The 65,946-nt window shown below is 35.6% G+C and overlaps 4 protein-coding genes and 2 long non-coding RNA genes across 11 annotated transcripts; 2 read left to right on the top strand and 4 right to left on the bottom strand.

Moving 5' to 3' along the window:
* Positions 1-8,134: 8,134 nt before the first annotated feature.
* LOC110804545 (phosphatidylinositol/phosphatidylcholine transfer protein SFH12) lies at positions 8,135-16,958 on the bottom strand. Of its 4 annotated transcripts, none has more exons than XM_056840983.1 (13): positions 16,780-16,953; positions 16,331-16,468; positions 15,344-15,593; positions 14,277-14,376; positions 13,069-13,335; positions 12,414-12,491; positions 11,880-12,031; positions 11,328-11,427; positions 11,122-11,229; positions 10,938-11,000; positions 10,594-10,708; positions 9,087-9,472; positions 8,135-8,532 (listed from the first exon to the last, which is right to left on the bottom strand). In XM_056840983.1, the coding sequence occupies exons 2-13, from the start codon at positions 16,356-16,358 to the stop codon at positions 8,446-8,448; spliced, it is 1,734 nt and encodes a 577-aa protein (XP_056696961.1). In that variant the 5' UTR covers positions 16,359-16,468; positions 16,780-16,953; the 3' UTR covers positions 8,135-8,445. The 4 variants fall into 4 exon arrangements, with proteins under 4 accessions (XP_056696961.1, XP_056696959.1, XP_056696960.1 ...); XM_056840981.1 differs by having other exon boundaries at positions 10,938-11,006; positions 16,780-16,952; XM_056840982.1 differs by lacking the exon at positions 16,780-16,953 and adding an exon at positions 16,664-16,758 and having other exon boundaries at positions 10,938-11,006.
* Positions 12,020-15,732, top strand: LOC130470584 (uncharacterized). Its single transcript, XR_008931285.1, has 2 exons — positions 12,020-14,950; positions 15,077-15,732. It is a non-coding gene; the product is annotated as an uncharacterized lncRNA (long non-coding RNA).
* Positions 16,959-19,721: 2,763 nt separating the features above from the next.
* LOC110804540 (AAA-ATPase At3g50940) lies at positions 19,722-22,613 on the bottom strand. The gene is made up of 2 exons (XM_022010142.2): positions 21,082-22,613; positions 19,722-20,341 (listed from the first exon to the last, which is right to left on the bottom strand). Exons 1-2 carry the CDS (start codon positions 22,195-22,197, stop codon positions 19,850-19,852), a joined length of 1,608 nt encoding a protein of 535 aa, XP_021865834.2. The 5' UTR covers positions 22,198-22,613; the 3' UTR covers positions 19,722-19,849.
* Positions 22,614-37,881: 15,268 nt separating this feature from the next.
* On the bottom strand, positions 37,882-42,446 carry LOC110804546 (AAA-ATPase At3g50940). 3 transcript variants are annotated; one of them, XM_022010151.2, is made up of 4 exons: positions 41,838-42,446; positions 40,094-40,694; positions 38,692-39,124; positions 37,882-38,239 (listed from the first exon to the last, which is right to left on the bottom strand). In XM_022010151.2, exons 1-4 carry the CDS (start codon positions 42,254-42,256, stop codon positions 38,154-38,156), a joined length of 1,539 nt encoding a protein of 512 aa, XP_021865843.1. In that variant the 5' UTR covers positions 42,257-42,446; the 3' UTR covers positions 37,882-38,153. The 3 variants fall into 3 exon arrangements, 2 of the variants coding, with proteins under 2 accessions (XP_021865843.1, XP_021865842.1); XR_008931284.1 differs by having other exon boundaries at positions 37,887-38,239; positions 38,494-39,124; positions 41,838-42,445; XM_022010150.2 differs by having other exon boundaries at positions 37,887-38,239; positions 38,640-39,124.
* Positions 42,447-45,895: 3,449 nt separating this feature from the next.
* On the top strand, positions 45,896-48,530 carry LOC130470101 (uncharacterized). Its single transcript, XR_008930121.1, has 5 exons — positions 45,896-46,003; positions 46,428-46,494; positions 46,589-46,684; positions 46,960-47,124; positions 48,120-48,530. It is a non-coding gene; the product is annotated as an uncharacterized lncRNA (long non-coding RNA).
* A 395-nt stretch (positions 48,531-48,925) lies between these two features.
* Positions 48,926-62,869, bottom strand: LOC110804530 (toMV susceptible protein tm-1(GCR26)). The gene is made up of 9 exons (XM_022010130.2): positions 62,606-62,869; positions 60,612-61,259; positions 59,817-60,023; positions 59,095-59,310; positions 58,764-58,986; positions 57,033-57,280; positions 56,260-56,438; positions 55,905-56,158; positions 48,926-49,555 (listed from the first exon to the last, which is right to left on the bottom strand). Exons 1-9 carry the CDS (start codon positions 62,732-62,734, stop codon positions 49,404-49,406), a joined length of 2,256 nt encoding a protein of 751 aa, XP_021865822.1. The 5' UTR covers positions 62,735-62,869; the 3' UTR covers positions 48,926-49,403.
* Positions 62,870-65,946: the final 3,077 nt, after the last annotated feature.

Raw genomic sequence — 65,946 nt, 5'->3', positions numbered from 1 at the left:
ACACCTTGAGTTGATATCAATTTACGTCAAAGACTTTGGGTCAATGTCAGCTCATATCATGTTGTATCAGATATTTTCAAGTTAAGTCGGATTTCGATCGGGTTTTCAGGTTAGATAGTTTTTCAGTTAAATTACGCCATTGTTTATACTTCTTTTTGTATAATAACTAGTGTGTGGCCCAGGCGATGCCCCGATCGCTACATTAAATAGTTAAAATTTTAGATTTTTCTTGATCTCAATATTTGACGAAATGCATGTATACCTTAAAGTGAAAAACATCAATTAAGTTTGTCAACTACATAGACACAATACGTCATTTATCATGCCAAATATTTTTTCAATTAGATCATCTTACAATTGTATAATTTGTTTTCTAGTGGAACTAAGTGCTTCTCATTAATAACACCAAATTAGATATAAGCAGCCATGCAAGGTATTTCTATAGTTGATGCTTATGAGATTCATGACATCATGTTTCTTCATAGTTGTCCTAATTATTTATTTTTATTTTTTCAAAATATTCCATAGAAATAAAAAATCAAATAAAAGTTGGTTTAGACTTCATGTTAACATTTATTTATAAATTAATGTGAAGAAATAAACCACAATTGGTGGTTGGTTAAGATGGTAATGAGAATTATCATTCAAACATGAGGTCTAGAGTTCGAACCTCATTGTATTGATTTTTGGTTATCTATGACATGACTTACCACTTGGTGAGTGAATGATGTGGCACAAAGGGAAGAGTACTACGTGGCACATCGACGTTTTCCAAAACGCCTTTTAATATATTAGTATAGATAATAACAATAATGGTAATAATGATGGATATTCTGTTTAGCGAACGCTAAATTTAAATAATGCGGTAAACTACGAGTAACTAATAATCTGGGCCCATAATTAAAGTCGATTTCGGTTTGGGTCAACTCAAATCGGGTACTTATTCTGGTCTATTGGGTTAATTCAAATTGGTTACGTGGTTTGGGTCTATTGGGTTAATTCAAATCGGTTACTTGGTTCGGGTCTATCCGATCAAGTCAATTTCTGACCGAATTCAATTCGAATCATTTTTGCCATGTCTATAGGTAATTGTAGGGTCACTTTAAGATTGAAAAAAGAGATTTACCAGAAGTCGAAAGCAAGCCAAAGATGACTTGGATGGAGGGAGTTTAAGTAACATGCATGTAACATTAGATAAAAGCGAATTTAGGAAGATAATCTTTATGGGATTAAGATTACGATTTTATTGTTGAATCTTGTAACTATCAGCAATCAATAAAAGTTTTACCAAACATCTTTATGCAAATCGCTAATGCAATCCCTGGTGAATTCAACTAACAAAACTAGATCATGAGCCCGTTCAAAGAAATGGCATTCGTAGTTGTTTAATCTTTTAAAATTCAACTAATGAAATTTGATGGTTGAAATAAATAAATGATGAATTAATATCGAGCCTTAAAAAAGGAGATGAAGTAGAAAGGGTTGAATAAATATATGAATTAAATGGTAAATTGTTTTTGAATGAGGAAGATGAAGTGGAAGAGGCGTTAGAGTTGTAAAAATCGTATTTATTCATGGGATACATTTGTCTTTTCCTACCGTATTTATTTAAGAGATAGACTTGCCATTTTTAGTAACTTATCAATTTCACAATCTAATTAAATAATATATCTGATCTCATATGTGAAGTAAACTAAAAAAGTACCCCGAATTAGGGTTTCCTCTCTAGTACCCCGAATTAGGGTTCTTCGTAGTACGAGAAATTCGTTCCTTTGATTGTGATTGCTTGATTGTTCCTTTTCGGTAATTGATTCTGAATTTTGTTCTCTTCTTCCCTCTTCATCCTCCTCTCTTCTCCCATTAATCTCCATCTTTTCTCTTCTCCCCTCTCTCCTTCTCTCTATATTCTTTCCTTTCCGTCCCTCTCAATCTGATTCCAAGTTAATAGTGAGTGATTTTAGTATATGATGGCTGACTCCTTGCTAGACGAGTGGGAGAAATTCAATCTCACCGAAGAAGAAAGTAGGGTTGTGGGTGAGGACTTTGAAGGGGTTGATGACGAAGACCAAAGGGTGCAAATTTCCTTGACCCTTGTGGGGAAACTCCTTACTGGTAAACCATTCAATTTTGAGGCTTTGAAGCGAACCCTAACGTCAGTATGGAGCCTGAAGGATGGCGTGGCCATTAGAGCAGTAGACTCAAACCTATTTGTCTTCCAATTCTTCAGCAGCAGTGATAAGGAGAGAGTAACGTCGGGCTGCCCTTGGACGTTCAAAGAGCAGGTTCTTCTGCTGAAAGAGATCAATGGTGATGAACAACCATCAGAGGTTATTTTTGACAAGGCCCCCTTCTGGATTCGGCTAGTAGATGTTCCGTTCAACAGACGCAATGTGAATGTTGCATATGATGTTGGGGAAGATTTTGGTGGCTTTATAGATTACGATGATTCTGATCCCCTGGGGTGGGAAGAGGAGATGCGCATCAAAGTCCTCTTGGAGATAGATAAGCCCCTCAGACGTGGTGTCACAATCTCAACGGGGCGAGGAAGATCGAAGTGGGTGGATGTTAAATATGAACGCATTGGAGATTTATGCTTCTATTGTGGTCGCCTTGGACACATGGATCGTGAGTGTCAATTCCATGGAGTGGCACCAGGCTCGAACAGCTCGATAGTGTACCAGTACGGCCCATATCTTCGTGCTTCCCCAACCAAACGTCGAAACTTCATATCCCTCTCTGAAAGAGAACAACAGAAGAAATGGATGATGTCAACCAAGAAAGACCAGCCTCGTCCTCCAAGTTACAGGGACCCGAATGTAGTTAGACTTGGACCACCTGGTGCAGCAAGGAGATTGTACTTCGCATCCCCTAAAGGTCAAACCACTAGGGAGGATGTAGTTTCGAAGTCAATACAACGGAGTGCAACAGAACAGGAGGTGTCGAGCAAGGGTTTGAAGAGGGCAAGTGAAGAAGTTAAGTTGCCAGAGGATAAGGATCCACCCACTAAAGATCCCCCCATTGCAAAGTTTGGTGCTGGCCCACTTGAAGTGCAACCCCCTCCCACTTGCATAGCGGCAACACCAGTTGAGAAGCCTCCAATTGTGGAGACAGCAGAGGCCTCTAACTTTTCCCTGGAACGTGAAGTGGCTCCAACCCTCTCTGTGCAGGTATCAACTTCAAAACCTTCGAAGAAAAAATGGACCAAGCTGGTGAGAGATCAAACAGGTGGGGTAGCCTCAGATTTTGGGGTTAATGGAGGGAAAAGGCGGATGGGTGACTTGGAGATGGATATAGATGGTGAAGAACTGCTCGCTGGAAAACGTTCTAAGAACTCTCCTACGACAGAATTGGAAGCATCTAGCTTGGCGGAGGTTGGCGCACACCAACCCCGCCCGACACAATGAGTACTCTTTGCCGGAACTGTCGAGGAATGGGCAATCCTCGATCAGTTAATGCCCTCAGGAGATGGTGTATCTCCAATGCCCCCGACATTGTCTTTTTGTCGGAAACCAAGGTGAACAAGTCTGTTACAGAGAACCTGAAAACTAGGTTGGGTTTCTCCAACTCTTTTGGTGTATGCAGTGTAGGAAGAGCAGGTGGTCTTTGTCTCTACTGGAAGGAGGAAAGTGTGTCTTTCTCAGTAACCTCGTACTCACAGAACCACATTGCAGGGGAGGTGGTCCATGGAAGACTAGGCAAGTGGCTATTTATTGGGGTGTATGGTTGGCCGGAGGCAGTGAATAAGACCAAGACGTGGGCTCTGCTGCGTGAATTGTGTGGTAGTTATCAAGGCCCTATTCTACTAGGGGGCGATTTCAATGAGATACTAAGTTATGAGGAGAAAGAAGGCGGGGCTGACTGTGTTCGGCGTGCAATCCCAGAATTTCGCGAAGTACTTGAGGATTGTGAGCTAAGAGACCTGGGCTATGTGGGACAATGGTACACTTGGGAACACGGGCTCACTCCACAGACCCGTGTCCGAGAACGACTTGACCGCTTCTTGGGAAATTACTCCTGGTGTACTCGCTATCCGTCCACAAAAGTTCAGCATCTGGTCCGGTTTAAGTCTGACCACACGCCAATTCTGCTGAGCTTTGAACCCTTGGCTAACAGAAACAAAAACAAGAGAAAGTCCAAGAAGGGCTTCAAGTTTGAGACAGGTTGGCTTCTTGATGAGACATGTGAAGGTGTAGTGAAGGAGTCATGGTCAAGCTCGGAAGGTGGCACGCTGACAGAAATGCTAGATATGATGGGAGTAGCTCTCTCAAGATGGGGCAAGGGTAAGTTTGACGACTTAGCAAAAAAGATAGCAGACATAGAGAAGCTACTCAAAGCTGCCCAGGGATTGGAGGTTACTGATCAGTCAGTTGAAGAGTGTGCAAGGCTAGAGAAAGTGCTGGAAGAACTACTAGATAGGCAAGAAGCCTATTGGTACTTACGGTCGAGATCGGCAGAGATTAGAGACGGAGACCGGAACACCAATTACTTCCACCACAAGGCCTCTCAGCGAAGAAGGAAGAACAGAATTGATGGCCTTATGGACGAGGGGGGAGTTTGGAAAACGGAGGAGGACGAGATAGAGCATATTGTGGAGAATTTTTATGCAAACTTATTTACCTCAAATAGCCCTTCCCAGGGGCCTGTAATGAGGTAATGGATGCGGTAGAGGAAGTAATCACAAGAGAAAACAATGAAGCACTCCTCAGGCCTTATTCAAAGGACGAGATTCACTCGGCCATATTGCAGATGAGCCCTTGTAAGGCCCCGGGGCCAGACGGTATGCACGCGATATTTTATCAAAAATTTTGGCATATCATTGGTGATGACATTTCAAATTTTGTGTGTGGATTTTTGTCTGGCTCTAGATCTCTGAAACACATAAATACCACTAACGTGGCCTTAATCCCAAAAGTCAAATCCCCTAAGTTAATGGCAGAATTCCGTCCCATAGCTCTGTGCAACGTTCTATACAAGATAGTCTCGAAAGTCATTGTTCTAAGGCTCAAGTCGATTCTTCCGGGCATTGTCTCTGAAAATCAAAGTGCCTTTGTTCCGGGGCGCTTAATCACTGATAATGCCCTAATAGCCTTGGAGTTGTTCCACACAATGAAGAAAAGAAGCAAGGGGAGGAAGGGAACAATAGCTTTGAAGCTTGACATGAGCAAGGCGTATGATAGAGTGGAATGGCCTTTCTTGCAACAACTCTTATTAAAAATGGGATTTGCGACGGGATGGGTCAGCAAGGTGATGGAATGTGTAACAACGGTCTCCTACTCTTTCATTGTCAATGGACATGTTTGCGGCTCAGTTACTCCCACCCGAGGGCTTAGACAAGGAGACCCCTTGTCGCCGTATTTGTTTATTATGGTAGCGGATGCTTTGTCTAACTTGATCCGAAAGGCAGTGCTGGACTCGGAAATTCATGGGGCACGAGCTAGTAGAGGTGGCCCCGAGGTCTCTCATCTTTTCTTTGCAGATGACAATTTACTTTTCGCAAGAGCCAACCGACGGGAATGCTCAAAAATAGTTGATATACTCAACATATACGAAGCAGCTTCCGGGCAAAAAATTAACTATGATAAGTCGGAGGTCTCTTTTAGCAAAGGTATTGATATGTCGAAACAGGAGGAGTTGAGAAATCTTTTGCAAATGAAACTAGTTGACAAGCATGAAAAGTATTTAGGGATTCCTACAATTATTGGGAGATCGAAGAGAACGGTTTTCATGGCTCTAAAAGACAGATTATGGAAGAAAATGCAAGGGTGGAAGGAGAAGCTACTATCGCGAGCGGGGAAAGAAATCCTTATCAAGTCCGTGGTTCAAGCAATTCCAACGTACTTAATGGGAGTTTACAAGCTCCCGAGCAGTGTCATACAGGATATCCAGGCTATGACATCGAAATTCTGGTGGGGGAGCTCGGATAACAAACGGAAGGTTCATTGGATTAACTGGAACTCACTATGTAATCCGAAGTGTTTGGGAGGTATGGGCTTCCGTGATATGGGAACCTTCAACACGGCATTACTAGGCAGACAAGCTTGGCGGCTTCTTAAGTACCCTTCCTCGTTGTTGGGAAAGGTCATGGCTGGAAAGTATTACAAAAATTCGGCCTTTATTGATTCCTTCTTGGGACTTGCGGGTAGTTACTCCTGGAGTAGCATTTGGTCGTCTAAATCATTGATCAAGGATGGTACACTATGGAGGATTGGTGATGGCTCGACGGTCAATATTTGGAGTGATGCTTGGGCGGCTGATGATGATGGAACCATGGTGACGACACCTAGGGTGGAAGGGTTGGAGAAAGTTAGTGACTTAATAGAAGGGGGTGAATGGAGGCTCGACCTGCTCTCAACTCACTTCAATGAGAGGGATGTAAGAGCCATCTTAGCAATCCCTTTGGGCAGCATGCCGTGTAAAGATAGTCGTATGTGGGCGTTTACCAACACTGGTGAGTACTCGGTAAAGTCGGCGTATGCTCTTGGCAAGTCCTGCGACTTGGAAGCTTTTCACAAAGCTTGGACTGAGGTGTGGAATTTGGATACTACCCCAAAAGTTAGACACTTTCTCTGGCGGGTGTGTACTGGAACTCTTCCGGTTCGTTCATACCTCCACACCCGTCACATGTCCGACACCTCTGTATGCCCATGGTGTGCGAATGAAGAGGAATCGCTGCGGCATTGCTTCTTCGAGTGCCCTGCTGTTGCTGACCTTTGGATCGAGTTGGAGTGCAGCAGCATGGTTTGGAGGGAGGAAAATAACTTCCTAGAAGTAATGGAATCGTGGTCGAAGAAGGATGGGCATAAGAAGCAGCTAAGTGCTATCTTGCTGTGGCAAATCTGGTGCAGGAGAAACGAAAAGGTGTTCAACAGTAAAGACACCCCTCATTCGCTGGTTGTGGACCGCTCAAAAAGACTGGCTGAGGATCACAACAAGTACACTGAGAAGATATATGGGCTGTCGACTAAGCAGATTTGCAAGAGTTCCAAGACTTGGATTGCTCCCCCCCTTGACTTTGTGAAGGTTAATTGCGACGCAGCACTGAATGTGGAGGGATGGACGGGGTTGGGGACGATTGCAAGAGATGCTACTGGAGTAACCAAATTCGCAGCGACAAGACGAGTCAGAAGTTATTGGCAGCCCGCAATAGCTGAAGGCAAGGCCTTGGTAATGGCTGCTCGACTAGCCAAGCGCTATGGATACAGAAAAGTGATTTTTGAGAGTGACAGCCTTACTCTAGTGACCCGTCTCTCGAAGGCAACTATCTACTCAACTGAACTTGATGCAATCCTCGAAGAGATTTTTTCTATTTGTTCTTCCTTTGATCATGTAATTTGGTCTCATGTTAAAAGAGATGGTAATTTTGTGGCTCACCATCTTGCTAGATTAGTGCCGTTCGGTGTTGAACAAGTTTGGGAGAACCATTGTCCGTGTGAGGTCTCCCCATATGTTTTGATGGACGCTTTGTCCTCTAATTAATAGATGCACTAATCTTTTCCCTCAAAAAAAAAAAATTAAATAATATATCTAAAATCCTATATCTCACCACCCTATTAAACAAATAATGTCAGAAGTACTCCCCACCCCACCCCTCTAAAATGACATGGTCCCCACGTGTTTTACTTATTAAAATATCTACCCCAACCATGACTTGTTTTATTACTTTATTTCATTCAATTCTTTTTCTTAATACCCGTGCGGCGGCCGTGCCCGACCAAGTGTATCCCTTAATAAATACGGAGGGAGTAGCAAACAACGGAAATAACAATTGAAAAAAAAAGTTGATGGTTGAAAAAAGAGATGGCACATGTCATCTAATCATCTATTCTGTTGCTTTTTATAGATTAGGTAGATTTGCTAATAGAATCAGTGAACAACTAATGAAGTTTGCTAATTTCCCAACATGGAGAAATTATTATTTGTGCTCTGAATGTATGACACGAGAACACATCTAAGGTGCACCCGGGTATACCAATGTACCATACTTCTCTTACATTTTTCCTTTTTACGTATATATCATGTGAAGAGAAAATGTGAGAACGACCATGTATGGACATAAAAAAACTATTCGCTGCACGGTGAACCCGGAAGCGCCTAATAAACTTTGACATTGAAAAGCCATAGTGAGGTAAATAGGTAATCAGAATGGTTTTCTGGTAGATTATCAAATTCACAATGTATTTTTCATGTGCAAGATATACACAGCCAAAATCTCTCACTAGTAGTAGCAAAAGTACAAAGGAAATCAAACAAAACAGTCCAAGGGCTCCTATTATACTGGACAATCTTTTTACAATAATTTTTTTTTTCTGAGAGTTGATTTTTTTTTTGTGATTTTTTTTTTACGGGAGGGCTATACGCCTATACTATTAACAATCTTCAAGGCATTGGGGGGGTGTTTGGAGCACAAATCACATATCACAAAACACCAGCCTTCTAGCATCTTCTTCACCAGGCAAACATCTTCTTCTTCTTCTTTTTCTTCTCCATGAATGCTAAGAGTTCCTCTTGCTTTGACAATGCATCTTCCAGAGCCTAAAAATGTACAAAGTAAAACAAAACACGTTTGTTAACCACTGATAAGTAGACCTGATCAAACTGCGGGTCAGGCCAGGTTTGGGCTGGGCCGGGCCACGTCTTAAATTTTCTGCCAATTAGGTCGGGCTAGGACAAACTTCGGGCCAAAAAATTATGTCCAAAATCCGCTATTCAGGTCTGGCCAAATTTATAACTAAAATTGCAATTTTGAGTTGTCCAAAACCCACCCAAAAAATCAAAAAATTCAGATCGGGCCCGAGAAAACAGGCCTAAAACTTATTCCCAAAACCCGCTATTGTCAGCCCGGCTCATGATTATCAGGTCTACTAATAAGGAGTCAAAGCCGTACGTACAAGGTGCAACGTGCATTCTCTCACATTTTCTCTTGACGTGTGAGGAGAAGATGTGAGATAGAGAGACCACCAATGGGCATAAAAATTTCCTTAGGTGCACGGTGCACTCAGTTCCACCTAATCATTTCTTCAGAGTCCAGGAAGATGTTCATGATTAACAAACAGTTATGCTTCAGAAGAACTAAAAAAAATTCTTACCTTCTTAGTAGCTGAAAGCTCATGCTCAAGGGCATCAACTCGATTAGAAGCAACCTGTAGCATCTCCTCTTTCTCAGTAATAACATCAGGTTTGACAGCCATTTCCATGAGTTTCTCTTCCATGGCTGCCATACGTTTTATGACGGTCATGAACTCAACGTTGGAGATTCCTGGAGCAACTATTTCATGCCCCTGAGCTTTGGCCATCGAGTCAAAACAGTACATGGGAGGGCCGTAGATATTAGCATCAGTCATCTTCTTTGGCATTGTACGAGTCAGTCTCACCATTGTGACTATACCCATTATAAAAGCCATTAAACCAGCTACTATCTGGTTGCTGATTCCTTCTGGTGGCTTGAAACCACTGTTTATTGTGTAGCAGTCAGCTGTTTTTAGATGCAGAAAAGGGTATTTTAGACACTTTAACTCATAAGAATTAACATGAATAAACCTTGATAGTATATATATACAATCCTTGTTCATTAATGATGAATAATCCAAGATGCACTCTTTAAAAAACCATGGAATACAGGAGTAGCCAGTGAAATAGTTGGCATTGTAGGCGAGTATTTAATAGATCCGGTTTCTTTAATTGATGCGATTCAGTTTAGTTCAGCTTAAAAGAACAGGGTCTTATAGGGGTAACCATAGGGTAAGACTAAGAGAATCACTTTGCATATAAGGCCAGTAAAAATTTATGTGTGTTTCTACTATCTGATTGCTGATTCCTTCTGGTGGCTTGAAACCACTGTTTATTGTGTAGCAGTCAGCTGTTTTTGGGTGCAGAAAAGGGTATTTTAGACACTTCTACTCATAAGAACAAACATGGAAAAAGCTTCACATATATATACAATCCTTGTTCATGAACGATGAATAATCCAAGATGCACTATTTAAAAAAACCATGGAATACAGGAGTAGCCAGTGAAATAGTTGCCATTGTAGGCAAGTATTTAATAAATCCAGCTTCTTTAATTGATTCAATTCAGTTTAGTTCACTTCAGCTTAAAAGAACAAGGTAACTCATAAGAATAAACATGAAAAAACCTTGTTCATGAATGATGAATCCAAGATGCACTATGTAAGAAACCATGGAATACAGGAGTAGCTAGCGAAATAGTTGGCATTATAGGCGAGCATCTAATAGATCTAGTATCTTTAATAGATTCGGTTCAGTTCAGTTCAGTTCAACTCAAAAGAACAGGGTCATACAGGGGTAACCACTAGGTAAGGCCAAGAGAAATCACTTTGCATATAAGGCCATTAAAAATGTATGTGTGTTTCTACTAGTTTAAAACTTTTAAAGTATAAGAAAAAAGATGTCAATCCTCCAAGTTCATATGGTAGCACTTTTCTATTTTTATCTCTACATTTATAATAAACCTGATATCTCTTCTCTCAGCAATAAACACACACTAGCTTACAGTTCTGCGCTTGGTATTACATAATTTACATGTCTCCAAGAAATCTATAGTTATGTGCTAAGACATAATATGTATATCACGTACCTTTGACTATGGCATAGTTGTTGTTGTTGACCATCTTATGCCAAGAATCATCAACAGGTTTAGGTTTAGTAACTACAGCCACTAAACTGTTAGGGCTCACAAGCTTGTTATTATCCTGCCATGTTCATTACAAAATAAAACTATTAAGCATTCTGTGATAATTTGTAACACCATTACCATTTACCAAAACTTTTTGTGTGACTTTACAGAAACTATTGTATGTTTAGTTTCCTCATGGGAACAGGTAAATACTTTTTGGTTGAATTTCAGGAAAAAAAAAAAGTTTACTTTAGTTCAGTTCAGTTCAGTTCAGTAAAATTCAACTGAAATAAACTGGACCTTACTTCTTCTCTAATGGGAGCAAGTTGTAGATGCTCGTTATTGGTATTTACAGCCTCTGCATCATTCTGCACCTATCACGCAACATCCACAAGTAGTTAGGTACTTAGGTCATTCCTGATTGAACTGGGAATTTCACAATGAACACAACATCAACATATGACATTGGCTTGACAACTAAACTCAGACCTTCTTGGATGCCACATGGCCTACATCCTCGGTTATTGTCTTCTCATCACACCGATGGTGGTTGTGGTTTCCAAGTTGCTTACATGATGCTCCGCCATTTTGTACCTTCTGCAGATCAAAAGGATTAAGCCGGCTTAGCGCAATTTCTTTATGTCGTAGTAGCAGCACCATTCAAAATTGACAGGAAAAAGAAGAAGAAAAAAGACCTTCAATATTTCAGGGTCCTTCCAGGGTCCTTTGTCAGAACGCAGACAACCTCCTTCGTCCGCGCAAGTACAGGTACCTCCTAAGAACTCTGGCAGCTCACTATAAATGTTATCCAAGAACCGTGTTAGGAGAGATAGAAGACAGTCTTAGGATAATCCTTAAGGCTCCGTTTGGTAAGGCGTAAAACGTTTTCATGGAAAAAGATATTCCCCTTTTCAATCTTTTATCTTGTTTGGTTTGACAAGAGATGGAAAACAATTTTCCATAACTCCCTCAAAATCGGAAAAACCTTTTCCATTTGAAATGGAGGGAAACCACTCTTCCACCTTTCCTCCTTACCTCCCTCCCCCTTCTTCCCCTCAATGTTCACCAATTTCTTTCATTTTCTTTCCAGGAACCAAAACAAAGGAAAACTAGTTTGAAATTGTGCTATCCCTTGATAAATATTTTACACGAAAAATCATTTTACACTGAAAACGTTTTACATCAAGCCAAATAGAGCCAGATCGAAGCCTCTTGATAATAATAATAATAATAAAAAAGAGACTTACTTAGCCTCTATTATTTCAAGTAACTTGCTCTGGTACTTGTTACCAAGAACTGTTATTTTTGCTGTGGTCTTTGGGTCAAGAAAACCTTTGACACTGTTCCACAGAAGTCTAAATCCAGAACCAGCATTTATGATGAACATACGGTTTAGGGTCTGCAAAAGAATTACAAATTTCCTCAAACATTAAGACTAGAGTTCATATCAGAAGAAATTTTGAGTTACTACATCCGTTTCAAAATGATTTTTACAATAATGTTTTTTGTACTTTGCTTTATACTATTTTGGACATGAAAATTTGCTATTTTACCCCTAACATTTACAACTTTACAATCACTTTGTTTTACTTCATTCCATTTTCTCTTACACCACACACTTCTTTACCCATCTACCATATTTTTCTACCATACTTTATCATATCCACCTACATTTTTACACACTTTTCTTACTATGTCTTAATATTTGTGTAAATAGTAACCGTAAAGATCATTTTAAAACAGATGTAGTAATTTACTAAAAGGCATGATATATGTTGTACCTCTGGATAATTGTCACCGTCAACTTTCTGAAGGCGGCCAATCAACTCCCTTGCAGCTTTGTTGAATTGTTTCAGTCCCTATGATAATGATTCAAAGCTGAACTAAATCACACAAGTTCTTCATGATTTTAAGAATATAACTAAACCCAGGGATGTTTATCGGTCTAAATTTGGATCCGATTGAAGATCGAAAATTTTGATAATTAAAGATCCGAGATCGAACTGGTTATGCTTGGACCGGATCCTAATCAGACAAGGGAATCGATCCAAAATCCGGACCAGATCAGTTTGGACCGGTTGTAGACCTATATATATATTTTTTATTTTATTTTTTCTACAACTAATCGGTTGAGGCTTGTTTTTGGAAACTAAAATAAAATCTCGCAATACAATAAAAATTAACTTTTTAAATAGTTTATATTATACTTTTTTAAGGAAAATCGGTCCGATCCAAAAACCTGGTTTAAAAGACTTTTGGACCAGACCGGACCGAAGACCCGAAATTTATATTTCTCGACCCGGTGACCGGACCGATTGTCTCCGTTCCGGTCCATTTCTCCGGTCCGAACCGGTTTTTGCACACCCCTTGTCTGAACTAAGGTGACAGTCTGAAATTTAAACCTAAGTGCAAAATAAAATAAAATCAACTACATACCACTCCAGAAACATCTAATATGGTTGTACTTTGATCAATATGCTTCTTAGCAGTAATTGAACATGCTGGAAACTTAACAGCAAAAGTCCTCTCAAACTCCATAACATGATATTTGATATATCTGTCTATGGTTGTGGCTTGCATCAGTTTTGTAGCATCTACTTTGCCAAGAAGCTCTATGTAAACAGGTCGACCATCCTTATCTATTCCATGATGTCCTTGAGGATAATGCTCCAAAACTTCATTGATTTCTTTGAAATCAAATTCCTTTAAAAGCCAACAATAAACAAATTAAGGACTAATTATGTTTTAACAAATGGTTTCGTAATGGTGTCAGAAACGAAATACTTCTTCCGTTTCAAAAAAATTGCAACACTTTTAATTTTGCCACTATTATATATTGATTTTGACCATATATTTTTACTAGTTTGTTAAAAGAAAATATTTTCAAGTAAAATGTCGTTAACTTGATTTAATTATATACTACCTTCATTTTATTATTTGCACAAATACTCCCTCCGTATTTATTTAAGAGATACACTTGGCCGTGCACGCGTATTAAGAAAAAGAATTGAATGAAATAAAGTAATAAAACAAGTGGGGTTAAATAGATATTTTAATAAGAAAAACTAGTGGGGACCATGTCATCTTAGGGAGTGGGGGGTGGGGATGGGGTGTAGATATATTATTTAATTAGATGGTGGGGTTGATAAGTTACTAAAAATGGCAAGTGTATCTCTTAAATAAATACGGCCGGAAAAGGCAAGTGTATCTCTTAAATAAATACAGAGGGAGTATTAGACAAAAGTAGAAAAGTTGGTTGAATATAATAAAATATGGATAAAGTAAAAGAAAATGTGTAGAAAGGCGGGTGGGTGGGTATAAAAAAAAATTAAGTATGAGAAAGTGAGTGAAGAATTGTAAATATTGTGAGGTAAGAAGGGTAAGGTAGTAAATTTTCATGTCATAGAATAAAACAAAGTGTAAAAAAAACATTATAAAACGGGATTAAAACGGAAAGTGTAAAGATCATTTTGAAACAGAGGGAGTACTTTCATAACATTAATTTTAAGAATTTTTAGAAAGAGATAATTATGGTCAAAGTTATATCTGGGTAAACGTGATAGTTAAAGTGTAGCATTTTTTTTTTGAAACAGAGGAAGTATGTTACATTTTTCACCAGTCAATAAAATTATATGTATGCACACCTCCATGATAGTGTCAGCACCAAATTCCATCCTCCAGTGCAGCATATCCCCCCACATTTGTTTTGCTTTCTCAAGATCGAATTTTCGTGCCCTTAAAAATCTGTGTAACAATTTAACATCATGCTCATAATTAAGGTGGTTCAACTGAGTTTAAAGTTGTTAATTATATCCAAATTCATATTAGGATTTGTACTTAACTACTTATACTAGCACCAAGGGTTAAACATGCGCTGCTAGGCAGAAAGAAGCACATACAAACGCAATAGTACATCCTGCTTTAAAATGATATTTAGCTCAAAAAAACGGTATTATAAGGTTCTTAACATACTACATTATGAAGTGAAAGGAAATTATTTACAGTACTCAAGCAGCTAATCAAGGTACCGTACTAAACCATCACCTATCACATGTTAGACAGCCAACTATATATGCAGGTGTACGCTTGAGCCAGAGTGGTTATGAAATGATACTTTGTAATTAAGGTATTAAGGTATTCTAATGACTTTAAAGTTGTTATTTACATCCAAGTTCATATCAGGATTTGTACTTAGCTACTTATACTAGCACCACTGCACCAAGGGTAAACATGCCCCGCTACGCAGAAAGAAGCACATATTGCAATAGTACTTTGTAATATAAGAAGAAGGTCCCTAATAAACCAGCACCTATAACAGGTTAGCCAACCCAACTATACAGGTATACGCTTGAGTCAGGGTGGTTATGAAATGATACTTTGTAATTAAGGTATTAAGGTATTCAACTGAGTTTAAAGTTGTTAACTACATCCAAATTCATATCAGGATTTGTACTTGGCTACTCACCATTGCACCAAGGGTAAACATGCCATGCTACGCAGAAAGAAGCACAAATTGCAATAGTACTTCAAAATATAAGAGGAAGATCCCTACTAAACCTGCATCTATCACAGGTTAACCAGCTCAACTATACAGCCATACAGGTCTACGCTTGAGTCAAGGTGGTTATGAAATGATACTTTGTAACATCCAATGCCATATAGCTAGCATAATACAATGGTTGTTGAAGAGGAAAGAACAAAAAATGTATACCTGAGCATCACATGATAATCATCAAATTTAGAAGGCAAGAGTTCTTCCAATATAAGGGCTTGGCGAAGAGATTCAACAGCTTGAGCCTCCTCAAAATCATGAATATCTACAAAATCGACAGACATGACCTTACTGCTCCTCCTCCTCCTTGAAAATGAGCTCTTAAACTTGCTCGAAGCATTCATCGCCTTCTTCTTGAAAGTCCCCACGGCGTTCTTCTTGTCATCATCCATGTTGTCCATCTCAACCACTTCATTTCATAAACACATACATAAGAAAAGACTTGAATTTGCAATGCATTCATTCATTCCAACCTTAATTAGGGCTTGCATTATTGCTTAGTTTAAATGGTCACCAGTTCAATTCAATTCAATTCACCAAGTTCTTCATTATCTTCAAGTGAACAATGCATATATTAACTATGTTACTGGACTCTTCATTTGACCTTAAATATCGGTATCGGACTCTAAACACTCGGGCATGGATATGAATGCATTTAGACTTCATCTTGCATCAAAATCATGCAATTTCTTCACAAAATAGCCGTATCAGACACTTGGACACATACCCATGTTCAATATGGGCATCAGAGTCCAGGTAACATCATGATTAGCTTGCATAATTTACTTAAAATTTTCCATGACAATTATTACATCCCATTGGTTAAGATATGGTAATTTAATCACACATTATTTGACGGATGTCAACTAGTTAAGTTAGTTAAAGTTATGCAAAAGTACCCTTAACATAAGATCGAATTGTGTCTACATTATTTCCCCTTTGTGGCTCTCTCGCAATTGACAATAACAAGAAATTAAGCAAACCTAAAATAAGATTGTGGAAGATCACAACAACAAAATAATTCAAGATTTATGCAGTTGACCCCATCCTTTTGAGATTAAATCATTTGGTAATGGTGTTGTATTGAGCAAAACCTAATTAATTACGATATTAAACTCATAAAAATTAAAATAAAAGAAAAATTACCTCGATCAATAGCTAGAACATCAGCCATGGTACTAATTAAGAAGGTGAATGATCCAGGAGGAAACAGTAGTTGAGGAGGATAATCCAAAATGAGCTAAGAAATTATGGGTAGAAGATTAAGAAACCCCTACAAATTTCCTGTAATATAAACAAAATATAAATAATTAATAATAACTCTCATGATTAATGAATTATGCTCTTCATTATAAATCACATTATACATCTAATCTCCCAACATGAATTTAATTAATCAACTAATTAATTAATTTTGTAAATTTAGTGAATTACAAAACAAAAATTAAATAAATAAAGAATGGATGAATGAATTATTACTAGCTAAATGTACAAAAAAATTGAGAATCAAACTCATTTTTTAGGGAAAATGATAGGAAAGAACATGGAGATTTGGGAGTTCAATGATAGGGAAAGAGGAGAGAGAAAGTAATTACCTTTGTCATAAGAAAAAAAAATTAATTTTACGAAAATTGGAAGAGAAATGAAAGAGAAGAGTTAAAAAAAATGTCCCAAAATTGTGGTAGAGAAAAGTTTGACGGGATAATTGCTGCTCCTCTCCTCTTCTTCTAATCACCTGTCCATGGTTACAGGTATTATTAAAAACAGAGTTTTAGAGAGAGAAATTTGTGCAATTTTTTTGGGAGATTTGCTCAACTACCAATATATTACCGCGGGAAACATAACTAACTTATTGTAGCGCCAAACTAGTGCTTCTTTTTCGTATTTCTACAAGTTGAACTTAGTGATTTTAAATAAGGGATGTCAAATCGGGTTATCGGTCGATATGGGTTGAGTATAATCGATTTGGATATTATTGGATAACCTTTTGTGTCCGGTTATTTGGCTCATGCGGATTGAATATGTGGTATCCGGGTCACTTAGACTTTTGTCTGATGTGAATCGAATCGAATCGAATCAGTTAATGTTAGCAAATAAGCAATTAGAACAGCTTATCTGGATGTTATGAATTACGATCTGAACGATTGTCACGCCGTGGCCGAACCACTACTCTAAAAAACACTTCCGCGCTACCCCGATGCAATGGAACGTTTACGGTTGTCCTCCAGGGTTAACACGACACCAAGGATTGTGTGCACTCACAAGCCTCAGCCATAAAAACAAAGTCTGCTAACTGTTACAGGAAAGATTCCGTAACAAGAACTTAATCAAACCGCCCGCACACAAAACCCACCCCACGTCCGCGCATCGCATTTCCCAAGATCCCAAGGCCCGCCGACCGACGCGTGTGTGTTATGTATCCACCCATACCGCTTTCACACTTTCTCAAACAAGTATTACTCTGATGCCCCAAATATAAAAAATAAAAAAAGTTGATATTTTATCTATGTAGGACTTTTCCCCTTTTCACTTTCCCACTCTTTTCAACAAGAACTTCCATTGGTTAACACCCTACTTTTAATTAGCTTAACTGTTGGAACTCCACTTTAATTGGGCTGTAAGGGATGTTTGTGAGTTTGTTAACTTGTTAACTCAAATACTCAATATGCACGAGGGTACTTTCTATACGGGGTTCATTGTTGGGCCTAGATTTATTTTTGGACTTCTTACATTGTTATACCGATTGATCCGGTTAATTATGGGTAAGGTTCGTATTGAGATGATATCCAAAAGTTCGTATTGCCAGGAGTTAATAAAAAATTATGACCCATGGCTATACCAAAAGTTCGTATAGCCATGAGTTAATATTCCCTCCGTATTTTTTTAAGAGATACACTTGTATTTTCCGGCCGTATTTTTTTAAGAGATACACTTGTCATTTTTGGTAACTTATCAACCCCACCACCTAATTAAATAATATATCTACTATACTTTATGACCCACCATCCAATTAAAAAATAATTTTACAACTACAGCCACCCCAACCCCCACCTCCACTTGTTCAAAAGGACATTTTTGGGTCTTCACTTTATTGGGCTGAGTTGGGCCGGGCTATGCTAGGCTAGGCTGTATAATGGATATATTTTTTTTGGTGTTAGCACCCAGTTCACCCATAGGGTTAATTCGGATTTAGGGCGAGTTTTGGGATGATAGACTTCAGCCCCTTTCCAATTGTATACTACGTCTGTATTTTAAATAGAGACATTTTTTAAACGGCTGAATTTCAAAAAGAGATACAATTTCCTTTTTGACATATTTTGGTCTTACTTCCCATTATATTAATATTTCTCTATTTCTTGTGATCCCCAGACTTACTCACATTAATTTTTTTACTATAATAAATAATTTACCCATTACTTCACTTTCATCTTATTTTAATATATTCAACTAACTCTGTTAAAACTATATGTTGATCAAAGTGTATTTCTTTTTAAGATACGGAGGGAATAAATAGATATTTTGACTAGCTTTAGATTTGTTTTGTGAGCTCAAACAGTCAGCATGGGTCCAGGATTGGGTCCAATGCATGTTTGAGATTTTAACTAGTTGTGAAAGAATATCATATCACGATACGTGGTCAAATATTGGGTCATGGATGGGTCAAGTTGATTTTTGGAATTGACACCTATCTGTAATTCTGCATGTTGACAGATAATTCTGGCGTCGGTTTGGTTGATTTTTTGAATTGACACTTATCTAGATGTTATGTTGAGAAGTTGAAAATAAATTGCCCTGTCGTGGAATACCATTTTTGTCATTTAAAAAGACGATATTTTTTACTAAGTGATTGTCTTTTAGGATTAGCATGGTTCGAAATTTGCATCAACAACTCCGTCTCTCTTTGTTTTTTTACGTTTGGTATAATACATGTGTTATAACGAAATAATGTGTATTGAGAATCCTCCAATTTTTATATTTAAATCAGGCAAATTGCGTTAATTTATAATGTCTTTACTTTAATCAAAATTCTGAAATTAAAAAAATGAGAAAAATTTAATGTGTAAATGAAAAAGTGGGAGAGATTAAATGACCCAATGAATTTAATTGGTTAAAATAATCATTGGGCATAAATTTTAATAAGATATTAAAACATTTATCTGATAATATTAAAAGAAAAATGTAAAAAACATTTTGAAACAACCAAAAAAAAAAAAAGGTAAATAATAAAAGAAACAGAGGGAGTAATTGACAAATTCCTAATAAACTAGGTAGTGATTGAGAATTTTCTAAGTTTTAGTTTGTACAGAAAGATTTACAAAGGGAAATGCGACAAATAGTATATACAAGATTCGATCTTAGGTTTCGGTACCACCACTTGAAGAGATTTACCAACTAAACTAGCTGGCAGCCTAACACTCACGGCATAATTTAATTTAATAAGTTAAATTGCTTTGATTCACCATCACAATTCATGATGTATAAGAATACACTTCAAATTGCACAAAACAATTCATCATCATAACAAAAAGTAACAGGGTGATCAAAAACATAATACTACGCCTTTATTTCGTGAAATCAAAAATCGAAACTAACACAAATGAGAACATTTTTTCAAGTTTTCAGATAAAACATTAGTTACTAATCAATCTAGCTAATCAACATTAATTAGTCACTAGAAAATTCATCTGAATAATCATGTACAACACCATTGGTATAATTACCAAGACCATTCCCATTGTGATTCCCATTCATCTTCCCATTACTCAAATTTGGAAAGTTAATCATCTTCATCTTTTGTGTTTGCTCCAATTGATGTTCTCTAAGCATTTTAACAAGACTAGAAAGCGCGATATCAGGATCATCACTCCTTATTAGTTCCTCTGCAACTTGAGCTGGGCTCACTTTCGTATCTTCAATCAATTGTTCAATCTCTCTAAACAGGTGATGTTCACCTGAAATATTGAGGTAGTTTAATGCAAGGATTCTGAAACCAGGCATTGTTAAATAAGACATGTTTATATGCATATCCATTCTTCCTGGTCTTAATAATGCAGGATCAAGCTTTTCTTTGTGGTTTGTTGTGAACACGAATATTCTTTCATCACCACAACTAGACCATAGACCGTCTATGAAGTTCAGCAAACCTGACAGTGATATCTGCATTTTTATGATCACAATCCATTAGTTTAAAACAATGGCAATATATTGAGATTTTTTTTTAATTTCTAACACTAGATTGGGAAACGCTTTGTTTGGTACTCCCTCCGTGTCTAAATGTTCTGTCTGATTTGGCTGTTTTTGACTCGTAAAAAGATTCAATACAGGAAGAACAAAAAGAGACGGGAGGAGTAGCAGGGCTGAAAGGACAATAAAAGAAAGGAAAAGAAATAATAAATTAGACCTGATTTGATCCCCTCAAAAAAAAAAAAAAAAAATTAGACAGAATTTGATAGGAAATGAAAGGAAAGCATCTTTAATAAATTTCCCCTTTCCTTCCTCCCACTTCCCAAAAGTACGTGGGGGAATTTGGGAGGAACGACAAAAGTAAAAGTTGTTTAGTAGATGAAAGAACTGGTAAAAAAAATATCCTGTGTCAGTTTTTAATTTAATTTTTTTTTCCTTCCAAATTCCTCCACTTTTTGGGAGGAAATGATAGTGAAAATTTATTAATGATGTTTTCTTTCCATTTACCTTAATTTTCCATCAATTTCCATTTAACTTTTGGAACCAAACATGGAAAACCATATTTTTCTTTTCATTTCACTTATTTTCCTTTTACTTCCTTTCTACCAAAGAAAAGTCTTACTAATGTTGTACGGAGTACCAAACAAAACGTTAAAAAAATTAAAAAAAAAACTGACAATAAAAATCTGAAAACTAGTTGCAGATTCACTAACCTGTGACTGCGACTGGGAAACCATATCATAATCACTCCCATTCCCATATCTAATATCCTTCACTTCAGCAACAGGATGATGCATTTGTCGATCTGCTAACCCCCAGCTACAGTCAATATCTTCAATCACAAGAATTGACTTATTCGATGTTGAAAGAAGTAATCTTCTCAAAACCAAATCATTAATCACAGAAGAAAGCTGCAAATCATATATATCAAATTTGATATGATTCGCCATTGCTGCAATCAAGCTAGATTTCCCTGTACCAGGTGGACCGTACAACAAGTACCCTCTTTTCCAAGCTCTACCAACTTTCCTGTAAAACTCTCTTCTCCCTAAAAACCTATCCAAATCATCAACTACCGCCTTTTTCATATCCGGTTCCATGGCTAATGCATCGAATGTGAAAGGATGTTTGAATTTGACAGATCTCCAGCTACCAGTTTTACCACCCCCACAATCAAGTGTGAAGAGCTTCAAGTCTTTCTTAAGCTCTTCCATTTCGTCGTAGAACTTGATTATGTGTGGTAGATAAGAGTCGAAGACTCTATCTTTGTGTTCTAAATCGAATGAGAGTTCGAAATAGTAGTTGTTTCCTACACGAGATTTGTTCATTGCATTAACAACATCAGACTGATGATGAATACCGTTACTCTTGTTGTTAGTACTACTATGGTTTGCATTGTTGTTGCAAATGAAACTCCACTCTAATTGAATCCCTTCGAATTCCTCGAAAAACCTCTCCCCCTGAGCTAGCCTGAAGGATACGTGATCCTTTTTACTGGGTCTACTAACCTTGAGACGAGTTGAAGTGGACCTCAGCTTGCTAGCTAAGTAGCCCTCACAAGCGTTAAACAACTGGTTAAAGTAGTCGTAATCGCCGTCGTCGTATTGCTCGATTACTAATGTAAATTGTGTAGTTGAAGTGGTAGTTTTAGTAAACCATTCTTCTATTTTTTGGCTAATGTAGTCTCTTATAGGTTGTGGTATGAACTGATTGTAGAATTGTTGGATTAATGTAACTAAGGCTGTTAATGAGGCGTAGGCAGAAAATAATGATGATGCAGAAAATATTGACATTTTACCTAATGTTATTCCTCCTGTTATAGTATTCATGACTCTTTTTTATGGGGGGCTAAAAGAAGAAAAAAAAAGGAAAGCAAATCTTGTTCAAATATATAAAAATAACAACGACAACTCGATATAAATAACGTCCAGGTAGTAGGGTATGACTGTATGGGAAAACTTGGACGTAAACAAATTAAAGTAAATGATTTTTTTTTAATGATATGAATGTTAAGAAGTGAAATGACTCTAAAACAGCGCTAAAGTTAAAACTGTATTAATAATAGTGAACTAAAATTGAAGAAAAAGAAGGTAATGGAAGTTAAAATTAGGGGAAAAGAAAGAATAGAAAAACTTGCCTCTTCACTCTTTGAGAAGTATTATTGGCTTCACCACTTCACCACTATTGTATTTTGTATTGTTGAATGTTGATTGATGCCCTACACATTTTGGGGGCAGAGAGGGGAAGGGGAGTTGGAAAGAGGTATTTAAAGGCAAGAAGTTCGGTATGGGTCCGGTTTACTTTGGGCTAACTTTTTTATGCTAGCTTTTTGGACTTGAAATCGGACCATTAGAGAGGTGACAAGTGGCATGTGTTTTTAGATTTTGATTAACTTATTATGTAGAAGTGGGCTTTCTTTGTCCTACACAAAGATTCTCAAAATGAATGTGACAATACTTCAATATTGATTAATATATTATATGGCATATGCTCCATATAAACAATAGAAACGTAATAGTTTAATATGGTGACCAGATCAACGTGGCCTTTGTTACAAAATTAAAAATGGAAAGTTCATGTATTTGGAAGGCAGATGCCACGTCATGAATTCTTCTCTTCCTTAAGTTGACAACCGGTTTTTTTTTTTTTTTTTTTTTTTGATCTTGAGATTTCATGGCATCATGTGATACCAATATTATAGGTATGAAATCCATCCTTGTCTGAATTTAGATGCTCTCTTGACAGTGTGGAGAATCTAAAGTTGAAAGAGAGTCGATCTGATCACATCAAAGTTTGAGGGGATTCATTTTAAATCCAACGGATAGGATATAGGTTTTGAGTAGCACATCAATCTTATCTTTTTTCCATGTTGAAATATTACCCTTAACAACCTCCTTTACATGAGAGTCCATTTATTACTCTTGCAACATAGAAAAGTTGTCACTTTCTCGTCGGGCTTTTTCTGAGCTTTCAAAATGAGGTTAAACGACTCCTACTTGGGGCAATTTATCATATTGGCTTTTTATTACAAACAAATCTTCGAATCATATCATAAAATGAAAATTTTGTCAGGCTTATATATAAGCTCTCCTAAATGTTGGACTTGGCCCAATGGATTCTATCATGCTATCAGAGCAAGGTTCCTGCCGTCATTGTCAACACGACTCACAATCCCACTTGTAAAAAGAAGAGGGAGGGATGGCTAACATATTTCCTCTGTTTCAACTATTTTATTTCCTAGAATGAAATGTGCGGACGTCATTTGATCTCATGTCTTGAGTAACACTGTAACACACTCTCATACTTTACCAACTAATCTAGTTAACATCCAAACAATTTTGGTAGGATATGGTAACATAGGTCCTCTATCATTGTTGTATACGTAGCTACGAGGGGTGTTAGCGAGCCTAAACTGCTCGCAAACTACTCGATTCTCGGCTCGAATAGAGCTAAGTCAAATCCCGGGTTCCATTTAAGATCTTAACGAGCCAAGCCTAAGCTATTAATTTCACAGCTCGAAAGCTGGTTAACAAGTTCGAGTTCTTTTTAATACATATATTTTCTATAAACTTATTTTTTTGCAGATAATTAACTTTAGCATTTAATACATGCAAAATTTGATAAACATATTTATTAATTAAACATTTGATAGTCAAACGTCAAAAAATCCTATCGAGCCCCGAGCAAAAGCGAGCTCAGTTTTAATGTTTCGAGTTACCACCCAATTTATGAGTATTATGGAAAAGGCTACATGTACACCTAGTGTACAAGATTCTCTTGTACATCACCATTAATTAGTTGACACATCATCAAACCCACTGAAAAATGAGAATGAAAGACAATTAAGATGTCATTTCAACCAATAGAAAAATATGGTGTACAAAATATCTTGTACACTAGGTGTATACAGTAGGATCCAGAGTATTATTTCCAATTGGTTAAAATCCCAAATTTTTAGGAGCTCTTTTTGGTGTGACTAGATATATAATTCCCCTCATTGTTAAAATGAGTGAAGTTGCGTGGGCGTGGCTCATGCTACACCGTTCGATGGAGCATTCAAGCTCAGCTCACCATGTAGTAAAAAATTATCCACTACAAAAACAAAAATCAAAGTATAGTACGCCCAACTTATTGTTGCTTTATTATTTGTCCTTAAGAACTAATTAAAAGTTAAACCAACATTATTTTTATGTGATCCCCCATTCCCACTCATCAACCAATTTATTTATTAATACCATGGAAGTATTTTGACATATACAACAAGTAGGATCGAGCCTTTTTCACAACTTATAACCCAATAAAATTATTCTGAATTCTCTGACCGACAATTAACGTACGGAATATGATTTATGGGGTTCGCTAAATTAAGAACAACGGGCGTCCATTTAAGATGCATAAAATGTTTGTATTGGTACTTACTTGGCAGGATCGAGCCTTTTTAACAACAACCAATAAATTCTGAATTCTCCTACCGACAACTTATGTACGGAGTATGGGAGATTGGATAAATCAAGAACAACGAGCGTTCATTAAGGACTCAAATTAACAACTTGTATTGATACAAATTTAGTATGTTATGGCATGGGTACAAATTTATGTGTTATTGGTCTACCGACACATTACTAATCACTGACAATTAGACCTTTTGCTTCAATGGTACTGACAAAATCTATATTGGTACTGATCACTACCAATAACAAACTAATCAGTACAAATAAATTAAAGTTGTTCTTGTTCATTACTTCCTCACGACTATGCATGACTTTTTGAGTTTTTCTATAGATCGATGATGTTATTGCAATTTTAATTCTAAAAACAGAAGTTGTTGACTAAGGTTTTGCTTACCTCACCTTATTTTCAATTATTTCAAATTTAATACTCCGATATAAGATAAGAAAATATAAAGCCTCAATAAATAAATAATACAATACAAAACAAAGCATGAGCTTATGTTCAATAAGATACGGAGTAATATAAGACAAGATAAAATCTATGTGTTAGTTTAGATGAACAACACAAGAGGGGGGGTGAATTAGTGTTTGTAGATGTTGGATCTACTTTTTCGCGGAATTAAAAACATTAAGAGATTGCAAGAGAGATTTTAGCGTGGAAACCTCTCTACCCTAATAGAGAGGAAAAACCACGGCCCCGTAGGGACTTAAACCCTTTTACTAATTAGGAAAATCACAGTTCCCTAAACTCAACTCCCTTAGGAACAGTCCCTCAACCGTTCCTTCTCAATGATATCTCTAGAGATCTTCTCTCTCAACTCTTCAGCTCGACTCTAAGCTGATTCTCTCAATTACAAGGTTCACTCAAACCCCTTCCCAACTCTCAAGTATAAAAGATAGAATAACAAATAGAATCTGGAATTCTGCTGGAGCAGGAACTACGTATGTGGAACAGGAACTGACGGTACTGACGTGGGTTATAATGTAGATTTAACTTAAGCACGTAACACCACTAAGTCAGATAATTTTTCCTAGACTTATGAATGCAGTATATATAGTGATGCATGTTACCTATTAACCCTAGAAGATATATTTTATGTTTATCTTTTATTTAGGAATCCTAGACCTAATAGAACTCTATCATGATAGACTTTTATCCTAAGACTCTAACAAACATATGATCGAATAATAACTCTTTATGCAGTAGATATATTAATGAAAACTCTATCTAAACGACACTCCTTTCCTATCATGACTCTTAAATAAGATAAACATTATTTAACCATTAACTAATGCAATCCTAATTACTATCAAACACATAATCCTAACTATACTATAACTCCTTAGTACATGACTTAGTATTATTATGTTTAGACTTCTATTAGGACACAAACTCTAAGGTAACGTGATCTAAATATTATACTCATGCAATCCTATATACTACGTGCAGACTAGGACCAGTACCCTCGTCATTGACACTGTTCCACGTACGTTGTTCCACCAGCTCCGAACTTTCAGTTTCTAAAACAAATCTATTAAGCACACTAATGCTACTAGATTTTCTTCTCTTCTCTTTCTCTGTACTTGTACTCTTAATTCTCCTCGAGTCCAAGTTTCTCTTCTCTTGGATTCTCTAACTCTTGAATCCTCGTTCTTCATGTAAGTCTTTGGGTCTTATTCAAAGTCTTACCTACACACGTCATTTATCATTTATTTGCATGCATAATAAACCACGTTAGATATTGAGTCAAGTATGATAAATATGCATAAATCATATATTATAATATTTGCTTAACTAAAATACACATAGGATAATATGGAATATAATATACTAGTGGATAAATACTATTCCTATCCTAATATGAACTTAATATTTACGGCAAGTATTATGTGACTCAAACTCCTAAAATACATTGAATCTAGACAGTCCTATATTATGCATAATACTAATTATAAAAGCTTAAACTCTAAACATTTAATCTTTCCTAACATGCTTATGCAAACTAAAACTCTTAGACTCCTACATCGTCTACAATGCACCATAATATATGATAAATGAGACCAGCTATGATATGCATTCCTAGAAGACTCCTAATGCATATATAACTATATGAAGAGTCCTAATCACACACAACTATATGTACTTATGATAGGATATTATAAGAGACCTAAACTAATGCAAAGTCCTAAGTCTAATAAACAACTTATCCCAATATGAACTCTTAATTACACATGCATATAACGAACATATTAGGATGCAAATATGAAAGAACTATATGCACTCCTAAACTCTATTGATGCACGCATCCGTATCTCGTACAGGTGACTGGAAACAGGAACAGTCAGACAACTAGGAACTCTGTTAAACTGTTTCTGATCTCTTTCTTGTTGTTCCTGTTGGACCATATAAAGTATCATTTCGTTCCTCCTTTGTCACTTTACTTACCACATGAAGTTTACCAATGTAAATGCTAATTTACATATAAACAATATGTATAACGTAGCCATCTCCGCTCTCGTCAACAATAGCTTATCATTGCTCATGTCCCTTGTCTCTTGGTTTAATCATAGCTTGTTCTTCCTATGCACATCTTAGCACACATGTTAATTAGATAATCATCATTTGTTTATAATCATCAAAACCTCACTTACTCAACACTATGGTTATATTTATGATAAGACAAAGGGTAATAAGTTTTTAAAAAATAAGAGTTAATAAGATAGATTAAGATAAGATAAAATATAAAATAAGTGGAATTCAAGTGAATAACACACTAGCTAAATATGATTACCAATAGATAACATGAAGTAGTACACAAATGTATATCATAAGAAGATTTTGATTCCCGCAAAATGGGATGGGTGAGTTTGATGTGTCGTGGATCGGGAATGGTTGGCATGGGACCAATGACATAACATATGTCAGGGTGGGTCGGGCCGTGAGTTTTGGGGGAAAATAAACACAATACGTGTTGGGTAATTGTTATATGGGTGATGGCGGGTTGTGCGGGTCAAGTGTCCAGTGGGATTAGACGGTTTTTGGTACTGATGTAGGTCGGGTGTGTTAGGTGAGTTTGGGCAATTACTTTAGCCTAAAAAGTTGCAAAATTAGAATGAACTAATGTTGATTAATTTTGTGTTATAAATTACTATAATCATATAGAGTAGTTAACGTATATTTAATCACTAAAACTAGTGTGTGGTCCGGGTGTTGCCCCGGGTTTTGACTTTTATTCGGCTTTATTTGTTGTAAATATGTGTTCGTGTAGATGGTGTCGTCATAGAATTATGGGGTTACACACAAGATTAGCGCCCGATTAACAACCTTCTCAAGCTGAAACTCCATGTTCTATTACTCCAAGTGCATGTAATATGTTCTATAATTATTCAACCACTTACTCGTTATATATTACATTCTATTACCCATAGTTTTTTTTTTTTTTGGGCTTAATCTAGAAAAGTAATAACTGTACATTTATAAATTAAGTAATCATTCCCTTTTTTGCATTCACTTCTATTCAATTTGTTATTTATTGTAAAAAGAACATAAAATTTATATAGAAATATATAACATAAGTTGTAGTTGGTTAGCATGGTTGGATGTTGAACTTTTAACAAAGAGGTCTAGTGTTTGATCCTTACTACATGTTTTTTGGTTGCCAATGACATGTCATGATGTTGATTAGTGGTGACGTGGTGTAATAAGGTGAGGTATATGTGACACGTATACGTTCTTAAGAACGCCTTTTAATATATTATTATAGATTAAAATTTATTACGGAGTAGCATTTAAAACATACAACAAAGTTTAAATTAGATGGCTAGTCGGGTTGCTGATAAAACAGGTAGGCTGGGTTCGTGTTCTGAAGAGACTGTATTTCATGGGTTGGGGGTTGTATTGTCAAAACCTAAACCACGGCACATCAAAAAAATATCTAATGCTGGAATGGTTGTGCTTGTGCCATGAGTCGTAAGTGGGGTACGTCCACGTGACCCACTTCAAACAGTGTCATAGTGTATTGTGTCAGATCCGGCCCAGTGTCATAGTGTATTGTGTCAGATCCGGCCCACTAGACATTAATCTTCAAGAGTGGAATATATGTGGTGACCACTACCAAAGTTTTACTAGTATAAACATTTTAGGTCTTACTTTGTACCACCGCAGAGAGTGAGGTGTAGGCTGAGATTATGAGAATATTAAGGAGGTGAGGTTGTGGTTGGCTTTTTGGGCTTGGGAGAAATACATAGTTGATGCTTATTCAGTTGGGTATGTTTTGTTTTTGTACGGACGTCAATTGGGGGTTCGATTGTGAATCAAATATGTTATGTTTACTAGTAGGGATTAGGGGTGTGTAAATATATCCGATATATTTGATCCGATCCGAAAATTTGATGATCCGATCCGAAATTTCGGATATCAGATCCGATTTTAAGATTTCGGATATTTAGGATCGGATAACCGGAAAAAATTCGGATTTTCGGATCGGATTCGGATCAATATTTTTTTCATTTCGGATATCCGAAGTATTTCAATATTTAGAAAAAAACAATAGAAAAATCCGATAATTCGATCCAAATTTTCGGATATCAGATCCGACTTTACGGTTTCGTATATTTCGGATCGGATATCCGAAAATATAGTTTAAAACGTGATTATTAATTTAAAATTTTAAAATTCGGATAGTTTTCGGATTTTCGAATATCCGATCCGAAAAATCCGGATATCCGAAACTTTCAGATCGAATTTAGATCACATTTCCCCGATCCGAAAATTTCGGATATAAAGTTTAGGACTGTAGGGTATGCAGTTAGTTGTATTACCTTTGTTTCATATTCCGTAATATTTTTACTGTTACTATTTGTACACATATTAAGATAAAAAATGAGTGTGTAAAAGGTCGGTGAATATAATAAAATATGTATAAAGCATTAAAAGCAATAAAGAAATACGAGAGATAAGAAATAGGGAAGGAAGAGAAGCATGATCTGGTCATGTCCATGACCGAAACTAATACTGCGTACTTGGGAATAGAGTGTAGGGAGGACAATTGGAAATAATTAAGATTGTTTTTTATTTATTTATTTCTTTATTTTCGGTAGTAAACTTTTGGTCATCCATTTGGGGTTAGTGGTTATAATTGAGCATGAGAGTTGGTCATGAGTAAAATAATAAGAGAGAGATATATTATTTTATTTGATGACCAATTCTTTTTTGATCATTCTATTTTAAGGGAGTGTAAAAAGGTGGGCGTGCGTAAGAAAAATGAATAAAATAAAAGAAAGTGAGTGGAAAGTGATAAATGTCGTGGGATGATAGGAGTAATATAGTAAAGTTTTATGTCCAATAAAATAATAAATAAAGCACAATGTAGAATATTATGAAACAGACTAAAACGAAAAGTATAAAAATTACTTTGAAACGGACATAGTAGTAAATCTAATATTATATATATAAAGTAGGCATATTTGCTGAAATATTAGAGCGCCACCTAGGATTACTAATGGTTTCGGCCAATGAAAAATAAGATTTCTAATTTATTTTTGAATTAAAAAAATCGATTGCCATGTAGATAATTAATTAGGTGCCACGTAGATATTCTAATTAATCTAATATATATATATAAAGGAGGCATATTTGCTGAAATATTAGAGCGCCACCTAGGATTACAAATGGTTTCGGCCAATGAAAAATAAGATTTCTAATTTATTTTTGAATTAAAAAATCGATTGCCACGTAGATAATTAATTAGGTGCCACGTAGATATTTTAATTAATTAATTACTAATATATACAACTCCATCTAAAATCAAACTCTAATAATTAAAAAATAAAATGGTTTCGGCCAATGAAAAATAAGATTTCTAATTTATTTTTGAATTAAAAAAATCGATTGCCACGTAGATAATTAATCAGGTGCCACGTAGATATTTTAATTAATTAATTACTAATATATACAACTCCATCTAAAATCAAACTCTAATAATTAAAAAATAAAGTTAAAATAAAATTCATCCAAAATCAAACACTAATCTAAAATAAAATAAATATAATTCAATTTAAAATCAAACATTAATCCAATATTAGAGCGCCACGTAGGAATTCTAATGGTATCGGCCAATGAAAAATAACATTTTAAAATAAATTTTGAATTAAAAAATTCGAGTGCCACATAGATAAATAGTCAAGTGCCACGTAGGTATTTTTATTAATTAATTATTAATATTACGCATATATAATTTCATCCAAAAACAAACACTCTCATAATTAAAAAAAATCTAAAATGAAATTCAATGCAAAACAAAAAACTAATATAATATAATATATAAAATTGGTATATACATAGGAGTTTTATTTAAACATTTTAATAGAACCGTGCATCGCACGGGCAAAAATCTAGTTAATTACTAATATATACAACTCCATCAAAAATCAAACTTTCTAAAAATTAAAAAATAAATCTAAAATAAAATTCAATTTAAAATCAAACATTAATCCAATATTAGAGCGTCACGTAAGAAATCTAATGGTTTCAGCCAATGAAAAATAAGATATCAAAATTAATTTTGAATTAAAAAAGTCGAGTGCCACATAGATAAATAATTAAGTGTCATGTAGATATTTTTATTAATTAATTATTAATATTACGCATGTACAATTTCATCCAAAAACAAACACTCTTATAATTAAAAAATAAATCTAAAATAAAATTCAATGCAAAATAAAAAAAAATCTAATCTAATATATAAAATTGGTATATACATAGAAGTTCTATTTAAACATAACAATTTAATAAAATCCGTGCATCGCACGGGCTAAAATCTAGTATTAATAATTAATGGCAGACTTTAGAGTAAGTTGATAGTTGGGGTCTATAAACAAACGCAAAGAGTCAAATGCAAGTACAACTGCATATGAAATTGTATATACGAAGTATAATTTTTGTATTATACGAAGGAACTATTTTAATTTTCAAAATTATTAGGCTAATTAGTTTGGCCCTAGTTTGACCACGTTCAACAAAGGCTTTTTTCCAATAAAAGCCATGTCTAAGACTAAGAAGAGCCCGTTTAATTTTCACCCTAATTGATTACCTATTGGGTTAACATGTTCAATAACCAGACCACCCATGATCACGAGTTTCACGACGGATGGCATGGGTTGAAAGTTGATAAAAACAAAAAAAAAAAAACAAAAAAAAACAACAACAACAATTAACATTCAACTTAAATGGAAGATGACATTATGAGCAGACTTTAGTAATCAATTAATCACGCATGATTCGCTATATGAACTACTTTACCTAATTGATGTGCTATGTGACTACCTTTGAATTGACCCTGACTTTAAAACTAAAATCCTTGTTAACTACAGTATTATGCAGAGTGATTGGTAAAATCATGGTTTATGGTGAATACATATCGGTAGTGTTCTTTTTACCTGAATTTCACTTATTTTATCTTATCTTATTTTATTGGCCTTGAATTTATCTTATTTTATCTTATCTTATTGACTTTTATCTTATTTTATCTTATCTTATCTTATCTTATCTGAACTTATTGACCCTTATTTTATCTTATCTTATCTCATTGACCCTTATCTTATCTTATTGAAACTTATAGTATTACTGTAAAGACAGTAATGTGAAGGGAAAGCTTGAACTCGTTTATTGATTATGCACGTTATATATAATACATTGAATATATGAATCTGCCTAATGCTAGTCTCCTTAGGTAATTAGGAATAAGAGTTTACCTTAAACATGAATACTACATAGAAAAGGAATATATGCTTGGTGCTTGCCAAATTCTAAGTCCGTAACACCCTCCCTCAAGTTGGAGTATGGTGTGGATCATGAATGCCCAACTTGGATAACAAGTAATCAAACTGCCGCTTTCCTAGTGCCTTAGTGAAGATGTCTGCCAGTTGAGATGTAGTCGTGACATAAGATGGTGCAATAATCCTTTCTGTTACAGCATCACGAACAAAGTGACAATCAATCTCAATATGCTTGGTGCGTTCATGAAAAACAAGATTTTTGGCGATATGTAAAGCCGACTGACTATCGCAGAACAGTGGAATAGCCTTAGGATGATGAACCCCGAGACTCAAGAGTAGCCCTTTTAACCATTTGAGTTCACATGTAAGGGATGCCATAGAACGATATTCGGCTTCTGCGGACGAGCGAGAAACTGTATGTTGCTTCTTTGTTTTCCATGAAATGGGAGATTGGCCTAAGAAAACAAGCCAACCGGATAAGGAACGACGAGTGACAGGGCAAGCTGCCCAATCTGAATCACACCAACCTTGAAGACTGAGCTCATTATCTGCACGGAGCAGAATGCCTTGACCCGGAGTGCCTTTGAGATAGCGAACAACACGTAGAGCTGCTTCCCAATGGGCGGCTCGGGGTTCCTGTAAAAATTGTGACAGAACATGCACAGAGTAAGCCAGATCAGGGCGCGTAACTGCCAAATAAACTAGCCGCCCTACGAGACGACGATAAGCTTCGGGTGTCGTGAGAATTGGGCCATCATCAAGGCCAAGACGATGGTTTTGTTCAATTGGAAATCCACTAGGCTTAGCGCCAGACAGTCCTGCTTCAATGATAATATCCAGAGTATATTTGCGTTGGCACAAGAATAAGCCTGATGCGCTACGAGCTACCTCAATGCCAAGAAAGTAACGCAATGAGCCCAAATCTTTCATCTTGAAACAGTCACTTAGATATGCCTTGAAAGTAGCAATTGCAGCAGAAGTATTCCCAGAAATAATTAGATCATCAACATAAACTAAGACATTTATTTGGACTGTGCCGTGCGTGTATGTAAATAAAGAGTAATCTGAATATGACTGGTTGAAGCCAAATTTCTTAAGGGCATGAACCAACTTTTCAAACCAACACCGAGGAGCCTGCTTTAGTCCGTACAAGGATTTGCGAAGACGACATACCATTTTTGGATTAGAGCACTCAAACCCAGGGGGTAATTTCATATATACCTCTTCTTCAAGGTCACCATGGAGAAAAGCATTGTGAACATCCATTTGATGAAGTTCCCAATTTTTAGAAGCAGCTATAGCAAGAAAGGTACGAACAGTGGTCATTTTAGCAACAGGAGCAAATGTTTCATTATAATCAATACCTTCTTTTTGATGATTTCCCAAAACAACCAATCTAGACTTGAGACGTTCAATATCGCCACAGGAGAAAAATTTGGTTCTGTATACCCATTGGCTTCCCAAAGCTCGTTTTCCTGGAGGAAGTTCCTCCAGAGTCCAAGTTTCATTATCCTCCAAGGCCTGGATTTCTTCCTGCATAGATTTCTTCCACCCCTCATCCCTCATTGCTTCTCTGTAAGACTTAGGATCGTTTCCAGAAATAATGGCTGTGAGAAACTTACAATAATTTACAGAGAAATTGCTACAATTAATGTAATGTGCTATGGGATAAGGAGTACCTGAGGAGTGATGCGGAGACGGAGAAGACGGAGATGGACTTTCAGCAATTATTGTGTGAGTGACGTAATCTTTTAACCAAGAGGATGGAGCCTTGGCCCGTAGGCCGCGGCCCAAATCAGAAGGTGAGGTATTAACAGGAACTGACGTGGGTACGGGTTGGTCCTCAACCGGTTCAGTTGGAGTGAGTTGGGAATTTTGGGTTACTGGGTGGTTTTGGGCTTCTGGAGATGAAGTGACGGTAGTGGGAGTTTGGGCTTTGGTTGGAGATTCCAAGAATGTTGGAGTTTGCTCAAGTGAATTGGGTGAAGAAGGGACATCATGTGGGTCCTCAGGAAGAATATGGGGTGAATCAGTGGCTTTATATGGAATGGGCTCTTTATTTTCAGAAATATGATGATTAAAATCAAAATCAATATCTTGTTCATTAACATCAGGCACAATTGTATTCGGATCAATGTTAACGTCTTCTGGGTCAACAAATGAAAATATGTCCTCAAAAAACTTCACATCACGGGATACTAGAAATTTCTTCTTGTCAAGATCGTAGGCCAACCAACCCTTCTTGCTAAATGGGTACCCCATAAAAATACATTTTCTACTCCTACTTTCAAATTTATCTCCTTTAGTTTTTTGATTGTGAACAAAACATAAACACCCAAAAGTGCGGATAGTGTTATAGGAAGGTGGGACACCATACAAGATTTCATAAGGAGTTTTATTGTTCAACAAAGGTGAGGGAGTTCGATTAATTAAATGTGCTGAAGCGAGAACACCCCCAAAAATAAATAGGTAATTTTGCTTGAAATCTTAATGCCCGGGCAACATTTAGGATGTGTTTATGCTTTCTCTCAACCCGCCCATTTTGTTGTGGAGTTCCGACACATGAGGAAAAAAATAGAATTCCAGTAGCAGAAAAATACTCACGCAAACAATTAAATTCCGTGCCGTTATCACTTTGCACAATTTTAATGGTTTGAGAAAATTGGCGATCAACCATGGAAATAAAACTCATAAAAATACGAAAAACTTCTGTTTTATCATCCAACAAATATACCCAAACGGCTCTAGAAAAATCATCGACTATAGTTAAAAAATAGCGAGCACCACAAGAAGAAGAATGTCTATATGATCCCCACAAATCACAATGAATTTTCTCAAAAATACGAGTAGCTTTATTTTCACTAATAGGAAATTTATCTCTAGGATGTTTAGCACGAAAACAAACTTCGCAAGCTTTATTCAAATTGCCCTTAATGTCAATAATGGGGGAGAGTAACTTTACTACTTTTTCTGAGGGGTGCCCCATCCTGTTATGCCACAAATCCAATGTCGATGTAGCTCCATTCACCAAAACATGTTGCACCAAGTCAGCTTCTCCGAAGTAGTAAAGTCCATCTCGTCTAACTCCCGTTCCAATCTTATGCAATATTACCTCACCTTATCTTATCTTATCTTATCTTAATTTTATTGGCCCTGAGCTTATCTTATCTTATCTTATTGACCATGAACTTATCTTATTTTATCTTATCTTATCTTATTGACTCTAAACTTATTTTATTTTATTTTATCTTATCTTATCTTATTGCCCCTTATTTTATCTTATCAAACCTCAAATAAGTGAAAAGATGGTGAATAGAAAGGAGCCATCGTGTATAAAGTTCAATCATGTTATTTTATTAACCAGACCATTAATGTACATTACTACCTTAGTCGTCCTTAAAGGATGCCCTTAATAATATATGGCCTTTTTTTAAATTTAATATATTTAGCTCAGTTTTGGATCCTCTAAAGTTATAAATACGAGGATACTCTAGAGTTATAAATACGAATAATTTAAGATAAATGAATCAACAAATTAAGAAGAACGAAAAATTAAACACTTTCATTTAATGAACAAAGAGCAAAATATTTTATTGACAAATACAATGCAAACTGAACAAACATAAATCACGAGGGAATTGTCTCCCTAGTCTATGCTTGGAAAATACAACTGGCGAATGGCGATGACCGTTAATCTCTATTACAGAGTATATAAGTTAAGTGGTGAGATTATTTTAGTAAATTTTTTTTTCGTGTTTTTTTTGGATTACTAAAATACTCCCACACTTATAGAATAGAGAATATAATGACAACCTACCTAATAGGAAAAAATATAAAGAAACTTTTTAATCAATTTAGTCTCTTAAATAAATTCTTACCATTTTAATCAATTTGTTTATATACGTTCAACTCTATCTAACTTACTCCGTATATATTTTTAATATTCTCACGCATCGCATTTATATTATATTTTTTATATGTTATTTCAGGTTTAAAGGTAATAACATAAATCAGTTTCTTATATCCGCACGCATCGCGTGCATATAAGACTAGTGCTTCAATATCACCGACATCGTTCTGCTTCCCCCCCTCTCCCTCTTTTCTCTCTCTTTTTAGGGTTTACAAAAATTAAGGTTTTCTAGGGCCGAATAGCCAATTTTCTTCAGAAATTTGGTTATTTCCGCCCCTTCTCTTCCAATTTTGTTTTGTTTTATGCGTTAGATCTCAATTAAACTACATAGTTTCAGTGTAGTAAGTACCCCTATGGTGGGTTTGATTCTAGTTAAGTTTTGTGTGTTTAGTTTAGTTAAGGTTGTTTCTTTGGTAAAGATTTATGCTGGATCGAAGAGGATGTCAATCTTTCGACTACAATCAGACGAATCAGACAGAAATCATATTTGTCACGGCTACAACAGATCAATAGACCCCCTCGTCAATGAAAACTGTAAATCAAAGCGATATAAAAGAGGGTATACAGAATGTTTGATATACTACGATGGTAGTTATGGTGAAATGAAGTATTTATTTGCTTCGATTGTTATGTATTTGTTAGATTTAAATTTTTATGTAGATGTCGTAGGACTTTTAATCAATGAATTAATTTGTTTATAAAAAAAACTAGTGCTTCAATACATGAAGATAAGTGTCGGAGTTTTGAAAATTTTTATACTGTAATTTTAATTCTGACCTCCCTAAGTTTGAGTATAATTGTAATTTATACTACATTGATTAAATATTTTTCATAAAGATGATGATTGACCTATAGTACGCTATTCAGGACTACGGTTCCTGAATGTGTGGAAGTTGTTCAATTCAAATCGTCTCCGATTTTTCATGCTAGCTTGGGCCTTCATTTCCAGGGATTTGGGCCTCCATTTTAGGGCTTTAGTTGGTGGATCTTTTCATGGGCCTCTGTCCTTTGTTTATGGACCTTTCTCGAAAGCTTTTGGTATTCGTTAAGGAATGTGTATAACAAGCATTTACAAATATTTTGTTCTATTCCAAATTTTTCAATCACATGTCAAATCCATGTTACTTCATTATTAGTGTTTAATATCAATAATGTCTTGGTTCATTGGTTAAAATTAAGGGTCTCTGTATAATTTGTCTTAGTTCGATTTCTCCCTACCTCATTTGTAATGCTCTACTGACTCAAAAAAGTTAGAGAAACCGTATTAATGCTCAATAATTCTACTTGTTGCTTTCTTAACTTCTTATAGGTAGTTCGTATTGACTGTTTGTTAGTGCACGGTAATATAAATGTAAAATGTTGGCATAAGAAAAGAATTTGTATCAAAATTTATATGGAAAATCATATATGAATGCGAAATACCTATAATACATGTTCATCCTATTTTTTTTTTCCTCGTGAATTTTCACTATCGTCCATTATCATTCCAGGTAGAGTTGGATTACTTAGGTGGTACGTAATGCAAAATATTAAAAAGAGAAAACACATGTTTGAATATATATGTATCATCTAGCCCTACTCCACTCCACATTGCCTCGGCCAAGACCTAGCTAGCATTGCCCTGCCTTATTCCCTTAACCTTCATTGTCTAAAACATTCTGATGAAACGACCCCGTCTTCTTCCCCGCCGACGCGATCTAGCTCCACCCCTCATGAATGAGGATACTTGGGTTCCTGGCCAACAAGCAAGTTCAACGTAACAATGTTAGTTGTTTAGTCTTGAAATCAATGTAGACAATTTAATAAGGCAAGGACCTTGTTTTTCCAGCTTCAAAACTATATATCTGGAATATATGACACATATTATACATTAGATGATACTAAGGGTATATTTATCATTGTACATTCAATCAATTTATTTGTTGATACCCTAATTAATTAACCGAACTTAGGCTCTGATACCAAATGAACATAATAATACGACTTACCTTTAGATGGATGGGTGTCTGGCCTCGTATATATATAGATATAATGTGTATAATGTACAAAGACGTTTATACCCTTAGCAATGAACACTAAATATACTTAATACTTCAATCCATTATACATGCATAAGAGTTAGAAGTGCATTTACTTATTGGTAACATCTAAGCTAACATCTTGTTCTTCATCAATCAACTTCATACCATGATCTTCATCATCATTATTATTAATATTCTCTTTGGGTTTAGACTCTTCCTCCAATTTCAAAGCCTTGGCTTCCTCATCTTCAACTTTTTTAAGTTTGAGGAACTCAACTAGCCCTTTTAGTGCCGAATCGGGCTCGTCGTGCTTCATTAATTGCTCGGCCACCTCCGCCGGGGTGGCCTCCGCTTCCTCGACCAGTCTCTCGATGTCTGTAAAGAGTTCGTGATCCGTTACGCCGAGGTAGTTGTTGGCAAGGACCTTGAACCCACCTGGAGTGCAGTAAGACATGTGAATGTGCACGTCCATTCTTCCAGGACGTAGCAATGCGGGGTCTAACTTTTCTTTGTGGTTTGTGGTAAATATTATGATTCGTTCATCCCCACAACTTGACCATAATCCATCAATAAAGTTCAGGAATCCAGATAATGTTACCTGGTAAGACATAAATACAATGATCAACATAATGGCTAATATAGTTTCATTCTAAGGAGTATTTTCTAACAAAAACCTATACGTATACCAATTGTCTGTTGGTTTAGTGGTGATTGAGGTTAGACTTGGTAGGGAGAACCCCGTGTTCGATCCCCCGCAACAACAATTGAGAGGGGACTGGAACCTATCCACTCAGAACCCGCTCCGAATTCGGATTAGCCTTAAGGATGAACCGAGTGGTACCCAAAAAAACCTATACGTATAATTCTTGTCTTTAACATTTTTTAAGTTATGAAAGTCAAGTTACCTGCAAACTCTTAATTACACTTGATGTTGTACAATAAACATTGTAAGGTGGATGTGAAATTAACCAAAATGGTTAAAATTTACACTGATTAATTAGTGTAAAAGTTATTAACTTTTTAGGATTAAAATCTTTCTTTTTAATAAAAATTTAGCCCTTTAAAATCAATCATGTTGTATAAAGGTAATCACGTGGCTCTTTAAAAGCTTATCCATCAAAAATACTTTAAAATCAAAACATGTACGGAGTAATATACTCCGTAAAAGTACCGAAAGTAGGTAAACATTACCTAAATGTACAACAAATTTATTGTACAATAGGTACGTGCAAGGCCTATTATGTCTTTTAAGCCACTAGCCAGAATTTTAACGTTTTGTAAGTTATACATTTTTAAGCAATGCAATTCATGTTCCTTTTTTTTTCAAATCATTTAATTGCATTAATAATGAGTTGAAAAATTAATAAATGACGTCAGTTCTAGTCTCCGTCTTGTCTAAATCCGACTTGGGGTTGTACTTTTAAATATCGGGTGATTTTAATTTGAGGTTATTATAATTTGCAAAAGTAAAAAAAAAAAAATTAGATTATTACCAAAAAGAGGTAACTTTTAGAGGTTGTATTTAGCAAAAAATTTCAATTCTAATTCAAAGGTTAGAACCACAAACCTTTTCTTGTTGGTATCCACCACCATAATCAACAACATTATTATCCCTATTATTCAACTCAATGGAGCAATCAATATCCTCCACCACCACTATCGACTTATTCGCCGTACCCACCAACGCATTTCGGAGCTCCGAATCCACCCTTAACCCACTCAATTCAAGATCATATATATCAAAATTCAAGTAGTTCGCCATTGCCGCAATCAAGCTCGATTTACCCGTACCCGGAGGCCCGTACAACAAGTAACCCCTCTTCCACGCTTTCCCTACACGTCTATAATACTCCTTCCTCTTCACGAACCTCTCGAGATCCTCGATGATCATCTTCTTTAAATCGGAGTCTATGGCCAACGTCTCGAAGGTGGACGGGTGGTTTAGACTAATGGAGCTCCACGCGTTTACCGAGCCCGAGTATAAGTTGTTCGGGTCTACTGTAAACAGCTTGATCGTCTTCCTCTCTAGTTTGAAAAACTCTGCCTGTTTTAGAATGTGTGGGATGTATTTTTCTAATGCAATGGCTTTGAATTTCTTGTGGAATGTTAGGTGGAATGCTCGAACCTCGGACCTCAGGGTGGAGTTCATGTCCCTTAGGTTGTACGAACTGCGTTTATTAAGACAAATTAGATTAGGTTTTGTGTACGCACGAATACTATAACATTATAAATTTATAATTTACCCTTTTTTTTTATAGAATACTTGAGTAAAAACAATTATTTGAAAATAAAGTAGTATGTAAGATTTTACAGATTTTTAAAAGATTAATAAATTTTTAGTCAAATATACTGAATCTTTTCCATAAAAAATTATTGAAACAAATAAATTAATATAAAAAAACAATTGCGAGCTTTTTTTTTAACTAGGTAGTGTCACATGTCATTTATGGTGTCTGATTTTGTATAATGTAATAGATGTGATAAAATGTGCATAAAGGTGGATACAATGTAATAGCGATAAAGTAGGAGAGATAGCGTAAGCAGTGGGTGGGTGTAAATAAATGTGAGAAAAGATGTAAATTTAGTGGTAGTAAAAGGGGTAAGATGATATATATTCATGTCCCAAAATGTACTACCTTCGTTTCATATTGATTTTTACGATAATTATTTGCACAGATCTTAAGAAAAAAGTGGAAGAGTATGTAAGAAAATAGGTGGATATAATAAAATATGGATAAAATAAGAGAAATGTGTAAAAAGACAATGGTGGGTACGTGTAAGAAAATAATAAATTAAGTAAGTGAAATTAAGTGGAAAATTGTAAATAGTGTGCGAGAAGAGGGATAAAATTGTAAATTTTCATATCAATAAATAAATAAATAAAAGCACAATGAAAAAAATATTATAAAACGAAAACTGTAAAGATCATTTTAAAACGAAAAAACGCAAACAACATTCTAAAACATACTAAAATAAACATACTAAAATAGAAGAGTAAAGATTATTACGAAGCAGATTACTACTAAGTACTAACTATAATACTTCCTCTGTTTTTATTTACCTGACACAATGGGGTTTTAGACACTATTCACACAAACACCTTTTGACTTCCTTTTGTGGTTTATACATAAGAAAAAACATAGTCGTGTGAGATTTTATTAGATTCGTATCAGTAAATATTTTTTAAATATCAACTTTTTATAATTTTTTCCAATACATAATTAGAGATATTAATGTTTGAAATCGTGCATTGACAAACGTGCCTAAATAATTGTGTCATTTAAAAAAGAAAGGAAGAAGTAACTCTTTACCTCTCGATCGTACGGCAGTGTAACATCCAACGAAATTTGATCCCCTCGAACTCATCCACTATCTCCTCATCTCGGTCAACGTTGACCAGGATTTGTTTCTCGGATTCGGGCTTTCGGACCTTAAGACGGGTGGCGGACGTGGAGGTGGAGGTGGTCTTAGTACGGGCTCCTATGAAGAGCTCCGCCGCCTCGAAGATCTGGTTGGTTTCGAGGCCGTCAAACTCGTCGATGATCATGGTGATTTCCGACGAAAGCCGCCGGCTGAAGACGGAGTGGAGGGAGGAGAAGAGGTAGTTGCGGATTTCATAGGGGAGGAAGTCGTTGATTATGGAACGCGCCACCATGGCTGCCGCCACTGTAGAGCCTACTGTCGAGAGTATTGATTTTGCTGCCACCATATTGTTTGATTGCGTTGCCATTGTAGCTAGTTAATTAGATCTACAAAGTGAGGTTGTGTAATTAAGAGGGTAATTAATTAATTAATGATAATGAGTGTTAATTATGTGTTTGTGTTTGGAATTTTAAAGTGTGAGTTTGGGCAGTATTTATAGCATTGGGTTGATAAGAAAGTTCAAGGAAGTGAGGTTTGGAAAATGATCCCCGCCAATCGTTGAATTTTCAAGGTCTAGTTTAATGCAAAACAGTTAGTATTTATCAGACCGTCTTATATTTATTTAACTGTATGATCAGGCTAACACATAAGAAGGATGTTGAAAATAAAGGTCCTTGAGTATGCAATTTGGGAAATGATAATTTTTTTTTCCCCTTCTGTTTTGGGTCCGAATGTGTCATGAGCTAGAGAAATATTTCATCCGTCCCGGAATACTTGCACCGTTTTCCTCATAAAGCTGTCCCATGACAAACTTTTATTAATATTATACTTATCTATGGACCCACCTAAAGATGGCTGTGGGTCGGGCCGGCCCGAAGCCCGACCCGACTCGGCACGAAAAAAGCACGGCCCGGCACAAGCACGCAAAAAGCATGGCCCGGCACGGGCACGAAGTCGTGAGCCGTGGGCCGGGCCTGGGCCTTAATTTTTTGGAAAAAACACGACAAGGCACGACACGAGTCGACCCGGCACGACAAAGCACGTTAAATTTAGTCAAATTAGCCTTAGGCACGTCGGCCCGGCCCGACACGGCACGAAAGCATGTGGACTTGGGCTGGGCCTGGGCCTTATTTTTAACTTTTCGGCCTGGCACGGCACGAAACAACGTGGGCCTGGCGTGGGCCCGACACGATTAGGCCCACGGCCCGTGGGCTCGGCACGAAGCCCGACCCGGCCCGGCCCACAACCATCTTACCCCACCTATATTATTAAAAAATGAGTCATTTCTCATTATCCCCTTAAAAAGTTGACACATTGCCCACTATCTATATTAAAAAATTACTCCACTATCCACTATCCACTACCATCTAATTAAATAAGTCAATTACATTGCATTAAATTCTGTGTCTGTCAAACCAGTTCGAGTATTAAAAAAAATTCTGTGTCTATCATTAAAAGATAACATTAAAAAAGGAGTCATTTCTCGCTATCCCCTTACAAAGTTGGCACATTGCCCACTATCTATATTAAAAATATACTCCATCTAATTAAATAATAAGTCAATTACATTGCATTAAACTCTGTGTCTGTCAAACCAGTTCAAATATTCCGGAACGAAGGGAGTATAAATTACCTGAAACATATTGTCCACATGCTTTTAGCGTTTATCGATTAGTCAAAACCTCATTGTTATTATTGGGTCAACGGGTCCAATAAGAAATGTGAACAACAACAATAGCTACTCTTCTAAGTTCTAACCGACGTATACGAAGTATAATTTGGAGTATTTTTTATTTTCTGGATCTTTAGTTTGACACTTGGAAGCCAAGGCATAGAATAGTTGACCAAATAGTCTATCAGTTTAGCAACTTCTTTAACCTTGCCATTCAAGTAATCCATGTATAATTGTCAATTTAAAACTGTAGGAAGCTGTGAGAGATTGTAATATTATATTATCTCCGTTTCAAAAAGATCTTTAGAGTTACTATTTACACGGACTCCAATGCAATATTTAACTACTAATATATCCAATTTCGTATGTGAAAAAATTATAAAAATTTGATATTCTGAAAATACATCCCGAGACCAATCTAACAAGATCTTATATGTAATATTTTGATGTATATAATGGTGAGAATTTACGGTCAAAGTTTTTATACTTTGGACACATTTTTCAAAGCGTAAAGAACTTTCTGAAACGGAGGTAGAAATCCACTAGACTAGTGTACTAGTACGATTCTATGAGTACTAATTAAACTCGAAAAAATAATATATCTTAGTAATTAGTGCGAAAAATGGAGAGAGTTCATCTTTATCATGGAGGGAACTTCTAATGCATCTGAGAGAAAAATGGGAAATACAACAATGTACAAAATACGTATGTTGTTGTTATACGAGTGTTTTAGCGGATTAGAGATTTGTACTGTTTTGTTTCTCAAGTGATTTCTTAATTTAACGCTGTCCGATTTTTGAAGAGAGTTACTAACATAACTTGAAGGAAATTCTCTGTTTTACTACCTAAAAAAACATCCGTAATATATTTTATAATTTGTGGGCTATACTAATGTTGCGTTAACTCTGTTGTTAAAAAGTTAGAAAAAAAAAAAAAAAAAAAGGTGATAACACAAAAGTTTGAGAATCTCTATTCTATAAAGGAACAGTTGAGGTCTTTTTAGTAACTACACTTTTCGTGTCCCCAAGCGAAAAGACCAAAATACCCCTTCTATTTTTCAATGGAGTTGAATTTCAAACGTAAGCCTGTAAACTTCCTCTCGCCATAATCTTTCTCTCTCCTCTAAGTTCCTCCCTCTGTGAAACCCTAAAACTTGAAGACTTCAATGGCATACATTCACGGAGGCGGCTAATGTCTCGGCTATTGCACCATGACTCCAGCACGACCCTGCAAATACGGAAGGGTTTCGACGGGTGGTCATCTTGGGGGATCTGGTTGTTCGATTTGCGAGTGGAGGTTGACGAAGCGTTTATGTCGCCTCAGATTTCCCTCTCTCTCTCCTCTCCCATGTCAACGGTAATTCATTTCTGCTATTTCATATATTATCAATTTGATTCCAACACTAAATCAGTTGAATTTCTAATTGCGATTCTAAAAATTGAAGATTTAAACTTGATATAAATGTGTAGGAGATGGTAAATTGGTAATCTTGATATAAAAGTAGCTGCTGCTTATTATTTTAAGAACTTGATTCAACGAAATGTTCATGGAGAAGGTCGATCTGGCTTTTATAGTCAGGAATTTAAGGAGATGCTATTGAAAACTGGGCTTGGTATTGAACCCATTGAATTGAATTGTTTGATAATTTTTTCTCTAGGAAATTTGGGTTTGTTCTTAATTCGGAGTTGTTTGTGGGTGATGGGTTTTGTTTCGATAATTTGGAGATAGATGTAGAGCTCAAAATCCTAACAGAGGAATCTCTAGAGATTTATTTTCGTTTTGTGATTATTTTCAGGCATGTAGTTCTGCCATGGAAATTCCGCGACCTTCTACATGGAAATCGAAGCCTTCCAAACACAAAAGTGGTGAATTACTGCAATTAAGTTTATGATCTGATTAAGGTGATAATCAATTAAAACGCAATATAGTTTATTTTAATTTCTTGCATATTTCAGTTTAAGCGCACTGATTATGCTTTGTTAATTAGAACCCTATTAATTTCTTGATTCTTTAACCTTGGAATGTTTATGCTTTGTTTGAACTCTATTAATTTTTGGATTCTTTATTTTTGCACTGATTATGCTTTGTTAGAACTCTGTTAAGGGTTACAGTAATGTCGAATTTATCTTTATAGCCCAGACTCGAGAGTATGTGTATGAAATTGATAATTGTCCGAAATTTTAATTTTTTTTCTCTAGGAAATTTGGGTTTGTTCTTAATTCGGAGTTGTTTGTGGGTGATGGGTTTTGTTTCGATAATTTGGAGATAGATGTAGAGCTCAAAATCCTAACAGAGGAATCTCTAGAGATTTATTTTCGTTTTGTGATTATTTTCAGGCATGTAGTTCTGCCATGGAAATTCCGCGACCTTCTACATGGAAATCGAAGCCTTCCAAACACAAAAGTGGTGAATTACTGCAATTAAGTTTATGATCTGATTAAGGTGATAATCAATTAAAACGCAATATAGTTTATTTTAATTTCTTGCATATTTCAGTTTAAGCGCACTGATTATGCTTTGTTAATTAGAACCCTATTAATTTCTTGATTCTTTAACCTTGGAATGTTTATGCTTTGTTTGAACTCTATTAATTTTTGGATTCTTTATTTTTGCACTGATTATGCTTTGTTAGAACTCTGTTAAGGGTTACAGTAATGTCGAATTTATCTTTATAGCCCAGACTCGAGAGTATGTGTATGAAATTGATAATTGTCCGAAATTTTAATTTGTTTATTTCCGGTAATTCAAGGAGGCTCGATGCGTACATATCCGTTATAAAGCTAGGGAGATCGAGGGTTCATGATTTTTTTGTTTGATTTGGTTAAATCTTAGAAATTTGATAAGTTATCTACAATTTTTTTTCCAGCTGCAATGGTACGCTATGAAATAACATGAAATTTCCTTGGCCTTCAATTCCTGCAGTTACTATACCGGTGAGAATATAATTCTTTTACCTTTTGCATTACTTATGTAAGTGTGCGGTTAATCCTGTCGCTCTTCCCTGAACAAATTCAGTTACTTTTGTAGATTGGATATGATGAAGCAGGGTTGCCTATCGGTCTACAATTTATCGGAAAACCTTAGGCTGAAGCAACATTAATTCACATGGCTTCTGCAGTCCAGGTAAACCTTCATGTTTTCAAGAACCCGTCTTGAAAAACTGTTACGGTCTTGCCATGATTTTACCAAAATAACTTTCTCATAATTGTCTCCTTCCAAATTTATCTCTGAACTTTTGAATTAATTTTTTGCTTTCTGATTTTTTGCGTGATTATTTTCTTTCCTTTGGTGTATTTATAAGGTGAATAAATTGTTCAAAGGTGCACCATTGCAGCATCTTAAGAATGTCTCAAAATCTGACTCCAAAAATGACATCTTACTTCGGAATATGCTTACAGGTCGATCGGACTTGGGATAATCATGCACTGAGAGAACCAGCTTTAGTTGCTCACTTAAAGTAATCCAGGATTTTTGGCTACGTTATTGAGAAACCCAATTTCTTCACTTTTACTTGGTTGGCAAAATTAGAATCACATACATCTTGGAGCATTCTGCAACTACTGGTAAACAATTCCTCACTCACAACTCATTACCTGCCATTTGACAAAATTTATGACACGGAGGATTTTATTTGAATCAATGCAAACTTCACTTAGTAAAAGGGCTCCGTTCACTTATATCAAGCTGAAAGTTTAATTTTGACACGAGTGAACTATGATTTTGCCGGGTTAGTATTATTGACTGTATTTTGCCGTTCAATTTCCCAATTTCAATTTTTAATGGGTGATTAATAGTTGTGAATATATGTGGTTAAGTAAATAATAATAACTCAATTGGTTTAATTTATTTATATGAATGATTGAATATAGACAGAAAAGGGTTTACTACTTCACATTAGAATCCTTATGTAATAGAGATGTTTCTACATTATAATCCATCTTATTTAGATCACAAAACAATCTGAATTAGCAGATCATACAGTCTCTAATAACCAAGTAGAAGCAAAACAATTGGGCTGTTGAATTCAAATATGATCATCCTAATTTTATTTGTTGCTTAAAGCCTACTCTTAATCCCTAGGCCGTTGTTTCTGATGTTTACTGTTCAATTTTTTACTGCATATTTGTTTCAATCATTTGCTGATGATAATTTCGGATTTTAGCCTAATATAAAATCCAATCTAAAAATAAAATTGAATAATGTAAACAGTTTAGCCTTAATTTTACTACCATTTGCTTACATTGAGAATATTGTACATCATGTTGGACCTGATGATCATCCTTAATTTAGGCTAAACAGGTAACTAAAACGGAATATATCAGTACTTGGTTTTGTGACAATATGTTTCAATCCTATCTCTTCATGTTGGTAATCTAAACCTCAATTAAGGTTATCATTAAGCAAACTGATAGGTCGTGATTAAAAAATTCTATCTAATTCATCTTTGAACTCAGCAGAAACACATTGCGTGCATATCTGGCTTTAAATATTACAAAACAGAGAAGAGCAAGGTTTTATTTTGTAATTTTTATTCTTTCTTCCTCTGTCTTTTTTCAAGGTTCTCAAAAGGGACATTCCATGGGAGACATACATGATGACCAAGTTGATCACTGGGACAACCCTTCAACTTTTAAGGCGTTATGACAAGAAACCTGAGAACTAGAGAGCTTCCTTGCTGGATGATGTAATTTTTCATCTTTGCTTCTTTCTCGAAGTATAGGCTGTTGAAGAATTTTAGCTACAATCTTTTTGTCAAATGCATCCAGTGACACAAAATCTCTTTTAATTTTGTTGAGATCTGTCATGACCTACCCCGTTCCTAACCATATAATTTCTATTGAATGTTTGTATGATTATGTTCAACATAGATTCATAGAAGAGGCTTGATTACTCTGTTTCACTATGATTAACAAGCATGATTACTTTGTTTCACTATTTACTTTGTGAACAATGTTTTATCTAATATTTATATTTAGTGGTAGTAATACAATGTCAAGTTTTTATATAATTTCGCACGCATCGCGTGCATATAAGACTAGTTTTAAGTGGTAAAACACAAATTCGGATTTTTTTACCATAAAAACACAAAAATACCTCTGACTTGAACACTGTATTTGGTAACCAAGTTAACTTGGAAAAACAAAGAAAAGTAAAACTATAAAAATCTGTAGAAAAGTAAATCTGTATATGAAGAAATATGTAGAAATCTCTAAATTTTATTTTGTTTGGCTAATTATTACGGAAAACTAGAAAAATTAGAATATCATATATTTTTCACTTCTTTAATTTTGTTTTCCAAGGTTTTTTCATCAATTTTGAGGGAAAAAGTACGGAAAATAAAACAAGCAAAATATAACTACTCCGTATTTAATTTCCACACATTTTATTTTCCTCACTTTCAATTTAAATTACCAAACAAGTTAAAATTAAGGAATTCTCATATTTCAACAATTTTACACACTTTTCCTCGTTACATTAGAGTTCTCAAACACGCTAGAAGTCTGAAAATTGATGTAATTGCCCATTGCAAATGGTAGGTTGGTTCGTTCATTTCGGGTCCCCATAAGAAGCACTCCAAACCCACCTTCAACATTGATGACTTTCCACTTTTGAAGTTAATGATGACCCCAACATATAAGCTAGTAAAACTTCAATTGACGTAAATTTTGGTTCACCGAAGACAAAAGTCAAAAACATCATTCTTTACCTATTCAAACTTGTACAAGCCATGAAATTTCAACAGCAATTACTTCATTTTCAATGGATCGATCACCAAAATTTCTCATATTGGTGAAGCAATTGTAGAAAATCCAGAAATCGAATTCTGAGTTCTGAGTGAATTTCAGTTGAGTGATATTAATTTATACTGTTGAACTGTACTTGTTATAGCCTGTTCAACGGGTAGTCTTTCCATGCTAGATGCCCCGTAAAACCCGTGAACTCCGTTGGTTCTCTTCAGTATGAACTCTGCTTCTTTAGGGCCTGATATGGGACCTGCAAGGTTTAAACTGTTTGTGTTAGCTAGCTTGATTTGCCCATTGCCTACCCTAAAAGCGCGAGTCTTTCATAAACGATGAAAATTTAACAAGTGGCGGATAAAAGTTTAATAATGTTGATTCTACAAAGTGACATTTAAAAAAACATAAAAATTGACATTTATGAATGATTCTACAATACACCCAGTGGCGGATCTTAGCCAAAATTTATGAGGGGCTAAGGTTTAGGTTTTGGGCAAGGTTTACGACTAACATCCTACTGGTTATATAAATGCATTCAATCAATATATCACCAACATTTTATACGTACTTCATATATTCTAACTTGTCTAATTAATAATTTCAAAAAAACTTATCAGGGGCCTTGCGAGTGGAAGATCCTCCCCTGAATACACCTATACCTTTATGCCAGTCTAGAGCACAATATATTATAACAGGCAGATTGAAAGTCCCAAATGTGAAAGTGTATTAGACTATTAGGCTTTAGTTGGATTTACCTTATAAAAATGTACAGAGGTCACACCTAAATTTCCAGAGTAATTTTGTGGTGATGCAATACCAGCATGAATTCATTTAGGATATAAATTAGATGTAGCCAAAGAATAATAGCAGATTAGCAGAAGTAGGAAGCTTTGTACAAGTCGAACATTTCTTACGTCTACTAGTAGAGTCCAAGGAGATCTCACAACTTATTAGAGTACAAGAGCAAGCACGACAGCAACAAACACAACAAGCACAAAAGTCAGCTCATTACTACATTAGTAGCTCGTTTGTTAAGCTTAGAAGATCATGAAGCACAGATTGATGACTTGTCTTAGTTTGTTACAAGCTGTAAAGAGTTAGTTATAACTAACTCAATGATCCTTAGATCAGTCCTCTCTTCCAAACTAGCACACTAGTATAAAGCCTTGTACTATGCAAAACTCTCATTGTAATAATGATTTACTTCTTCTCTAATCAACAAACTATTTTCTCTCTTCTCTCAATTCGAAGTTCTAGAATCTCCAAGTCTAGAACTTCTTCATGGTATCAGAGAAGCATAGATTCTGCCATTTTTTGTTTGATAATCCGCAATTTTCAACTGCTGGAAATTCAGCAGAGAATCAATCTGTTTGTTGTTCAAGTTCACAGTAACTTGAAGTTTGTGGTTGATCAAGTTCAAAGTAACTTGACATTTGTAATCAATTCTTCTTGGTATTTTTTGGTTTCTGGTTTTTTGATCCAAAATGACAGCACCATAAGCAACACCAATTCCTCTTATGCAAGATCCTAACAGTGTCTATTTCATACATTCATCTGAAAATCCATATGCAGCAGTTGTTTCTGATAAGTTCAATGGAGAAGGGTATGTAGAATGGAAAATAGGTATTATATTGGCTTTTTCAGTCAAGAACAAGGTTCGTTTCCTTGATGGTTTTTTGCCTAAACCAGCTATTTATCATGTTGATTACCAAGCTTGGGATAGGTGCAGTAGTATGGTAATATCATACTTGTTAAGGTCTTTAAATCCTACAATTGCTAAGAGTGTAGTGTATCTATCAACTGCAAAAGAAATCTGGAAAGATTTAGAGGAACGTTTTTTAGTCACTTCAGGTCCACGATTCTATGGTTCAGTCTGAGTGAAATATCCCAACTGTGAAATATCCCAAGGTGATAACTGTGTTACTGATTTTTTCACTAAGATCAAAATGATCTGGGATGCGATCAATGCTAAATCTGTTCCAGTCTGTGTTTGTACTGGTTGTACATGCAATGTCAGTTAGATGTTCTTGCAAGAGAAGGAGGAAGAAAGACTGGTTCAACTTCTAATGAAGCTACACAAGAAGCATTCACAAGTGAAAACTTCTTGTTCAAGATGAGAAACAACAGGAAATGTCTGAAGTTCAAAAAGTAAAACCAATGGTTTTTGCTGCTACTGGTGATAGGAGAAACAATCATAGCAAGTATAAGGGTTTCCAGCCAAAGATTTTACAAGGGCCTGATAATCACAAATTTGCAGTTTCAAATAAGAGAGGTGCTTATTACTGTAATCACTGCAATATGTCAGGGCATTCTATGAATAGATGTTGGAAGCTTCATGGCTATCCACCTAATTACAAGAACAAGAGGTTTGTTGGGATGATGCATAGTGACGATGATACACCAAATGATGAGAACATCACTCACATTTCAGAAGAGCAGTATCAGCAATTCTTGAATCTAATCAACAATACAAAATAACAACCTGATTCCAAAGTGAATGTGGCAGGTACTTGTTTAATTACTTCTTTTAATTCAAGATGGATTGTTGATAGTGGGGCTACTGATCATATATGTTCCAATCTACATCTGTTTCACACTTATTCTGTGGTTGACAAAGATGCTAAGTCCATCACAGTAGCCGATGGTAAGAAAGTTCAGACCACACATATTGGTGATGTTAGGATTGGTAAAGATATTGTCCTTCAAAATGTTCTCCATGTTCCTAGCTGTCAGTTTAACCTGATCTCTACTCATAAGCTATGCAAAGACTTATCCTTTAATATCATATTCACTTATGTTAAGTGCATGATTCAGGAACATTCTCAAAGCTTCAGTGATTCTTGGTAAGCTTGACTCAGAAGTCTTAGTTACAATTAGTGAGGATATTAAGTTGTGGCATCTAAGGATAGGCCATTTACCTTTTGATAAGCTTCATTTAGTCAATAAAGCATTGCCATTTGTTCGCATGATAGTTTCTGTCAGATTTGTCCAAAAGCAAAACAGTGGAGACAACCCTTTCCAGTTAGTCACACTAAGACAGATCAGTGTTTTGAGTTACTTCACATTGATGTTTGGGGTCCTTATAGGGTTAAACTCGTGATAATTATACATTATTCCCTACAATTGTAGATGATTTTTCAAGGAATACTGGACTTTTATTATGACACATAAGTCTGACTCTGTTTATATTATGTCAAATTTCTTGAATTATGTTCAAACTCAGTATGGGTTAAAGGTGAAGTGTTTTAATACAGACAACGCAAAGGAATTGTGTGAAGGAAGAATTTTGTCTTTATACTATAATCATGCATTAAACATCAGAAAAGTTGTACTGATACACCACAGCAAAATGGAGTGGTAAAGAGAAAGCATAGGCATCTCCTAGAGACAACCAGAGCTTTGTACTTCTAATCTAGACTACCAGTAAGGTTTGGGAAGAGTGTGCTTGCTTACAGCAACACATCTCATCAACATAATGCCTTTGAGTAGCATTAACTTTGAAATTCCATATGAAAGGCTGAACAAAACTCCAGTTGGTTTGGGTCATTTAAGGGTGTATGGCTGTCTTGATTATGTATCAACAATTAAGTCTAACATATCCAAGTTTGATCCTAGGTTTGTACCTTGTGTTTTGGTTGGCTATCCTCCTGATCAAAAGGAAAAGGGTTACAGGATGTTGAACTTAGAAACTAAACAAATTATTGTTTTCTGGAAGCTTCTCAATAAGAAGATTGGGTTGCAGCCATGAAGAAAGAGGTTGAAGCTCTTGCATCCAATGGTACCTGGGAGATCTGTGTGCTTCCTAAAGGAAAAAAGACTATTGGTTACAAATGGGTGTATAGGGTGAAACTGAAGAAAGATGGTTCTATTGAAAGATACAAGGCTAGACTTGTGGCAAAAGGATTCACATAGAAGTATGGAGTGGATTATGAGGAGACTTTTTCTCCAGTTATCAAGATGGCCACAATAAGGTGTTTAATTGCTTTGGCAGTCACTAATGCCTGGATTGTTCATTAGCTGGACATTAATTGTTCATCAGATGGACATTGATAATGCATTTTTGCATGGTGATTTAACAGGGGAGGTGTATATGAAGGTTCCTGATGGGATTCTAACCCATACAACAAAGTTTGCAGGATTAAGAAATCCCTATATGGTTTGAAGCAAGCCATCAGATAGTGGTTTGCCAAACTCACTTATGAACTTCTTCTTGGATTTGAACAAATCCAAGAAATGATTACTCATTATTTATTAAGAGAGTAAACAATATACAGACATGGTTGCAGTTTATGTTGATGACATTCTGGTCACTGGACTAGATACCTCTGAAATTGTTGCCTTGAAGACTCATCTAAACAACAAGTTCAGTATCAAGGATTTAGGTGAGCTCAATTACTTCCTTGGAATTGAAATCTCTATAGTTAAGACTAGTGTAATCTTGACTAATCAAAGTTCACTAGGGAACTTCTAGCAGACTATGGCATGGATGTTTCTAAACCAGCTAAAACTCCTCTTCCAGTCAAGCTCAAGTTGGGACTTCTTTAGCGGATGAACCCTATGCTGATTCAACTCAACTCAGTACAGATGTATGTTTGGTTGGAAAGCTTAACTTCCTCACTCACACTCGACCAGATCTATCCTTTGCAGTTTAAACACTAAGTTAATTGATGCAATATCCCAAGGCATCTCATCATCAAGCATTGAATCATCTACTTAGATATGTTGTTCACACAGTTGGTCAAGGCATTTCCATAAAATCCTCGGTTGATTTTACAAGCCTATGTGATTCTGATTGGGCTCCTTGTCCTGATACTAGAAGGTCAGTTACTGGATATGTTATGCTTCTAGGAAACAACCCCTCTTGGAGATCCAAGAAACAAAGTACCATTTCAAGATCATTTTCTGAAGCTGACTATAGAGCAATGGCTGCTAAAGCTTCGGAGATCACCTGGTTGGTTAGGTTATTGCAAGAAATGGGACTATTCAATCTTACTCCCATTCAGTTAAAGTGTGATAACCAGTCCGCTAGTCTACTATTCATATTGCTAAGAATTCAGTTCATCATGAGAGGACCAAACACATTGAATTGTTGGACTGCCACTTTACAAGAGATAAAGTGTTGGAAGGTTTAGTTGAATTAACTTATGTACCTACAGCTGATCAACTGGTTGATGTTCTGACTAAGGTGTTGTCTTCTACACACCACTTTGAGTTAATCTCCAAGCTAGGTATGCATCCAGTTGAACCAATACTTAGCTTGAGGGGGGCTATTGGAGTACAAGAGCAAGCACACGACAGCAACAAACACAACAAGCACAAAAGTCAGCTCATTACTACATTAGTAGCTCGTTTGTTAAGCTTAGAAGATTATAATGCACAGATTGCTGACTTGTCAACAACGTGCACAGATTGCCGACTTGTCTTAATTTGTTACAAGCTGTAAAGAGTTAATTATAACTAACTCACTGATCCTTAGACCGGTCCTCTCTTCCAAACTAGCACACTAGTATAGAGCCTTGTACTATGCTAAGCTCTCATTGTAATAACGATTTACTTCTTCTCTAATCAATAAACTGTTTTCTCTCTGCTCTCAATTCGAAGTTCTAAGTCTAGAACTTCTTCACAGCTATATGCAGGGTTTCTTCTGCTATCTTAGGTTGGAACTGAAAGTTGGCAAGCACACTTCCGGATTCTAGAACAGTAAAGTTTGACTATGGTTACATGTGTCTAGTAGATAGATCATCATTATCATTATCATTACCCCATTGCCTCAAAGAGGCTCCCGCAAGAAGCGGGGTAAGGGGGGGTCGGGTGTACGCAACCTTACCCCTGCAATTGCAAAGAGGTTGTTTCCAATTGACCCAAAAGCGATAACGGGACGACAACGGGACGACCATCTTCTACTTCATGGAAAGGAAGCGAAGGGGTTTTAAGAGCCATTTTGATTTAGTCTATTACATCCCACAGCCAAAAGAACAAATGAATCTTTGGCTCCATCGGAAATGAAAGAGAGATAATCAGCAATATTAAACATTACCTTATAACAACAACTTGCACTTGTTCAATTTCCTCTTCAAAATTAGCTATTTACACTAGGAGTGTTTGGTTTGGTGTAAAATGCTCTCATGGAAAAAGATTTCCCCTTTCAATCATTTTACGCTGTTTGTTTTGGCAAGGGATAAAAAACAATTTTCCATAACCCTCTCAAAGATGGAAGTCCCTTTTCCATTTGAAAAGAAGGGAAGTCACTTTTCCTCCTTATCTCCCTCTTCCTTCTTCCCATCAATCTTCCCCCCTCCTCTCCCATTTTCCCTATTCTATGAATTTTCTTATAAGAAGCCAAACTAAGGAAAAACTAGTTTGGAATTGTGTTTTTCCTTAGCAAATGTTTTATGTCAAAGATCATTTTTCACCGAAAATGCTTTACGTCAAACCAAACACAGCCTAAGCTTCACCCATAGTACAGTAGAACAGTATTACTTACAGTCAAAAGACAGTTTTTCTGCACTATCTTAATGAGAATAATGACCCACCTACAGTAAGAAAATAGCAAAAATAAAAGCAGAAACACAATGTTAACAGAAACTAGAAGTTGTAATTTGTACCTCCGTGACAGAGCACAATAACATCTGGCCTGATCTTGTGGGCAGCATCTGCAATAGCTTGAACACGAGTTACACTTTCATCTAGTGTAACAGCAGTTGTTGCACCTATTGATCCAGACGTTGTAAGTCCCATGTGTGCCACTATTATATCAGCACCAGCTTTTGCCATTCCTATGGATTCATCTTCATTGAATGCATATGGAGTTGTCAAAAGGCCCATTTTGTGTGCCTTACCAATCATCTCAATTTCCAAGCTGGACATAGAAATGGTAATATAAGAAAAAGGAGATTATAAGTAATGGGCGCAAAGTTAAACAAGGATGGGACATAGAGAAGAGAAATGATATGAGATTACCCGTATCCCATTCCTGTTTCCTCTAGATTCTTCCTGAAATTACCATCGAAGAGGCCCACAGTTGGAAAATTTTGCACCCCAGAAAATCCAATTGCTTCTAATTGCTTAAGAAAATAGTCCATTCTACGGAAAGGGTCAGTGCCACATACTCCAGCAAGAACTGGTACATTTTTCACCACCTGCATAACATGATGTTTTTTTTAAAAGGGCTTATCGCGTAGTTTTGCTTTTGAATTGGACATCAAGATTGGATTGTATAGCATTAACAGCCCGTTTGGTAGCCGGCCTTAAATGGTGTCAATGGTAATGAATTTGTATGTAAATTTGCAAGGAAAATCAATATTCATTCCCATGGTAATGCAAGTTCACTTAAAATTATCTCTTTTTCTTTATAATTTTTCATTTTCATCCATTACCATTTGGGGAGTGGTATTTGGTGGAAAAAGCAAATTTATAAAGAAAAACACCAAGTTTGAAACAAAATTTTATTACCATGGACATCATGGTGCTATTTCCTTGCCAAATTACACTTAAATTTGTTCCTATTCCCACCATTTATTACCGGCTACCAAACGGGCCGTAAAAGACAACACTAGATTATCCCCCTCTGACAGACTCCAAAATATAGATCTCAAATATCCTAGGGTAGTCTTGATTCGGGTGATATCGACAATATATAGATTATTACTCAAGTGTAAAACGAAACTCGATGATGAACTATCATCTAACTAACCCAGGGGAAAACATTGACCTAAAAGACATCTGAAACTTACTGGTAAAACTTCATTTGCCATTTCAAGAACTACTGCATTTGCATCAGCGAAAGGCAATAGCCCAGCTAAAGACCCCCTTCCAGCCATCCGAAATCTTCCAGAGTTGTATATGACAATCAAATCAACGCCGCCTGCTTCCTCAAACTTAGCTGATATCCCTGTCCCAGCACCAGCACCTATTATTGGAATTCCTTCGCGTATTTGATGATTGAATGTCTGCAATATTGTCTTTCTTCTTTGCAAAGTGTCTGCAAAGATCATAAGAGTTATATCCCTTCTTTACCATTTAAATATAATCATTGTCAAATATGGGAAATGGAACCCACTAAGGCATGCTTCATGTGCAAATTTTTGCAGTACACAGAAATAAGTTCAATGATATTATGAAGCACTCCTACGTACAAGAAAGGAGAATAGGCTTCTTGAACATATTTTAATGGCCAATTTATATTTAGGTCTACAAGACCATTTCTGCCTTCATTTAATTTCTTATTAAAGCAGGGAAAAAAAAGTAACTAAATGTAATGTGTCATCAGCTCATCACAAATAAAGCATGCCCTTTTCTCGGTTTTGTTCATATTGAATGGAACTGACAAGTATGCTTGTGCACGTAGAATGGTGATACATATCATTATCATTACCCCATTGCCTCAAATAGGCTCCCGCAAGAAGCGAGGTAAGGTGAATGGTGATACAATTAACAGATAAAATGACACTTTGAGGGGAAACACTATAGGATACGGAGTATTTAAAACAAGAGTGTGCACATAACTTCTAAATTTATAATCAATTATAGAAAATTTAACAGCAAAAAGAAATATCAACTACATAAATTTACAATCACGTTAAGGATTAGCTAACTTCATTTTCTACTCAAACTCATAGCTATAAACCTGACTCTCGGATTTTTTTTGAAGAAGTGATACCTAAGTACATGCTGAAAGCATGTTGCTGGTTGCCTTCAATATAACCACATGATAAAAATTCATTAGCTACATAGAAAAGTTAACTTGAACATGTCAAGCATAAACTAAGTATGAAAACAGGCTTTTCCTAACTCAATTCATCCAGTACATCAGGAACAGTTCTATCAGTGATCCAAGACAGAACTCAAAGGTATAGCTTCAAGATCGAACAGTGATGTAAAATTATGTATCTCTTTTTCCAGAAAATTTTGAACTCTATCTATCAATGAGGGACAGGCACTAAAATCTGCACAATCTGATACTCTTACAAGAGTTACACCTCAGCAGAACATAGATCAGACTTTCAACTGAATTCATAGCAGATAATAATAGTAAGAGAATATTTGATATTGTTTGTCCCCCATCTACGTACGGCATCCCAACAACTAATATTACTTTGCGACATTTATGTGAAATTGATAGTCATGGGCTAAGAGCAGAAATAAGTGCCCTATTACAATATGTGCTTTCACTCATATGACTATAGGTCTGGCTCGTGGCTATCTATTAATATAGTAATGTGTATTCGCGTTAACATCTGAAATGTCATTGGAAGTTATAAAAGTAATGTGTAAAGTGTTGATTTATATTAGGCGCCAGGCATGTAGTCATGTTGCTGGAACAATGACTTATCCTTGCAAATAACGTTGATCATTAATACCTTTAGAAACCAAATAAGTGAATTTATCATGACAAAAGTTCCCAAATCATCAAATCTAAAATCAATAAATTTTAACATATAACACTGTAAAGATTAAGTAAGAACCTCTATTTGCGTCAGGGAATTCACTCAAGCTGTAATGTATGCATGGTAAACTAGAAGAGTTGGCTTCAGTTTTTACATCTTCACAAACATCTTGATTGTGTTCATCAGCTGAAAGTTTCTCCCTACTTGAATCTGGTGCACTCTTGCTACTAATCTCTAGAAATGCATCAACTAATGCATTTGCAAACTCGGGATCATTGATATGATAAGGATACTTTTTGACCTATTAAAAAAGAATAGTTAAGGAAAAATGATTTGGAATGCAGATTTAATAGCTTTCGCATAGTCAAAACAAAATAAGAAGTATGAGATAGCTGTTCAACCACAGAACCTTCCGATCTTCATTTGCCTGAATCAATCTCTGAAGTTCACTCAGTAGAGTGCCAGTTGCTTCAGGGTCATAAAAAGGCATTTCAGGTGCATCTAGAGCAGAGATACCTTTCTCTGGCAAGCAGATACAAAATTTTGATGATGCCTTGTTCAGTTTGGACGCAACAAACTCGGCAAATTTTTTGTTTTCATCTGCTGTGGTCCGCATAAGTGTCACCTGTACATGATTACAATTTGATGTTACCTGTGGTTATGCCCCAAATATCCTATAAAGAGACATCAAATGATAACACAATCAGTTTCTAAGATAAATATATTGATATGAGTGCTAAGACTGCAATTTACTGATATGAGCACTAAGACTGCACTACTGCAGAACACAGCTTATAACAACAGAAAAACAAAGCTCAACAAATGCCACTGAAGTGGGAGGGTCAGGGAGGTACAGATGTAAAAAACCTTAAGCTAACTGATATAAGATTATCTAAAGTTGTTTTCAGAAAGATGCGCAGGAAACTTTTTGGGGTGAAACAGTGAACAGCAGGGTACAGCACTAATGTACAAATAATGAATAAACAATGAGAATGAGACTATAAAGTTTGCAGAAAGATAACATGTTTCCATTTTTTTTTCCGGGTCAGAAAAATAAAGGTTTATATAATGAAACTTTTACCAAATTGCTCGACTAAAATTTGCACAAAACCTGATGATTTTGAGGGTCACCTGCTCATTGTGCACATGAATCTTTCTATCCTGAAACTTGGAAGGTATGCTGTCCTTTGCACCAAAATTTACCATATCCAAGGCTCCAACACTTAGGACAAAGGGGATCTTCTTCTCTATGATAGCATCAAAGCGAGAGCTGTCACATGCCATGACACCTCCAACAACATGATCCGCAACTTCTGTTGTTGTGATATCCAACACACCCTACTTAATAATATTAAAACGACATAATGGTAAGTGAAAATAGAAACAAAAGCCGTAGTTGAGAAAATCATGAACTAAAAGAAAACATGACAAATTCATTCACAGTTTCCAGCTATCATAATCTGATAATGGTTGAGTAATGTGATAAAATCAATTGATCTTGTAACCAAAATAAACAAGTGGATAAATCAAAGGAAAAGGATGGAATAAGAAATGACCAACAATAATAACATCCTCTGTTCTTATTTAGATGACACAATTGTTTTGTCACGTTTTCCAAGGCAATATTTCAATCATGAATATCTTTAATTATCAATAGGTAAAAATTATAAAATGTTGATATTATAAATCTATATAATGAAACGATTATAACAAGACCCCATAATCCTACATGACTACATTTTCTTTTAAGTATAAATCACAATTGATAGTGAAAGTAGATTATATGAATAGTGTCAAAAGTCAAATTGTGTCATGTAAAAAAGAACGGAGGAAGTATATTTTTAGTAAAGTCAGTGCAAATAATAACATTAATATCTAAAATTTGGATCAGAGTTTGTATCAACATCCAAATGAAAAAAATAATACCTGTATAAGACCAGCTTTTACAAGATCCTCCATTGCCCTGCCCCCCACCCCAGTTGCATGGAACACCAAAGATTCATAACCCTCCTCGAGCAACCTGTTCTTAACAGCATCCACACATGAGGTGGTGACCCCAAACATAGTAATCCCAGCAGTAGGTTTTTCCTCAACACAAGCAGACCGTTCTAGGCTTCCGAGAACCATTCCTGCGAACGCAGCTCCAGCATTCGACAAAATAACCCTGCTAACTCGATTGATTCCACATATATCAACAACTGATGGAATCAATACCAAATCTGATGTACCAATATAAGGCTGAGTTTGACCACTTGCTACAGTAGAAACAATGAATTTTGGCACCCCAACTGGAAGACTTCTAAAGGCGGAGGACAATAAAGAAGTTCCTCCACTGCCTCCAAGGCCAATAACTCCCACTACAACATGATCATCATTACAAGCTTTCTTTATATAATGTTCAAGAGCTTTACTCATTATAGTGACCGCCCTGCCGCGGTCATTGGGAAGCAAATAATCTTGGTTTCCAGGACCAAGATAGGAAGATAGCACATCTTTTCTTGGAACATAATGGAAATCTTCCAAACTCGGGATCACCTTCTGACCCGTGGAAACATCAACTAGAGTGACTTGAACCTGATTAGAAGCTTACACAAACTAGTATTAAGAGATGACTTTATAACCAATTTGCAACAGATTTAAAATTTGTGCTTCCATTTTGAGCAACCAGATTTGCAAATTAATATTGTAATAAATTAAACCCCTCCCCTCCCCTCAGAATAAATTCCTTATATACCAACGAGGTCTTGGCCTAATGGTTAAGAGAGGGCATGTGACGATTGGTCTCAGGTTCGAATCCTGCCTCCACCATTTGTAATTTGTGTTTCCCAAAAAAAAAATTCCTTTAGATAAAAGAAACTATCGAATGTGGGACATTATTTTCAGGTCATATAAGGTAACACAAACTGAGAAAATTCTATGAAATCAAAGAGCATTTCAAGCGAACGGTAAAACATATGATGCTTTTCTGTAGAGTCCACCAGAATTGCCTATTACGACGAGTAATAGTTTTGGTACAATGTGCAATTCACCACCTAATTAGGCTAATTTGTTAAATTGGGCCAAAAACTACCATATTTGCGTTATAATTCGCCTTTGTAAATAGGCAGTACGTGGGGATTAGAGTAATATGTGAACAATGAACTCCATAAATTGAACAAAATCAAACATGTCTTTCCGGCCAAACCTTTCCCTTTCTTCCTCTCTTTTCCCTTCCCTTCTCTCCCCTTATCTTCTTTTCCTTTATTAAGAATTTGGCTGGTTCAACAGAATTTGACTTAAATTAACTTATCTGAACTTAATTTTGGTGAAAATAAACTTATTTTTGTGTGTAAATTTCTAAATAAACTTATTTGGTTAAACTATACTTATTTGAACAAGCATAATATCTAGAAGGAGATACTTCCTCCGTTCCAATATCATTGGACCATTTACCTATCATTTCTATTCTAAGAAATAAAATAGTTACTTACACACTACAATATATACTCTTGCATCTTAACACTTGTTGATTTATACTTCCTCCGTTTTTCAATATTCATAACGTTTGAACTTTTTACACTATTCGCATATTCTGCTTAGACTATTGTCGTGATTTACATGTAAAATAAAACATAGTCAGTTGAGATCTTGTTAGATTCATCTCAATGTGTAATGTATCTCCTCAATCTTATAAGTTGTTATTTTTCCATGTGGGACAATTCGGGTAACATTGATTTTCAACACAAATCACACTAAATCGAGCAAAATTGCAAGTTACCCGGACTTAAAAGAATTGAATGTCAATCAAGTATCAACCCCAGAAATGATCAATAAAGCTAAGCATCAAAATATAATTACAGAGATAATAAGATGGATAAGATGAAATGAAATTAAAAAACAAATGTGGGGAAAATGATCGAAAAGGATTAACAGAAGCAAACCTGAGACGGAGAGGAATTGGGAGAAAAGGAATTGAAATGCGAGGAAACCGATTGACATAAGAAGCGGAGCTCTTGAAGCTTGGTATCAGCAGTGCCTACGCAGAACACTTGATTCTTCTTCTTCCCCATTTTTGTTTTCTAATTTCTAATTTCTGCTGATCACTCTCGTAATTCAAAGCTGGACTACTTTGGAGTTTGGATTTGGATTTGGATCTTCATTCTATCATTTTCCCAGGTTGTCTGTACCCTCTACGTGTCATTTTCTAAAGGCCATTCAACTAATAATCCTACGAATTCAGTAGTAACTAATATAGTACCCGTGCGATGCACGATTTATGATCTAAATATTATTTTTTCATGAAATCTGAACTATAGTTATATACAATTGTCTTATGAATAGTTCTTATAGATATTATTCTAATTAAAATCTAAATCTACCACACTTGAAGCAAATTTGTTGGAGAACCTCCTATTCCACACAAAGATTATTTTGACCCTGTTCATCACCATGTCAACATATATAAAGTTATTTTCATCAATCTTTACTCTGATAATAATAACATATAATATTCGATATACCATCTACCAATTACCCGATTATATATCATCTACCAATTACCCGATCAATTAACATATGTCCACACTATCTACTTTATTCAGGTAGAGATGACTCTGAAGTGGGGTGCGTGCAGGAGATGGTCCCTCCACTTTCATACCCGCTTAACAATGTCATCTCCGTCTCCGCTACCCACGATAGTATATGGTCCCTCCACTTCCATACCCGCCTAATAATGTCATCTCCGTCTCCGCTACCCACGATAGTATATGGTACGCATCCCCATCCCAACCCCAATCACCACCTCGCTGGATACAAAATAAAATTTATCCCACCTTCACCCCCCAAATATATACACCCGCCTCAAACTCACCTCTAGATCCAACAAAATTTACTATTGTGGATGAATTTTGACGTAGTGTGTTATTTAAGTAATTTTGTATCAAATATGATCAATGATTCATCTTAAGAAATAAATAAGATCAATGATTCATCTCAAACTCACCCTAGACCCAACAAATTTATTTTATTTGGTAGGAGAGTTTTGAATTTTAAAACACTGTTCTTTTCTATAATTTAATCCGATTGTCTGATTCAAGCGATTGAGTGTAATAAGCAGAATATATAATATACATGTTAGTAGTGAAAAGATGTAGATATATTCATAATCAATTAGATGAAAGATAAGCTAGGAAGACGTTTCCAATTTAAGGCTCTGTTTTGTTCAACTTATTTTCATTTATTTTTAAAAATAATTTCACATAAGTTCAATCAAGTTCAGATAATTACAGATGAGTTAAATTCTGGAAAAATAAAGGTTGATTTACGTATCAAAATATTAATTTTGTACAAATTTTATACATAAGTGATATTGCATTCGTTGGATTAACCTATTATATATTCTACGGCTAAAAAAAATATTATTAACAAATAACTTAACAAAGCGCGCCTTAATACGAAGTGTTTTATTTAAGTAATTGTTTATCACTTATGATAAATAATTCATCTTAAACACCACCTTTTTTATTGCATACTAACCCTTATACTTTTGAGCATATATTGATTGACATTAATTTTTTTTAAATAATTCTTAAACTACTCCCTCCATGCCAATTTAAAGTGTTCATTTATCATGACAAATAATTTTAGTATAAGTTTTGAAGTGTGGTTATCAATTATTATTTTATTGAGAAATTAAAGTAAATAGAATGCAAGATAGTGATTTTTTTAATTGATGAGAGAGAGTGTGAGACCCTGGTTTTAGCAGTGGGAAAAAAGAAGTAATAATATAATTGCATGTGGGCCCTTTCCTAAGTACTAATGTCCCAAAAGTAAATTGGGGTTCATGATTATAATTCATATATGACTATAAACCACAGTCCACCAGTTGTAGAATTTGATTTTGGTCATATTGTTCATAGTATTTGAGGAAGCACATACCAATTTTACACACTACCTCCGTTTCTAAATGTTCTTTACGCTTTCCGTTTTAGTTCGTTCCTGAAAGGTTTTTACACTCTACTTTATTCCATTTTTAGCATATAAATTTTACATTCATTATTTCATTTGGCGCACTACAACATACAACTTTGAATATTGTGTATTATGTGAGTCTATCATAACTTACCCACTCACAATACTTTAATATGAATTTTCATCCACTCACATAGTCACATTGTTGGACAATTAATAGCCACTCATTTTCCCATTTGTTACCCCGCCATCACATGTTCACCAAAGTTCCTTAATTACCGTGCAAATAGTGAACTTAAAGATATTTTAGGAACGAAGGTAGTACTCGATCAGATATATTTCATTTTATACATTTTCTTAAAAGAATTCTTGTAACGATAAGTATAATTTAGTAATAGTCATATTTTAATTTCAACATATTATTATTTGTGAAGCTGCATATTTAAATATGTTCAAAATGCTATCCGTTTTTCTTGTAATATTAAAATATTTTTTTAATTACCATACTCATATGTTACTTTTGAAAATGATTTATTTTTAAAGAATATATAAAAAATATATTTTTGAATTTAGAAATATCAAAAGATATTTTTCATGAAGTATTTTTACGATTACTATAACAAAAATTAAACTAATGAAAATAAATATATTTTTATAATTAAAAATAATTATTTTAATTAAAGCAGAGGTAAATTATGGAGTGACGTTTATCATCATCACATTAATTTTCTCTCTTTTAATATAGTATATAGATAGTTATCTTACTCATCGTTGGCATGCAACTTTAATATTCTAATTGTAAATGTTATTTTTCAACTTATATGCCAATAAAGACATTAAAAAAATCTGTATCTTTTATGACAACCTAATAACGACGGGTAAAAATCCCGTAGCAAAAGGGCTTTTGCGACGGGGATAACAACCCAACAAAGACGGGAACAACCGTCGCAAATGTCTTTTACGACGGGCTAACGACGGGATTTTCCATTAACGACGACTCTCTTTTATTACGGGTTTGCGACGGAAAATCCCGCCGCTAACCAACAATTATTTGTCTTTAGCGACGGGATTTCCTGTCGTTAATAGTTCAATTTCTTGTAGTGTGGAATAACTATATTAATTGAGTAAAAGTCATCCCTTCATTTATACGTACCTATTAATTGAATAATTATTTTGTTTAAATTTTAACATATCTTAGTCCACAATATTATGTTTTGACACGATCACCTTAAATAGTATGAAAGTATCCTCACAATCATATTAGTTTATAAGACTATATATACTATATTATTTTCTGGTTTTTACATAATAC

Source organism: Spinacia oleracea, chromosome 3 (assembly GCF_020520425.1).
Source record: "Spinacia oleracea cultivar Varoflay chromosome 3, BTI_SOV_V1, whole genome shotgun sequence".
Taxonomy (NCBI): domain Eukaryota; kingdom Viridiplantae; phylum Streptophyta; class Magnoliopsida; order Caryophyllales; family Amaranthaceae; genus Spinacia; species Spinacia oleracea.
The sequence above is the reverse complement of the archived record's forward strand: the minus strand, read 5'-3'. Positions and strand labels throughout refer to the sequence as shown.

Excerpts from the sequence above, each read along its gene's own strand:
- LOC110804545 (XM_056840981.1), bottom strand. The coding sequence starts at position 16,358 with ATGGCTGATGTTCTAGCTATTGATCGAG. Across the intron at positions 11,007-11,121 it reads GCCATGTGGCATCCAAGAAG|GTGCAGAATGATGCAGAGGC; the intron begins GTCTGAGTTTAG and ends GTTGCGTGATAG. Across the intron at positions 8,533-9,086 it reads AGCTTTCAGCTACTAAGAAG|GCTCTGGAAGATGCATTGTC; the intron begins GTAAGAATTTTT and ends GTACATTTTTAG.
- LOC110804540 (XM_022010142.2), bottom strand. The coding sequence starts at position 22,197 with ATGAATACTATAACAGGAGGAATAACATTAGGTAAAATGTCAATATTT. Across the intron at positions 20,342-21,081 it reads TTTCCCAGTCGCAGTCACAG|ATATCACTGTCAGGTTTGCT; the intron begins GTTAGTGAATCT and ends ATAAAAATGCAG.
- LOC110804546 (XM_022010150.2), bottom strand. The coding sequence starts at position 42,256 with ATGGCAACGCAATCAAACAATATGGTGGCAGCAAAATCAATACTCTCG. Across the intron at positions 40,695-41,837 it reads CACTGCCGTACGATCGAGAG|TTCGTACAACCTAAGGGACA; the intron begins GTAAAGAGTTAC and ends TAATAAACGCAG. Across the intron at positions 39,125-40,093 it reads GTGGATACCAACAAGAAAAG|GTAACATTATCTGGATTCCT; the intron begins GTTTGTGGTTCT and ends ATGTCTTACCAG.
- LOC110804530 (XM_022010130.2), bottom strand. The coding sequence starts at position 62,734 with ATGGGGAAGAAGAAGAATCAAGTGTTCTGCGTAGGCACTGCTGATACC. Across the intron at positions 61,260-62,605 it reads CCAATTCCTCTCCGTCTCAG|GTTCAAGTCACTCTAGTTGA; the intron begins GTTTGCTTCTGT and ends GCTTCTAATCAG. Across the intron at positions 60,024-60,611 it reads TAAAAGCTGGTCTTATACAG|GGTGTGTTGGATATCACAAC; the intron begins GTATTATTTTTT and ends ATTATTAAGTAG.